The 62,434-nt window shown below is 46.1% G+C and overlaps 1 protein-coding gene across 1 annotated transcript; it reads left to right on the forward strand.

Annotated features, from left to right (window-relative positions):
- The first annotated feature begins 6,737 nt into the window (after nucleotides 1-6,737).
- On the forward strand, nucleotides 6,738-56,974 carry LOC140366259 (histone deacetylase 7-like). The gene is made up of 24 exons (XM_072452926.1): nucleotides 6,738-6,873; nucleotides 7,328-7,394; nucleotides 8,291-8,381; nucleotides 8,526-8,593; nucleotides 9,065-9,181; nucleotides 9,648-9,748; nucleotides 10,425-10,493; nucleotides 13,583-13,718; nucleotides 14,827-15,098; nucleotides 15,336-15,569; nucleotides 16,420-16,564; nucleotides 17,586-17,719; nucleotides 18,161-18,281; nucleotides 18,536-18,585; nucleotides 21,808-21,915; nucleotides 22,522-22,577; nucleotides 25,153-25,240; nucleotides 28,018-28,137; nucleotides 40,889-40,986; nucleotides 51,532-51,650; nucleotides 51,748-51,881; nucleotides 52,978-53,062; nucleotides 54,628-54,775; nucleotides 56,713-56,974. The coding sequence occupies exons 1-24, from the start codon at nucleotides 6,775-6,777 to the stop codon at nucleotides 56,741-56,743; spliced, it is 2,691 nt and encodes an 896-aa protein (XP_072309027.1). The 5' UTR covers nucleotides 6,738-6,774; the 3' UTR covers nucleotides 56,744-56,974.
- Nucleotides 56,975-62,434: the final 5,460 nt, after the last annotated feature.

Consider the following 62,434-nt stretch of genomic DNA (forward strand, 5'->3'; position numbering starts at 1 on the left):
TTTACAACTCTGAACACACTTGTGTATTTAGACACAGAAGTTTATCAAGATGTCACTTCTAAAGCAATTCTAAAGCACTGACTGTCAAATGACCACACCCATGTGCCAAATGACCACACCCATGTGCCAAATGACCACACCCATGTGCCAAATGACCACACCCATGTGCCAAATGACCACACCCATGTGCCAAATGACCACACCCATGTGCCAAATGACCACACCCATGTGCCAAATGACCACACCCATGTGCCAAATGACCACACCCATGTGCCAAATGACCACACCCATGTGCCAGCTCATTGAACCCTGTCATCAGGCGACCAAACACAAGATCGCTTAATTATAGACACACCAAACAGGTTTAAGCACGATAAAAATGCAGCAGGTGAGTTCACCAAACTGAACCAAAATGGAAGGAAGAGGAAGAGTGAGGATGAGAAGGAGGAAGAGGCCGCGCCAGAGGTCGAGGTGGAGGTGGAGGTAGAGGTAGAGGAAGAGGTGGAGGAAGAGGTAGAAGTGGAGGTAGGGGTAGAGGAAGAGGAAGACTTAAAGCAGGAGGAGTTTGGGAGGGTTCTTTTTTGTACTGGATAAAATGTTATGTTCATGAAAACTGGGATTTTTTTATTTTCTTTCACCATGTTGGCTTGAGTGTGTGAAATAAAATAAATGACACTGTCAACAGCATGAGTCTTGTGTCCTGTGTGTGTCTACAGTGATGCACACAATTGTGTGTAGTGTTCACTATGTGTGTTGTTGAGCACAAAGTGTGAGCAGACATTGTGTTTCCAGTTGTGCAAATCCGAGCCATGTTTTGCAAATTCACAGTACTTCGCCCACACGACTCTGTGCAGCAGTGTGTAACTGTGTGTAACTGTGTGTAACTGGTGTGTAACTGTGTGTAACTGGTGTGTAACTGTGTGTAACTGGTGTGTAACTGGTGTGTAACTGGTGTGTAACTGGTGTGTAACTGGTGTGTAACTGTGTGTAACTGGTGTGTAACTGTGTGTAACTGTGTGTAACTGGTGTGTAACTGTGTGTAACTGGTGTGTAACTGTGTGTAACTGGTGTGTAACTGGTGTGTAACTGGTGTGTAACTGTGTGTAACTGTGTGTAACTGTGTGTAACTGGTGTGTATCTGGTGTGTATCTGGTGTGTAACTGTGTGTATCTGTGTGTAACTGGTGTGTAACTGTGTGTAACTGTGTGTAACTGGTGTGTAACTGTGTGTAACTGGTGTGTAACTGTGTGTAACTGGTGTGTAACTGGTGTGTAACTGTGTGTATCTGGTTTGTAACTGTGTGTAACTGTGTGTAACTGTGTGTAACTGGTGTGTAACTGTGTGTAACTGTGTGTAACTGTGTGTAACTGTGTGTAACTGGTGTGTAACTGGTGTGTATCTGGTGTGTAACTGTGTGTATCTGTGTGTAACTGGTGTGTAACTGTGTGTAACTGTGTGTAACTGTGTGTAACTGTGTGTAACTGTGTGTATCTGGTGTGTAACTGTGTGTATCTGTGTGTAACTGGTGTGTAACTGTGTGTAACTGTGTGTATCTGTGTGTATCTGTGTGTAACTGTGTGTATCTGGTGTGTATCTGGTGTGTATCTGGTGTGCAACTGTGTGTAACTGGTGTGTAACTGGTGTGTATCTGGTGTGTAACTGTGTGTATCTGGTGTGTAACTGTGTGTAACTGTGTGTATCTGGTGTGTATCTGGTGTGCAACTGTGTGTAACTGGTGTGTATCTGGTGTGTATCTGGTGTGTAACTGTGTATCTGGTGTGTAACTGTGTGTAACTGTGTGTATCTGGTGTGTAACTGTGTGTATCTGGTGTGTAACTGGTGTGTATCTGGTGTGTATCTGGTGTGTAACTGTGTGTATCTAGTGTGTAACTGTGTGTATCTGGTGTGTAACTGGTGTGTAACTGGTATGTAACTGTGTGTAACTGTGTGTAACTGGTGTGTAACTGTGTGTAACTGGTGTGTAACTGTGTGTAACTGGTGTGTAACTGTGTGTAACTGGTGTGTAACTGGTGTGTAACTGGTGTGTATCTGGTGTGTAACTGGTGTGTAACTGGTGTGTAACTGTGTGTATCTGGTGTGTATCTGGTGTGTAACTGGTGTGTATCTGGTGTGTAACTGGTGTGTATCTGGTGTGTAACTGGTGTGTATCTGGTGTGTAACTGGTGTGTAACTGTGTGTAACTGGTGTGTATCTGGTGTGTATCTGGTGTGCAACTGTGTGTAACTGGTGTGTAACTGGTGTGTAACTGGTGTGTATCTGGTGTGTAACTGTGTGTATCTGGTGTGTAACTGTGTGTAACTGTGTGTATCTGGTGTGTATCTGGTGTGCAACTGTGTGTAACTGGTGTGTATCTGGTGTGTATCTGGTGTGTAACTGTGTGTAACTGTGTGTATCTGGTGTGTAACTGTGTGTATCTGGTGTGTATCTGGTGTGTATCTGGTGTGTAACTGTGTGTAACTGTGTGTAACTGTGTGTAACTGGTGTGTATCTGGTGTGTATCTGGTGTGTAACTGTGTGTATCTAGTGTGTAACTGTGTGTATCTGGTGTGTAACTGGTGTGTATCTGGTGTGTATCTGGTGTGTAACTGTGTGTAACTGGTGTGTATCTGGGTGTAACTGGTGTGTAACTGGTGTGTAACTGGTATGTAACTGTGTGTAACTGGTGTGTAACTGGTGTGTAACTGTGTGTAACTGGTGTGTAACTGGTGTGTATCTGGTGTGTAACTGGTGTGTAACTGGTGTGTAACTGTGTGTAACTGGTGTGTATCTGGTGTGTAACTGGTGTGTATCTGGTGTGTATCTGGTGTGTATCTGGTGTGTAACTGGTGTGTATCTGGTGTGTATCTGGTGTGTATCTGGTGTGTAACTGGTGTGTATCTGGTGTGTAACTGGTGTGTATCTGGTGTGTATCTGGTGTGTATCTGGTGTGTAACTGGTGTGTAACTGGTGTGTATCTGGTGTGTATCTGGTGTGTATCTGGTGTGTAACTGGTGTGTATCTGGTGTGTAACTGGTGTGTATCTGGTGTGTAACTGGTGTGTAACTGGTGTGTATCTGGTGTGTAACTGGTGTGTAACTGGTGTGTAACTGGTGTGTAACTGGTGCAAACATAGTTAAGTCATATGCAACGTGTGTGTTTCATATGGTAAAAAAATATGGTTTGATAAGTTAGTGTAGAGTTTTTACAAGAGTGTTTCATTTTGCAAAGGAGCTAATGTGTTTTGCTAATTAGGTTTGTGGTTGTGCTAATTGTGTGAAGGGTTTTGCTAATTAAAAGACAACAATCAAAATTGTGTTTATTCAATCGTAAAAACAGTAAATAGGGCTGGGCAAGTGTTATTATCGCGTTAACTCATCACTTATTTAACGCGATCAACTATTTTAACGCGCGTTAACGCAGGTCGGATTCTCCTGGTCCGCACCAGTTTTAAAGCCAGTGCATTAGAAAGACAAACGCACCGGACGCACGTTCTCAACGCGCCGGACTCATATCCGTAGAATACACTCAGCAGCAGACGTGCGTCCGAGTCGTCCTGCACATGCGCAGTGGAGTCGTCCTGCACATGCTGAGTGGAGTCGAGTCGTCCTGCACATGCGCAGTGGAGTCGTCCTGCACATGCTGAGTGGAGTCGAGTCGTCCTGCACATGCTCAGTGGAGTCGTCCTGCACATGCTCAGTGGAGTCGTCCTGCACATGCTCAGTGGAGTCGTCCTGCACATGCTCAGTGGAGTCGTCCTGCACATGCTCAGTGGAGTGCTTTTCTCGTGGTGTAAATGGAGTTTAATGTTGGACCATGGCTTCGGTTTATTAACTTTACAAAGTCAGCGGCTATAGGTGCCAGCCGAGGCAACCCGCCGGGGGCCCGCGTGAGCAGGTCCCGACGGGCGCCGTAGCTGGGGAGATCCGCGAGAAGGGCCCGGCGTGCGTCTTTATTCACAGTTTTAGGAATCTACAAAGTTTTCTGGTTCTTTTCTGCCCTGGCAGTGGCAATAAGCTTTAGTTTTGTCTTTGACAACATTGTTTAAGTTAAAATGCACACAATGTATTTATTTGTATTTAACTTGTTAAGTGTTTGTTTGCACAACTAATGTTATGGCGCTTTAGTGTTAAGTTCTAAGAATTTACAAACTGTACTGAAGTGTTTTCTGCTTTAGGGACATTTGGTACTAGACTGGTTAAGCTGCTCCTAAAATGTGTTTGGAGTGTCTAATGTTTCATGAGATTACAATGTTTCTGACGTTACCTCTGAAGTGGCCTGTTCATCTTTAATGATTTTGGCTCAGGATTTTGTGGCAAGTGAATACTTCATATTTTATTTAACTGCTACTGAATAAAAATGCTGATGCACTTTACACTTCTTTTGAATTCATTTTGAATTTTGCACGTAAAACTGCGATTAATCGTGATTAATCAGGGAAATAATGCGATTAGTTGCGATTAAATTTTTTTTATCGTTGCCCAGCTCTAGTAATAAACTTAAATGGGAAAAGGTAATTTTGTTTTGTCGGATGAAGAGTGGGAGTGTCCATCCCAGTGGAGGAGCACAAAGTCACATGATTGAAATGTAGTTGAATGTGACCCGTTTGTCATATACCGTGTCATGGCGCACATTATTCACTGGGAGGGGGAGGGGCAGAATGCTGGAGAAACTGTGGTTGCCGGGAGACAGATCATAACCATGTGTTTTGGGACTGACAGAAATATTGGACACAAATTAACAAAGCAGCTTTTTTTGTCACTTTTCCACTCAAATTTGGAACAAAGTATTTTGACCTCAAAACTCCCGCCGTGGACATAATGTATGGATCATAGATGGAACATACTACTGACGGCTGGAAGAAGGCAATAACAACACACATTATTATTATGATTATGATTATTATTATCGATGTCACCAGCAGGAGGCCGGTCCATGTTTAGTCCTGACTCTGGCACCAGCAGGAGGCCGGTCCATGTTCAGTCCTGACTCTGGCACCAGCAGGAGGCCGGTCCATGTTTAGTCCTGACTCTGGCACCAGCAGGAGGCCGGTCCATGTTCAGTCCTGACTCTGGCACCAGCAGGAGGCCGGTCCATGTTTAGTCCTGACTCTGGCACCAGCAGGAGGCCGGTCCATGTTTAGTCCTGACTCTGGCACCAGCAGGAGGCAGGTCCATGTTTAGTCCTGACTCTGGCACCAGCAGGAGGCCGGTCCATGTTTAGTCCTGACTCTGGCACCAGCAGGAGGCCGGTCCATGTTTAGTCCTGACTCTGGCACCAGCAGGAGGCCGGTCCATGTTTAGTCCTGACTCTGGCACCAGCAGGAGGCCGGTCCATGTTTAGTCCTGACTCTGGCACCAGCAGGAGGCCGGTCCATGTTTAGTCCTGACTCTGGCACCAGCAGGAGGCCGGTCCATGTTTAGTCCTGACTCAGGCACCAGCAGGAGGCACAAACATGTCACAGATTCAGAGTCAGTGTTTTTCCACTGGGCCCCAGAGGCACAAGTGTCTCGTCTTCTCTCTTTTGTGTCTGCGTTGGACGTTCTTCTGACAGAGTTTGTGCGTTTCGAGTTTCTGCGACACATTTGAAAAAACGATCAAGTTCACAAGAGCCGCAACAAACCAGTGGAAAATTTTCACTTTATTCACTCTTCCTTTATGGCCTACTTTTACATGTGGCGTGCATCAAGGCGAGCAGTGATTGGCCAATAAAATCTAAAATCTGTGTCACAGCTATATTTAAATTGTTCTAAAATCATCCAGAATCATCTCGTTCCTCTCTGTGTTCAGTAGAATCATCTCGTGTCTGTGTTCAGTAGAATCATCTCATGTCTGTGTTCAGTAGAATCATCTCGTTCCTCTCTGTGTTCAGTAGAATCATCTCGTTCCTCTCTGTGTTCAGCAGATTCATCTCGTTCCTCTCTGTGTTCAGTAGAATCATCTCGTGTCTGTGTTCAGTAGAATCATCTCGTTCCTCTCTGTGTTCAGTAGAATCATCTAGTTTCTCTCTGTGTTCAGTAGAATCATCTCGTTCCTCTCTGTGTTCAGTAGAATCATCTCGTTCCTCTCTGTGTTCAGCAGATTCATCTCGTTCCTCTCTGTGTTCAGTAGAATCATCTCGTGTCTGTGTTCAGTAGAATCATCTCGTTCCTCTCTGTGTTCAGTAGAATCATCTAGTTTCTCTCTGTGTTCAGTAGAATCATCTCGTTCCTCTCTGTGTTCAGTAGAATCATCTCGTTCCTCTCTGTGTTCAGCAGATTCATCTCGTTCCTCTCTGTGTTCAGTAGAATCATCTCGTGTCTGTGTTCAGTAGAATCATCTCGTTCCTCTCTGTGTTCAGTAGAATCATCTAGTTTCTCTCTGTGTTCAGTAGAATCATCTCGTGTCTGTGTTCAGTAGAATCATCTCGTGGCTGTGTTCAGCAGATTCATCTCGTTCCTCTCTGTGTTCAGTAGAATCATCTCATTCCTCTCTGTGTTCAGTAGAATCATCTCGTGTCTGTGTTCAGTAAAATCATCTCGTGGCTGTGTTCAGTAGAATCATCTCGTTCCTCTCTGTGTTCAGTAGAATCATCTCATTCCTCTCTGTGTTCAGTAGAATCATCTCGTGTCTGTGTTCAGTAGAATCATCTCGTTCCTCTGTGTGTTCAGTAGAATCATCTCATTCCTCTCTGTGTTCAGTAGAATCATCTCGTGTCTGTGTTCAGTAGAATCATCTCGTTCCTCTCTGTGTTCAGCAGATGCAGTCTTGGTGTTGGTGGATGGTTGAGAGTGCCTCATGGACCTGCGAGTGTCCTCCAGATCGGTGCAGTGTGATGGGGGCGTGAACATGTTCTCTGCTCCGCCTCTGCTGCTGCGACACTGCAAACAAACACAGGTAGAACCAGAAACACCAAGGGAAGAACACTCAACGACTCAGCTCTGACTCGCTAAAACTATCATTAAACCAGGTCTGAGGGTGTCTGCTCTGAACCAGGACTGAAGGACTGAAGTATGAAGGAATAAACCAGGAATAAACCTGGTCTAGAACAGGACTAAACCTGGACTAAACCTGGTCGAGATCAGGACAAACCCTGGTCTAGAACAGGACTAAATCTGGTCTAGAATAGGACTAAACCTGGTCTAGAATAGGACTAAACCTGGTCTAGAACAGGACTAAACCTGGTCTAGAACAGGACTAAACCTGATCTAGAACAGGACTAAACCTGGTCTAGAACAGGACTAAACCTGATCTAGAACAGGACTAAATCAGGTCTAGAACAGGACTAAACCTGGTCTAGATCAGGACAAACCTGGTCTAGATCAGGACAAACTGTCTTTCATCATTCCAGTTAAACTCAGAAATGGAGAACAAGTCGAGAGACGAGATTCTCACTCGCAAAACCCGGAGCGATCAGAGTGAGTCCACTTTTATTTCTCTTATTGACTTTTCCAAAAACTCAAATATTCAGAGTTTAAAGGTCCAAATGAGCCTCCATGCGCCCTTTGTGGTGGTCCTCTGCTGGTGGTCCTCTGCAGGTGGTCCTCTGGTGGTGGTCCTCTGCAGGTGGTCCTCTGGTGGTGGTCCTCTGCAGGTGGTCCTCTGCAGGTGGTCCTCTGCAGGTGGTCCTCTGGTGGTGGTCCTCTGCAGGTGGTCCTCTGCTGGTGGTCCTCTGCTGGTGGTCCTCTGCAGGTGGTCCTCTGCAGGTGGTCCTCTGGTGGTGGTCCTCTGCAGGTGGTCCTCTGCAGGTGGTCCTCTGCAGGTGGTCCTCTGGTGGTGGTCCTCTGCAGGTGGTCCTCTGCTGGTGGTCCTCTGCTGGTGGTCCTCTGCAGGTGGTCCTCTGCTGGTGGTCCTCTGCTGGTGGTTCTCTGCAGGTGGTCCTCTGCTGGTGGTTCTCTGCAGGTGGTCCTCTGCTGGTGGTCCTCTGCTGGTGGTCCTCTGCAGGTGGTCCTCTGCAAGTGGTCCTCTGCAGGTGGTCCTCTGCAGGTGGTCCTCTGCAGGTGGTCCTCTGCTGGTGGTTCTCTGCAGGTGGTCCTCTACTGGTGGTCCTCTGCTGGTGGTTCTCTGCAGGTGGTCCTCTGCTGGTGGTCCTCTGCAGGTGGTCCCCTGCAAGTGGTCCTCTGCTGATGGTCCTCTGCAGGTGGTCCTCTGCAGGTGGTCCTCTGCTGGTGGTCCTCTGCAGGTGATCCTCTGCAAGTGGTCCTCTGCAGGTTGTCCTCTGGTGGTGGTCCTCTGGTGGTGGTCCTCTGGTGGTGGTCCTCTGGTGGTGGTCCTCTGGTGGTGGTCTGTTAACGTGGCGTGTGGGTTTGTGCAGGTGCAGAGGTTAAGAAGATCCTGAGGGAGCACATCATGAGCCGACATACCAACCACGAGAGAGCGCCCCCTGTGGCCAAAGCAGGCTTCAGGTGAGGCCTTTAACCAGGAGAATTCAGGTTCTGTGTGAACTTTGCACGTTCCCCAGACTCAGTGGGCAGATGTGCTAAGTTCTGGGGACCCTCCTGCTGTGAGTAGAGCACAGAAACGTGACATTGTTTTGATGTGGTTTGTAGAGTTCCAGTGTCAGAGGTTCTTCCTCCTCAAACGACCTCTGACCCCAGAACGCTGCTGCGCAGAACAGGTGCGTAAACCCCGCCTCCTTCCAAGCGGAGGTGACACGTACGAATGAGCCTTGACTAGAGTTTGTTCTCACAAACTTAAACCTGTTCATCAGACACGCCCTTCTCTGTTTACACATTATTGTCTATTTTTAACACTTTATTATACTTTATGAGTCACTGAAGTTCTGCTCAATAATCCAAGAGTGTTTCCCTCGTAAAAGTCTTTAGATAAAGTTTGACAAAAGTGAATCAAAAGTGTAATTCTTTGTAAATCTTAATGTTTTTTTTTTAATTGGGCTATAATAAGGACATATTTATTTCTCCAGTTAAATGTCACTGAACTTCATTCAAAGTCTGTCTTTGTTCATGAGCCTTATTATTAAAAGTAACATTTTATTATTAAAAGTAATATTTTATTGTTTTTTCAGAATGAATGAATTAATTTAGTTTTTCCGCTGAACAAACGGATGATTTGAGGTGTTTGTGTCCAGTGTCTGAGCCGACTCTGAAGTGGAAGCTGAAGAAGCTGATCGGAGCTCGGCCCAACCCTCTGCAGAGGAAGATCAGTGCGCCTCCTGCTGGCCGACGCAGGAGCGACACAGGCTCAGGTGCAGCACACGCAAGAAAACACGCTTACATGTTTACAAGTTTAACCTCACTTTTACATGTTTACAAGTTTAACCTCACTTTTTCATGTTTACAAGTTTAACCTCACTTTTACAAGTTTACAAGTTTGACCACGAATGTGGATCACCAGAAATACATTTAAAACATTGTAAATTACCTTAAAATGATCAAATAATTAAATATCTGCTTTGCCTGGAATGTGACATAGTATCTCCAGAGAAACAAGCTGTCATGTTACAGGTCAGATCTGTGGAGAGGCGCGCCTGCTTGTAGAACGATTATTTTTTCAGGGGCTTTAATTATATGTTAAATGTATTTGATCAGAATATGGACTCTTTGGGGTTTCGCCTCCTGCACCAACTTGTATCATTTTGTTGTTGTTTACATGCAAAATAAATACACGAAAAATGAATCAAAAGTGACAGTTTGTTGTTGTGTCACGTTCAGGAGCCGAGTGTCCCTGGAGCAGCAGCAGCAGCGCTCCAGGGTCCCAGAGCAGCTCCTGTGACAGCCTCCTGACCGACAGCGCCCTCCCTCTGACACACGAGGTACTGCAGGGTCTTAGAGGCGGGGCTTCTCACGGTGAAGAGGCAGGGCTTCTCACGGTGAAGAGGCGGGGCTTCTCATGGTGAAGAGGCGGGGCTTCTCATGGTGAAGAGGCGGGGCTTCTCACGGTGAAGAGGCGGGGCTTCTCCCTGGACCTGTTTCCATTATAAGCCGTTTCACATCAATATTACAGTTTGAACAAAGTGTAAAATGATGATGTTCAAAACGAAACACCTGAAACCAGAAACCACGCGTCTCCTTTAAGAGTGCGTCCTCCGGGTCAGACACCACGCGTCTCCTTTAAGAGTGCGTCCTCCGGGTTAGACACCACGCGTCTCCTTTAAGAGTGCATCCTCCGGGTTAGACACCACGCGTCTCCTTTAAGAGTGCGTCCTCCGGGTTAGACACCACGCGTCTCCTTTAAGAGTGTGTCCTCCGGGTCAGACACCACGCGTCTCCTTTAAGAGTGTGTCCTCCGGGTTAGACACCACGCGTCTCCTTTAAGAGTGCGTCCTCCAGGTCAGACACCACGCGTCTCCTTTAAGAGTGCGTCCTCCGGGTCAGACACCACGCGTCTCCTTTAAGAGTGCGTCCTCCAGGTCAGACACCACGCGTCTCCTTTAAGAGTGCGTCCTCCAGATCAGAGAATAACAGATGGAAATGTGTTTGTGACCACAGAGTCCGAGGCTTCTGTTGTCTCAGAAACGGGCGTCCAAACCCAACATCACCATGGGACTCCCGGCTCAGGTCAGTGCTCGTGACATCACAGCATCATCTTGTGACATCACCACATTATCTCGTGACAGAGCCCTGCCTTAGTGTGGACCTCACAGTAACCAGAGCCCTGTCTCATGTGTGTGGACCTCACAGTAACCAGAGCCCTGTCTCATGTGTGTGGATCTCACAGTAACCAGAGCTCTGTCTCATGTGTGTGGACCTCACAGTAACCAGAGCTCTGTCTCATGTATGTGGACCTCACAGTAACCAGAGCCCTGTCTCATGTGTGTGGATCTCACAGTAACCAGAGCCCTGTCTCATGTGTGTGGATCTCACAGTAACCAGAGCTCTGTCTCATGTATGTGGACCTCACAGTAACCAGAGCCCTGTCTCATGTGTGTGGATCTCACAGTAACCAGAGCTCTGTCTCATGTGTGTGGACCTCACAGTAACCAGTCTCATACTCCTCATACTCCAGAGCCCTGTCTCATTTGTGTGGACCTCACAGTAACCAGAGCTCTGTCTCATGTATGTGGACCTCACAGTAACCAGAGCCCTGTCTCATGTATGTGGACCTCACAGTATCCAGAGCCCTGTCTCATGTATGTGGATCTCACAGTAACCAGAGCTCTGTCTCATGTATGTGGACCTCACAGTAACCAGAGCCCTGTCTCATGTATGTGGACCTCACAGTAACCAGAGCCCTGTCTCATGTGTGTGGATCTCACAGTAACCAGAGCTCTGTCTCATGTGTGTGGACCTCACAGTAACCAGTCTCATACTCCTCATACTCCAGAGCCCTGTCTCATTTGTGTGGACCTCACAGTAACCAGAGCTCTGTCTCATGTATGTGGACCTCACAGTAACCAGAGCCCTGTCTCATGTATGTGGACCTCACAGTATCCAGAGCCCTGTCTCATGTATGTGGATCTCACAGTAACCAGAGCTCTGTCTCATGTATGTGGACCTCACAGTAACCAGAGCCCTGTCTCATGTATGTGGACCTCACAGTAACCAGAGCCCTGTCTCATGTGTGTGGATCTCACAGTAACCAGAGCTCTGTCTCATGTGTGTGGACCTCACAGTAACCAGTCTCATACTCCTCATACTCCAGAGCCCTGTCTCATTTGTGTGGACCTCACAGTAACCAGAGCTCTGTCTCATGTATGTGGACCTCACAGTAACCAGAGCTCTGTCTCATGTATGTGGACCTCACAGTAACCAGAGCCCTGTCTCATGTGTGTGGACCTCACAGTAACCAGAGCCCTGTCTCATGTATGTGGACCTCACAGTAACCAGAGCCCTGTCTCATTTGTGTGGACCTCACAGTATCCAGAGCTCTGTCTCATGTATGTGGACCTCACAGTAACCAGAGCCCTGTCTCATGTGTGTGGACCTCACAGTAACCAGAGCCCTGTCTCATGTATGTGGACCTCACAGTAACCAGAGCCCTGTCTCATGTATGTGGACCTCACAGTAACCAGAGCCCTGTCTCATGTATGTGGACCTCACAGTAACCAGAGCTCTGTCTCATGTATGTGGACCTCACAGTAACCAGAGCCCTGTCTCATTTGTGTGGACCTCACAGTATCCAGAGCTCTGTCTCATGTATGTGGACCTCACAGTAACCAGAGCTCTGTCTCATGTATGTGGACCTCACAGTAACCAGAGCCCTGTCTCATGTATGTGGATCTCACAGTAACCAGAGCCCTGTCTCATTTGTGTGGACCTCACAGTATCCAGAGCTCTGTCTCATGTATGTGGACCTCACAGTAACCAGAGCCCTGTCTCATGTGTGTGGACCTCACAGTAACCAGAGCCCTGTCTCATGTATGTGGACCTCACAGTAACCAGAGCTCTGTCTCATGTATGTGGACCTCACAGTAACCAGAGCCCTGTCTCATGTATGTGGACCTCACAGTAACCAGAGCCCTGTCTCATGTGTGTGGACCTCACAGTAACCAGAGCTCTGTCTCATGTGTGTGGACCTCACAGTAACCAGAGCCCTGTCTCATGTGTGTGGACCTCACAGTAACCAGAGCCCTGTCTCATGTGTGTGGACCTCACAGTAACCAGGGAACCACTTCCTGCTTCTCAGTTTGGGGACTTTCAGTTCCTCCGTCACTTTTGCATCTTCACGTTTCGTCTGTGGTCGAAACAACACTTTGTATTTATGACACTTCTGCAAAAGCTTTTTTTAGAAATGTTTTTTGTTGAATTATATTTACAATTTCAGACTAGAATAAGATTTAATACTAAATAATGAGTTATTTACAACTGTTTAAACCCGGTCTAAACCCAGGTCTAACCCAGGTCTAACCCAGGTCTAAACCCAGGTCTAACCCAGGTCTAACCCAGGTCTAAACCCGGTCTAAACCCAGGTCTAACCCAGGTCTAAACCCGGTCTAAACCCAGGTCTAACCCAGGTCTAACCCAGGTCTAACCCAGGTCTAACCCAGGTCTAACCCAGGTCTAACCCAGGTCTAAACCCGGTCTAAACCCAGGTCTAACCCAGGTCTAACCCAGGTCTAAACCCAGGTCTAACCCAGGTCTAAACCCAGGTCTAACCCAGGTCTAACCCAGGTCTAAACCCGGTCTAAACCCAGGTCTAACCCAGGTCTAACCCAGGTCTAAACCCGGTCTAAACCCAGGTGTAAACCCAGGTATAAACCCGGTCCAACCCAGATCTAAACCAGGTCTAACCCAGGTCTAAACCCGGTCTAAACCCAGGTGTAAACCCAGGTATAAACCCGGTCCAACCCAGATCTAAACCAGGTCTAAACCCGGTCTAAACCCAGGTGTAAACCCAGGTATAAACCCAGGTGTAAACCCGGTCTAACCCAGATCTAAACCAGGTCTAAACCCGGTCTAACCCAGGTCTAAACCCGGTCTAAACCCAGATCTAAACCCGGTCTAAACCCGGTCTAACCCAGGTCTAAACCCGGTCTAACCCAGGTCTAAACCAGGTCTAAACCCAGGTGTAAACCCAGATATAAACCCAGGTGTAAACCCAGATATAAACCCAGGTGTAAACCCGGTCTAACCCCGATCTAACCCAGGTCTAAACCCGGTCTAAACCCAAATCTAAACCCGGTCTAACCCTGTGGTCTCCCCTCCAGGCCGGACCCCCCTCTCTGTCACACTTCTCCCCGATGTTCATGCCTCTGGACGTGGCCTCAGCTCTGAGCCAGCGGCTGCAGCCGGTCCTGCTCCTGGATCAGAACACGGGACTTCTACATCACCAGTTTGTGGCACGTGAGTCCTGCCAATCACATCAGCAGCTTTTGACTGACTAGAACCAGGAAGTGCCATCCCATTAGTCTGTGCTGGCCTCCTGCTGGTGCTACAGTCAGGACTAAACATGGACCGGCCTCCTGCTGGTGCCTAGGTCAGGACTAAACATAGCCTCCTGCTGGTGCCAGAGTCAGGACTAAACATGGCCTCCTGCTGGTGCTAGAGTCAGGACTAAACATGGCCTCCTGCTGGTGCCTAGGTCAGGACTAAACATGGCCTCCTGCTGGTGCTAGAGTCAGGACTAAACATGGCCTCCTGCTGGTGCTAGAGTCAGGACTAAACATGGCCTCCTGCTGGTGCCAGAGTCAGGACTAAACATGGCCTCCTGCTGGTGCCAGAGTCAGGACTAAACATGGCCTCCTGCTGGTGCCTGAGTCAGGACTAAACATGGCCTCCTGCTGGTGCTAGAGTCAGGACTAAACATGGCCTCCTGCTGGTGCCAGAGTCAGGACTAAACATGGCCTCCTGCTGGTGCTAGAGTCAGGACTAAACATGGCCTCCTGCTGGTGCCAGAGTCAGGACTAAACATGGCCTCCTGCTGGTGCCAGAGTCAGGACTAAACATGGCCTCCTGCTGGTGCTATTGTCAGGACTAAACATGGCCTCCTGCTGGTGCCAGAGTCAGGACTAAACATGGCCTCCTGCTGGTGCCTGAGTCAGGACTAAACATGGCCTCCTGCTGGTGCTAGAGTCAGGACTAAACATGGCCTCCTGCTGGTGCTATTGTCAGGACTAAACATGGCCTCCTGCTGGTGCCAGAGTCAGGACTAAACATGGCCTCCTGCTGGTGCCAGAGTCAGGACTAAACATGGCCTCCTGCTGGTGCTAGAGTCAGGACTAAACATGGCCTCCTGCTGGTGCCTGAGTCAGGACTAAACATGGCCTCCTGCTGGTGCCAGAGTCAGGACTAAACATGGCCTCCTGCTGGTGCCAGAGTCAGGACTAAACATGGCCTCCTGCTGGTGCTAGAGTCAGGACTAAACATGGCCTCCTGCTGGTGCCAGAGTCAGGACTAAACATGGCCTCCTGCTGGTGGACCTCATCCTTGCTGTGTCTTTGTTCCGCTGCAGTGCCAGACTTGGGCTCCGGGCCGGTGCCTCCACAGCGCCCCCTGTCTGCTCTCAGAGGCAGGGATGGCCTCGCCCTCGGCTCCCACAGGACCCTGAAGAGGACCCGGTCCGAGCCCACGCCGTACACGCCGCAGACGCCGTCGCCGCTGCTCCTCCCCCCTGGACCACACCCACACTCCGCCCTCCTCCTCCCCCCTGCCCCCTTCCTCACCCAAAACCTCTCGACCCGCTCTGGACTGGACCGCTTCAAGTCCAACACTCCACTCAGCAAGGCAAGTCCTCCTGGTACTGCACCTGCTATGACTGCAAGCACCACCCTTACATCACCATGACAACTACAAGAACTACTACTACTCCTTTAATATACTACCATAACCATGTTTACGAGCTCATCTTCTCTGAGCCTCACAAAGATCTGGAGCTGCGAGTTCACGTCGTCCTTTATTTCCCCGCGGTAATTCCCTCTGCTGCCAGTAGATGGAGCGCTAACACTTCTCTCTCTCGTGCAGATACTGTCAGAGGATCTGGATTTAGAGGAGACCAGATCCCGGTCCAGATCCCGGTCCAGCTCCCGGTCCAGCTCCTGGTCCAGCTCTGGTCCAGTTTCAGATCCTGGTTCAGATGTGGGCCCGGTCTGTGGGTCGGGTCAGAGCCGTAGACCCAGCGTGGACTCGGTCTATGACTCTGAGTCCAACGCCTCGTCCAGAGAGAGTCTGTCCGAGTCGGCTCACGGCGTCCGCCAGGTTCGTCTTTTCACTGACCAAAACTGTACGAGCAACGGTTTTTTCAAAGTAATATTACTCAAGTAGAAGTACAAAGCAAGACTGAAGTAAGAGTAAAAGAGCACGGGCCGTTTTAATGCAACATTGATCTTGATTTGTGCAGTTTTTACTCATATTTACAGTTAAATTACAATGAAATAAAATATCTGTTATATATTTGATGACATTATAATATATTTGATTACACAGTAATGTCATGGTGGACACACTAGGGGGCAGTGTTGTGCTACTTTTACAATTGGGTTTTCGAGATGTCACAAATATCTCTGTTATATCTCTGAGCTCAGAAATCTGCTGTTTTAAATGTTCCATGTTTCATGTTCCATGTTTCATGTTTCGTGTTCCGTGTTCCGTGTTCCTTGTTTTGTGTTACGTGTTACGTGTTTTGTGTTTTGTGTTTTGTGTCTCGTGTTTCGCGTTCCGTGTTCCGTGTTCCGTGTCTCGTGTTTCGTGTTTCGTGTTCCTTGTTCCTTGTTCCTTGTTCCTTGTTTCGTGTTATGTGTTACGTGTTTTGTGTCACGTGTCACGTGTCACGTGTCCCGTGTCTCGCGTTCCGCGTTTAGCGTTTCGTGTTTCGTGTTACGTGTCTCGTGTTTCGTGTTTCGTGTTTCGTGTTCCGTGTTCCGTGTTCCTTGTTCCTTGTTCCTTGTTTCGTGTTATGTGTTATGTGTTACGTGTTTTGTGTTTTGTGTCTCGTGTCACGTGTCTCGCGTTCCGCGTTTAGCGTTTCGTGTTTCGCGTTTCGTGTTTCTTGTTTCATGTAAATAAATCCTGTTGTTTACAGTTTCACAGTGTCACATGTCACTCTCAGAGAGTCCAAAAGTCCGGCCCCCCTCAGGACTCTGACTCCGCCCAGATTTGGTCTCACCTTCGTCTGAACCGAACCCAGTCGTCTCCAGCCTCAACCGCCGTCTGCCCCGCTCCACAGCCCCCGCGCCCCCTAGCTTTCACTACAGGTACTGCACATACTACTACTACTACTACTACTAATCCTACTACAGGCCCCCTAGCTTTCACTGCAGGTACTACTACTACTACTACTACTACTACTACTACTACTACTACTACTACTACTACTGTACGACTCTCGGTGAGGAGGTTGTGGGTTCGAGTCCCTGAGTGTGTGTGTGTTTGCAGGTCTGGTGTACGACTCTCAGTGAGGAGGTTGTGGGTTCAAGTCCCTGAGTGTGTGTGTGTGTGTGTGTGTGTTTGCAGGTCTGGTGTACGACTCTCAGTGAGGAGGTTGTGGGTTCGAGTCCCTGAGTGTGTGTGTGTGTGTGTGTGTGTTTGCAGGTCTGGTGTACTACTCTCAGTTAGGAGGTTGTGGGTTCGAGTCCCTGAGTGTGTGTGTGTGTGTGTTTGCAGGTCTGGTGTACGACTCTCTGTGAGGAGGTTGTGGGTTCGAGTCCCTGAGTGTGTGTGTTTGCAGGTCTGGTGTACGACTCTCAGTGAGGAGGTTGTGGGTTCAAGTCCCTGAGTGTGTGTGTGTTTGTGTGTGTGTGTTTGCAGGTCTGGTGTACGACTCTCAGTGAGGAGGTTGTGGGTTCGAGTCCCTGAGTGTGTGTGTGTGTTTGCAGGTCTGGTGTACGACTCTCAGTGAGGAAGTTGTGGGTTCGAGTCCCTGAGGGTGTGTGTGTTTAAAGGTCTGGTGTACGACTCTCAGTGAGGAAGTTGTGGGTTCGAGTCCCTGAGGGTGTGTGTGTTTGCAGGTCTGGTGTACGACTCTCAGTGAGGAGGTTGTGGGTTCGAGTCCCTGAGTGTGTGTGTGTTTGCAGATCTGGTGTACGACTCTCAGTGAGGAGGTTGTGGGTTCGAGTCCCTGAGTGTGTGTGTGTTTGCAGATCTGGTGTACGACTCTCAGTGAGGAGGTTGTGGGTTCGAGTCCCTGAGTGTGTGTGTGTTTGCAGATCTGGTGTACGACTCTCAGTGAGGAGGTTGTGGGTTTGAGTCCCTGAGTGTGTGTGTGTGTGTTTGCAGGTCTGGTGTACGACTCTCAGATGCAGAAACACGAGTGCAGATGTGGACACTCCATTCGTCACCCTGAACATCCAGAACGCACCCAGAGCATCTGGACTCGGCTCAACGAGAAGGGCCTCCGCAGGTTCTGTGAGGTAATGCTTGAGACATTATTGCTTTGCCCGCAATGTTCCACAATGTGACATTAAACTTGTATATCGGTATTGTAATAAAGGTGTTTTTTATTGCTCAAAAATATGACATGGTGCCCTTCATTTATCCAGGCCTGTTGTGAGAACATGACGTAACCCTGACTCTTATTAATTGTGGTAAACACGACAACAAAATAACAAAAACCCTCCAGAAAAGTTGCCCACGATGCATTTCGAGACCTCAAATATGATTTCTTCTCTCATTTATTGCATGATAAGTAGATACAGTTTAATCAGAAGTGCAGCGGCTCGTGTGATGGTGATAATAGTGAGGCCACTGACGCAGAACTGCTGCCACACCTTTGTCCGTCTGCCTCAGGGCGGCTTTGTCTCATCATCACCAGACTTTTCACGTAAACAGCTGCATGTTGCTCCTCTCTGCAGCTCCTCCCGAGCAGAAAGGCCTCGCTGAAGGAGCTGCAGTCGGTTCATTCAGAAAACCATGTCCTGATGTTCGGCTGTGACCCTCTGGAACTGGTCAGACTCGACAGCCGCAAACTGACCGGTAAAAACAACAACAACAGAGGAAATATCACATTCCAACAGCCGTAACAGAACGTTTCAATTATTTCTTTAGATTCAAAACATTTGCTTAAAAACGTTTGATACAACACATTAGATTCAATTGTTAAGATGATAAATATTAAAATATATACTTTGGATTAGAACTGTAACATTTCATTAAAAACATTTTATTCAAAACATTCAATTAAAATCAAACAATTAAAAACATATTAAAAGATGTGATTGTCTCTGCAGAGATCCTGTGCAGACGGCTCCTGCTGCTGCTGCCGTGTGGAGGGATCGGGGTGAGTCTCACAAGACGCTGGAGTCCTGGTTTAGTCCTGGTTTAGTCCAGGTTTAGTCCAGGTTTAGTCCTGGTTTAGTCCTGGTTTAGTCCTGGTTTAGTCCTGGTTTAGTCCAGGTTTAGTCCAGGTTTAGTCCTGGTTTAGTCCTGGTTTAGTCCTGGTTTAGTTTAGGTTTGGTCCTGGTTTAGTCTTGGTTTAGTCCTGGTTTAGTCCTGGTTTAGTCCAGGTTTAGTCCTGGTTTAGTCCTGGTTTAGTCTAGGTTTGGTCCTGGTTTAATCCTGGTTTAGTCCTGGTTTAGTCCTGGTTTAGTCCTGGTTTAGTCCAGGTTTAGTCCAGGTTTAGTCCAGGTTTAGTCCTGGTTTAGTCCTGGTTTAGTCCAGGTTTAGTCCAGGTTTTGTCCTGGTTTAGTCCTGGTTTAGTCTAGGTTTGGTCCTGGTTTAGTCTTGGTTTAGTCCTGGTTTAGTCCTGGTTTAGTCCAGGTTTAGTCCAGGTTTAGTCCTGGTTTAGTCCTGGTTTAGTCTAGGTTTGGTCCTGGTTTAGTCCTGGTTTAGTCCTGGTTTAGTCCTGGTTTAGTCCTGGTTTAGTCTAGGTTTGGTCCTGGTTTAGTCCTGGTTTAGTCCTGGTTTAGTCCTGGTTTAGTCCTGGTTTAGTCCTGGTTTAGTCCAGGTTTAGTCCGAATTCAGTCCAGGTTTAGTCCAGATTCAGTCCAGATTCAGTCCAGGTTTAGTCCAGATTCAGTCCAAATTTTGTCCAGGTTTAGTCCAGATTTAGTCCAGGTTTAGTTCAGATTTAGTACAGGTTTAGTCCAGATTTAGTCCAGGTTTAGTCCAGATTCAGTCCAGATTCAGTCCAGGTTTAGTCCAGATTTAGTCCAGGTTTAGTTCAGGTTTAGCCAAGGTTCAGTCCAGGTTTAGTCCAGGTTCAGTCCAGGTTTAGTCCAGGTTTAATACAGGTTTAGTCCAGGTTTAGTCCAGGTTTAAATCTAATGTATAGTGGCACACTTTGATAATGTACACTGTATATAATTATATATTCTCTTTTTATTGTTATTATTATTATTAATATTATTACTACTGTCAGTTACTCTAGGGCTGCACATAATCATTATTTCCAGCTAGAGGGCGCTATTTCTACTAAATCTAAAATATGGTGCCTGAAGGCTTTTAGGAAGACAATATATTTAAACATGAAGTTTATTGTTAAAAATGCCACTGTCTTTGCTATAAAGAGTCTTTTAACCTGTGTTTTAATCTGTATAAATACATAAAGTCCAGATAATATGTAATTCATCAAAATATGATTGTGATTATTTTGATAGTCGATTAGTCATGATTATTCAGATGTTACTAATGCAGCTACTCCAGTTTGTACTTATACCAGTCACAAACGCAGTAAAGCAGGTGATGTCACACGTACTGCCCTCCGCTGACCCGACTCGACCATGAATGAATCATATTCGTCAGTGGTCTGGGATCTTAAAGCGTGAAACTATAGAGATAAATGGAATGAATAAACAACTCCAGATTTGGACGTAAATCTGGTTTGACACCGTGGACAGAGACAAAAGAGTGAAAATGGACAGAAGCGAAGCCAAAAGAACTAAAGATAGAAGGAGACATGTGGCGTTTGACGAGAGAAGAAAGAACGAGACGGATTAAGAGACACAAGAACGACCCAACATGAGTTTAATATTATTTCTCACTCACGTTTTTGGTTGGTCTCTATTTATCGAACTTATTTGATCTATTTATCGCACTGATCTGCACTTATCTGGTCACTTAGCTTGGACAGTGGCTTCTACATTCGCTGGGGAAAGTGTGGTGAAAGTCTGATTGAGGTGAACTCGAGCGCATTTGGACAGAACGATACGGTTTGGACATTCAGCAGTTGGACGTGGCTGTGAGGGAGGAGTGATGGGATGGAACCAGAGGGAGACGAAGAGATGAAGAGGGAGATGAAGAGGGAAATGACTTTGAGCCTGCTTGAGACTGTGATGGAGAAAAAGAGAACGTGCAGACAAGAAGAGTGACAGGAGCAGAGACAGGAGACCCAGAGTGACCCAGGGTGACCCTAAGTGACCCAAAGTGACCCAGAGTGACCCGAAGTAACCCAAAGTGACCCAAAGTGACCCAGAGTGACCCAGAGTGACCCGAAGTAACCCAAAGTGACCCAGAGTGACCCAGAGTGACCCAAAGTGACCCAAAGTGACACAGAGTGACCCAAAGTGACCCAAAGTGACCCAGAATGACCCAGAGTGACCCAAAGTGACCCAAAGTGATCCAGAGTGACCCTAAGTGACCCAAAATGACCCAGAGTGACTCAGAGTGACCTGAAGTGACCCAAAGTGACCCACAGTGACCCAAAGTGACACAGAGTGACCCAAAGTGACCCGAAGTAACCCAAAGTGACCCAGAGTGACCCACAGTGACCCAAAGTGACCCAAAGTGACACAGAGTGACCCAAAGTGACCCGAAGTAACCCAAAGTGACCCAGAGTGACCCACAGTGACCCAAAGTGACCCAAAGTGACACAGAGTGACCCAAAGTGACCCAAAATGACCCAGAGTGACCCAGAGTGACCCGAAGTAACCCAAAGTGACCCATAGTTACCCAGAGTGACCCAAAGTGACCCAAAGTGACACAGAGTGACCCAAAGTGACCCAAAATGACCCAGAGTGACCCAGAGTGACCCGAAGTAACCCAAAGTGACCCATAGTTACCCAGAGTGACCCAAAGTGACCCAAAGTGACACAGAGTGACCCAAAGTGACCCAAAGTGACCCAGAATGACCCAGAGTGACCCAAAGTGACCCAAAGTGATCCAGAGTGACCCTAAGTGACCCAAAGTGACCCAGAGTGACTCAGAGTGACCTGAAGTGACCCAAAGTGACCCACAGTGACCCAAAGTGACACAGAGTGACCCAAAGTGACCCGAAGTAACCCAAAGTGACCCAGAGTGACCCACAGTGACCCAAAGTGACCCAAAGTGACACAGAGTGACCCAAAGTGACCCGAAGTAACCCAAAGTGACCCAGAGTGACCCACAGTGACCCAAAGTGACCCAAAGTGACACAGAGTGACCCAAAGTGACCCGAAGTAACCCAAAGTGACCCAGAGTGACCCACAGTGACCCAAAGTGACCCAAAGTGACACAGAGTGACCCAAAGTGACCCGAAGTAACCCAAAGTGACCCAAAGTGACCCAAAGCCGTGGTCTCGTTTCAGGTGGACATCGACACGATTTGGAACGAGCTGCACACGTCCACAGCCTCTCGAGTCGCGGCCGGCTGCGTTACTGACCTGGCCCTGAAGGTGGCGCAGGGAGAGCTCAAGGTCTGGACACTGTCTCACACACAAATGTCTTTGTCTTTGTCCGGTTTGTGTTCAACCGACTGAAAATGACCATCAACCTTTGGACCGATAATTAAATGATTGTTTCTACTTTCTCTTTTACTGTTAATTACAATAAACTGAACATTCACCATCCACTTCAATGCAAATAGCTCCCTCTAGAGTTCATTACCGTGTCCTGCGGTGCAGACAAATGACCAGCATTTCACACTTTTAAACGTCTTTATCACTTTAACTCTTGCTGTAGACCTCTTTAACCTTTTCAAACGTTTCAAACTTGAACTCTGTGAACTCTGAAGTCTCTGAACCCTGCACTCTCTGAACTCTGAACTCTCTGACCTCTGAACCCTGCACTCTCTGAACTCTGAACTCTCTGACCTCTGAACCCTGCACTCTCTGAACTCTGAACTCTCTGAACCCTACACTCGCTGAACTCGGACCTCTGAACTCTGAACTCTCTGATCTCTCTGATCTCTCTGATCTCTCTGAACCCTGAACACTCTGAATTCTGACCTCTGAACTCTCTGAACCCTGAACTCGTGACCTGTGTCTCGTCGTGACGGTGTCGTTGTGTTTCTCTCGTGGCAGAACGGCTTCGCGGTGGTGCGGCCTCCTGGACACCACGCCACACACTCTTACCCGCTGTGAGTATATTTAAAGGAGGAGATGGAGAGGTTATTAAGGTCACGATTATTACTTTGTATTGACATAACGCTTATTTGTCTTGTGTCCAATTTACAAAAGTTTGGATATTCTAAATTTGGGTTACAAAAAAAGAAGAGAGAGAGATATTTGTGTTTGTTTGCCACATAAATACGATGAGATTTGAGCTTTACGGGTTAATTATTATTATTATGTGTTATTGTCGTTTCATTCTGCTCATCATTTGCAGCTCGTGTCTTTTATCATCTGTTATTGCTCTCTCTGGAATGTTCCGCTGTGCGACTTTAACGTGTCTGCCATACAAAGTCAAAGCCCAGTGCATTTTCACATGATTTGTGTCGTACGTTAGCGACTTTAGCGACAATGCTAGCTCAGCGCTCTGTCCGTGTGATTTATGCGTTTGATTGTAAACTCGTTAAAATGTGTCAAGCTCGTCTCTGCTCCAAGTTAAAACCCGCTGACACACACTTCTGCCGCCGACCGTGTGTGTGTGTGTGTGTCTGTGTGTGTGTGTGTGTCTGTGTGTGTGTATGTGTGTGTGTGTGTGTGTGTGTGTCTGTGTGTGTGTATGTGTGTGTGTGTGTGTGTGTCTGTGTGTGTGTATGTGTGTGTGTGTGTGTGTGTGTCTGTGTGTGTGTGTGTGTGTGTCTGTGTCTGTGTGTGTAAGATAAGATAAGATAATCCTTTATTGTCCCACATGGGGAAATTCCATTGATGCAACGCAGGTAGATGCGTGTGTGTGTGTCTGTGTGTCTGTGTGTGTGTGTGTCTGTGTGTGTGTGTGTGTGTGTGTGTGTGTGTGTCTGTGTGTGTGTGTGTGTGTGTGTGTGTGTGTCTGTGTGTGTGTGTGTCTGTGTGTGTGTGTGTGTCTGTGTGTCTGTGTGTGTGTGTGTGTCTGTGTATTGATTTAGTTTATCACATTTTTGTCCAGACTGTTACTTGAGTAGTAGTTTTCCCAAAGGGTTTTAAAATTTACTTAAATCACTACTTTGTACATAAGAGAGTAGAGAGAGAGTAGTTATTAAGATAAGATATTCCTTTATTGTCCCACATGGGGAAATTTCATTGGTGCAACGCAGGTAGATACAGAAGAACAGAACACTTATAGGAAGTCTGAAAAACACTTTCAGTAGAAGATCTACTATAAATAAATAAAAACTCCCATAGACAAATAAATAAATAAATACATAAATACCATTGCATGTGATCACGACAGTAATTGCACATGAATATGTGTCACGACAGCACATAGATTGCACATGAATTTCACAGTAATTGCACATGAATTGCACATGAATTCCAACACCAATTGCACATATGACAGAATTGCACATCAGTATTAGGTTAGGTCAGTATTGCGAGTGTTCAGTACTAACAGTTTTTGTTATAAAGTCTGACAGCAGCAGGAAGGAAAGACCTGCGAAACCTTTCCTTCACACATCGAGGGTGGATCAGTCTCTCACTGAAGCTGCTCTCCAGAGCGGAGAGAGTGTCCTGCAGGGGGCGACAATCATGGTCCAGCATAGATGTGAATCTAGCCAGGACCCTCCTGTCCCCCACCTCCTGCACCGAGTCCAGAGCACAGCCCAGGACGGAGCTGGACTTCTTGATGACTCTGTCCAGCTTCTTACTCTCCCTCTCTGTGATGCTGCTGCTCCAGCAGGCCACACCATACAGGAGGGCTGATGCCACCACAGAGTCGTAGAAGGGCTTCAGGAGTGGCCCTGTCACTCCAAAAGACCTGAGTCTCCTCAGGAGGTAGAGCCGACTCTGGCTCTTCCTGCACAGTGCGTCTGTGTTATGAGTCCAGTCCAGTTTGTGGTTCAGATGAACACCAGGTACTTGTATGAGTCCACTCTCTCAATGTCCCGTCCCTGGATGTTCACTGGTGAGGGGGCAGTGGGGTGGTGTCTGCGGAAGTCCACCACCATCTCCTTGGTCTTCCCTGCGTTGATGAGGAGGTGGTTCCGCTGACACCAGTCCACAAAGTCCTGCGCCAGTCCTCTGTACTCCGCGTCATCGTCGTCCGTGATGAGTCCGATGATGGCAGAGTCATCAGAGAACTTCTGCAGGACACAGCTGTCCGTGTCATGTCTGAAGTCTGCAGTGTAAAGGGTGAAGAGATATTCAATGAATTGCAATTAATTGATAATAAATAATTGCCATAATTTAGTAATTAAATAATTGTTAACTTGTCTTTACGTACTGTAGGTTTCATGAGCTGAGAAAATAAGCTTTATGACTCAAATTGAGTCATAAAGTACTGTAAATCCATGAAAATTACAGTCTTTAGACCCTAAATGTGCTTCAGCAGCTTCACTTCAGCTTCATCTGCTCAAATGTATGAAACATCTTTTCATCTCGTCACTTTGGCGTTCTAAACAGATCCATGAACTGAAAGAATAATTGCAGGACGAATTGATTAGCAAAACAATCGTTAGTTGCAGTCTTACTTTATTTCTCCTCCATCTCTGTAAAACCTCAGTAAAAAGTCGGGTTTGAACATTTAACCTCATGATTCCATTGTTTGTTTGTTTGTTGTTTTCTGTGTTTCAGAGGCTTTTGTTACTTTAACTCTGTGGCAATCGCCGCCAAACAAGTTCTACAGAGACTCAACCTCAACAAGATACTCATCCTGGACTGGGTAAGATACTACTACTGCTACTGCTACTGCTACTGCTACTGCTACTGCTACTGCTACTGCTACTACTACTACTGCTACTGCTACTGCTACTGCTACTGCTACTACTACTACTACTAATACTACTACTACTACTGCTACTACTACTGCTACTACTACTGCTACTACTACTGCTACTGCTACTGCTACTGCTACTGCTACTGCTACTGCTACTACTACTACTACTAATACTACTACTACTACTGCTACAACTACTGCTACTACTACTGCTACTACTACTACTACTACTACTGCTACTACTACTACTACTACTACTACTACTACTACTACTGCTACTACTACTGCTACTACTACTACTACTACTACTACTACTACTACTACTACTACTCTACTACTCTACTCTCCTGTCCTCCACGTGGTATTAAAGATGTCTGAATATAATTACACAGATGTAGTAACTGCTCTGTCCTCCATCTGGGAGCAGTTTGTCTGATAACACTGTTGTTTACGACTGAACGCTGGGCCCTGAACACATCACGTTCACAAAGAACTCGTCCGTCCACGTGTGCGCAGAACGTTCGCTGTCCACGTGTGCGCAGAACGTTCTCTGTCCACGTGTGCGCAGAAAGTTCTCTGTCCACGTGTGCGCAGAACGTTCTCTGTCCACGTGCGCGCAGAATATTCTCTGTCCACGTGCGCACAGAATGTTCTCTGTCCACGTGCGCGCAGGACGTTCTCTGTCCACGTGCGCGCAGGAAGTTCTCTGTCCACGTGTGCGCACAACGTTCTCTGTCCACGTGTGCGCAGAACGTTCTCTGTCCACGTGCGCGCAGAATGTTCTCTGTCCACGTGCGCGCAGGACGTTCTCTGTCCACGTGCGCGCAGGACGTTCTCTGTCCACGTGCGCGCAGAACGTTCTCTGTCCACGTGCGCGCACAACGTTCTCTGTCCACGTGCGCGCACAACGTTCTCTGTCCACGTGTGCGCACAACGTTCTCTGTCCACGTGTGCGCAGAACGTTCTCTGTCCGCAGAATGTTCTCTGTCCACGTGCGCGCAGAACGCAGAACGTTCTCTGTCCACGTGCACGCAGAACGCAGAACGTTCTCTGTCCACGTGTGCGCAGAACGTTTCTCACTCGACTGCGAACCTCTGAGAGTTCATCGTTCACTCGCTCGTTCGCTGGAGGCCGTGTCCTTGCCTGATTCGGCTCAGATACTTTCGTGCAGGTGCTGAAGTTGTTAATGCCAAACTTGGGACGGGCCTAATTTTTTATAATGCAGTTCTGATGTTTTGTTTTGTTGTTCAGGATTTTTTTTCGCTCTGTCGGCTTTAATAAACAGCACAGCACATTGTGAACTGGGGCTGCAGTGATTATTCTGAATTATAGTGACTAGTCTATTTACTGGGGTGCCACAGGGTTGTGTCCTGGGCCCTCTGCTCTTCCCCTTTTCACACTTGACCGTATTTCCATACACCCCTTGAACACACCGGTGAAACAACAGCAGTGGGACTGGTTAAAAATAACGATCTTACGTGGATGAAAGAGACAGGGCTCGTTGGCTCTACGTCTCCTCTGAAACGATGGCTAAACGCACAAAGAAGACGGGGATTTTTGTAAAATATGGCACACGTTATGGTCCCTTGCTGAGGAAAATGGTCAAAAAAAAGTGATATCTCAATTGTTAAAAATACATTTGCTCTTTAAGTGGAAAGGCCAAGATTAAGAGGAGGGCTTTTTGTATCTGGCACTGTGGGTCCTGCAGGAGGACTATAGCTGGACGAGTCTGGCGTCTGCAATCAGGAGGCTGAAGGAGCTGAAGGAGCTGAAGGAGCTGAAGGAGCTGAAGGAGCTGAAGGACCAGTGACTTTACTGAACTGGACATAGCCTCAACATCCAAAAATAAAAATGTCTGGAGCAGAAAAATAAAAAAAGCTGACAAAGTGGTGCTCAACAAACATCTCATTTTCATAATAAACAAAAGAGTTAATGAATTAGCTTCTGAGACAAGGGGTTACCTGCTCTCCAAGTCCAGAGTGAGGGTTACTTCCTGGGGACTCATATCTCTGAGGACCTCACATGGATCAACTCCACTGCTCATGAGGCCCAACCCTGTCATTTCTTCTCTTTGCTGCCGTCCGGACGTAGTTTTAGGTGCAGTAAAACACCTGTCTAGGTGTCTAGACTGAAGGACATCTTTGTATCTAGAGCCATTCTTGAACTGAACGTGTGTGATGGGATCGTACAGGTGTCTCTTCACCACGGAAGCACGAACGAATGAAGCGGATTTAAATCATTGTAATTTATGATCATTATAATTTTCTGGACTATACAAACTCTAACATATATGCAGAGGGTATTTTATCACAAACACAGTGGCATTATTAAATCAAACTGGTAGAACAGAACAACATTTTCAGTTTTTTATCAATAATACACATTCTCTGCTGGAAGCCTTTAATCGCCGTATGTCAACCTTTGTTAAGTTAAAATATACTTCACAAGTCTTAATGTACAATAGAAATAATTGTTTGACCAGTCAGCCGATTGTTTTTAGCAGCACAAGTGTGAAATGTGGGAGAAGAGCAGGGAGGACATTCAGCAAATTGTCTGCTCTAGAAATGGCTGTCACAGCGCTGAAGCCGAGGCACAGATTCTGACATATGTGCTGTTGATTCAACCCCTAAACCACAGCACTAACGGGTTCTGTCCCTAGTATTTGCTCTTAAAACATAGACCTGTGCTGTTTAAAGTCATGTTTCACTTATGTTGTTGCACAGGACATTCACCATGGCAACGGGACTCAGGACGCTTTCTACAGTGACCCGAGGGTGCTCTACATCTCACTGCACCGATACGACCAGGGCAGGTTCTTCCCCGGCAGCGGACACCCCAATGAGGTAACTACTACTAATATTACTACTGCTGTTACTACTGCTGTTACTACTGCTATTACTGCTACTACTGCTACTGCTATTACTACTGCTGTTACTACTGCTGTTACTACTGCTGTTACTACTGCTGTTACTACTGCTATTACTACTGCTATTACTACTACTGCTGTTACTACTGCTGTTACTACTACTGCTGTTACTACTGCTGTTACTACTGCTGCTATTACTACTGCTGTTACTACTGCTATTACTGCTGTTATTACTGCTGCTATTACTACTGCTATTACTGCTGTTGTTACTGCTGCTATTACTGCTGCTGTTACTACTGCTGTTACTACTGCTATTACTGCTGTTATTACTGCTGCTGTTACTACTACTATTACTACTGCTATTATTACAGTTATTACTACTGCTATTACTACTGCTATTACTGCTGTTGTTACTGCTGCTATTACTGCTGCTGTTACTACTGCTATTACTACTGCTATTACTACTGCTATTACTACTGCTGTTACTACTGCTATTACTACTGTTATAGCAGTAGGAGGGTGGTGCAGATCTTTGGCCTCACTTCCTTCAGTCTGCCCCAGGGCAGCTGAGGCTACAGAAGTAGAGTGAATGAATCATGCCTAACATTGTAAAGTGAAACACAGACGCATTGCTCATAATATCGACCTTGTACGACCTTCACCAAACAGCAGACAGAAGTGTCTCAAGCACACGTCATTCCCTCTGCGTGTTAATAACACTTTTGAAGGACAAAAAAGGCGATGTCTAAACAGAGAAGACATAGTGTCATTTCATACAATGTGAATGGACTTTCCATGAGTGACGTGTTTGTTTCAGCTGCACCAGGCTAAACAAACTTATGTTCATCTAAATGAGGCAGCAAAATAAAACCATGAACTTTTACGTTTGTAGACAGCTATACATATATATTATATTATATATATATATATATATATATATATATATATATATATATATATATATATATATATATATATATATATATATATAACTTGTTTGCCAACGAGTAAAAACAGTCAATATCTAATGTCCAGCTCCACTTTCTAAAGTCTGCTCTAGTTTGCAACTTTTGTGGCTCTTGATAGCTACAATAACAAACATATTGCCAAACTGTTGACCGCTTCATTTTGGTGCTGTATTGTCCAGCACAACATTAGATTTAAGGAATTAGCATTAGCATTAGCATGTATGTACACTTTGGCTTTGGTGCTCTGGTGCTAAGCTAATGTTACTCTGGTTTTACTCTGGTGTTACTCTGGTGCTACGCTAATGTTACTCTGGTGTTACACTGGTGTAACTCTGGTGTTACACTGGTGTAACTCTGGTGTCACGCTGGTGTAACTCTGGTTTAATGCTGGTGTTACACTGGTGTAACTCTGGTTTAATGCTGGTGTTACACTGGTGTCACGCTGGTGTAACTCTGGTGTCACGCTGGTGTAACTCTGGTGTCACGCTGGTGTAACTCTGGTTTAATGCTGGTGTTACACTGGTGTAACTCTGGTGTCACACTGGTGTAACTCTGGTTTAATGCTGGTGTTACACTGGTGTCACGCTGGTTTAATGCTGGTGTTACACTGGTGTCACGCTGGTGTAACTCTGGTTTAATGCTGGTGTTACACTGGTGTCACGCTGGTTTAATGCTGGTGTTACACTAGTGTCACGCTGGTGTAACTCTGGTGTCACGCTGGTGTAACTCTGGTTTAATGCTGGTGTTACACTGGTGTAACTCTGGTGTCACGCTGGTGTAACTCTGGTTTAATGCTGGTGTTACACTGGTGTCACGCTGGTTTAATGCTGGTGTTACACTGGTGTCACGCTGGTGTAACTCTGGTTTAATGCTGGTGTTACACTGGTGTTACACTGGTGTAACTCTGGTTTAATGCTGGTGTTACACTGGTGTCACGCTGGTTTAATGCTGGTGTTACACTGGTGTAACTCTGGTGTCACGCTGGTGTAACTCTGGTTTAATGCTGGTGTTACACTGGTGTCACGCTGGTTTAATGCTGGTGTTACACTGGTGTCACACTGGTGTAACTCTGGTTTAATGCTGGTGTTACACTGGTGTCACGCTGGTGTAACTCTGGTGTCACGCTGGTGTAACTCTGGTGTCACGCTGGTGTAACTCTGGTTTAATGCTGGTGTTACACTGGTGTTACACTGGTGTAACTCTGGTTTAATGCTGGTGTTACACTGGTGTTACACTGGTGTAACTCTGGTTTAATGCTGGTGTTACACTGGTGTTACACTGGTGTAACTCTGGTTTAATGCTGGTGTTACACTGGTGTCACGCTGGTGTAACTCTGGTTTAATGCTGGTGTTACACTGGTGTTACACTGGTGTAACTCTGGTTTAATGCTGGTGTTACACTGGTGTCACGCTGGTTTAATGCTGGTGTTACACTGGTGTCACGCTGGTGTAACTCTGGTGTCACGCTGGTGTAACTCTGGTTTAATGCTGGTGTCACGCTGGTGTAACTCTGGTTTAATGCTTGTGTTACACTGGTGTCACGCTGGTTTAATGCTGGTGTTACACTAGTGTCACGCTGGTGTAACTCTGGTGTCACGCTGGTGTAACTCTGGTTTAATGCTGGTGTTACACTGGTGTAACTCTGGTGTCACGCTGGTGTAACTCTGGTTTAATGCTGGTGTTACACTGGTGTCACGCTGGTTTAATGCTGGTGTTACACTGGTGTCACGCTGGTGTAACTCTGGTTTAATGCTGGTGTTACACTGGTGTTACACTGGTGTAACTCTGGTTTAATGCTGGTGTTACACTGGTGTCACGCTGGTTTAATGCTGGTGTTACACTGGTGTAACTCTGGTGTCACGCTGGTGTAACTCTGGTTTAATGCTGGTGTTACACTGGTGTCACGCTGGTTTAATGCTGGTGTTACACTGGTGTCACACTGGTGTAACTCTGGTTTAATGCTGGTGTTACACTGGTGTCACGCTGGTGTAACTCTGGTGTCACGCTGGTGTAACTCTGGTGTCACGCTGGTGTAACTCTGGTTTAATGCTGGTGTTACACTGGTGTCACGCTGGTTTAATGCTGGTGTTACACTGGTGTCACGCTGGTTTAATGCTGGTGTTACACTGGTGTCACGCTGGTGTAACTCTGGTTTAATGCTTGTGTTACACTGGTGTCACGCTGGTTTAATGCTGGTGTTACACTGGTGTCACGCTGGTGTAACTCTGGTGTCACGCTGGTGTAACTCTGGTTTAATGCTGGTGTTACACTGGTGTAACTCTGGTGTCACGCTGGTGTAACTCTGGTTTAATGCTGGTGTTACACTGGTGTCACGCTGGTTTAATGCTGGTGTTACACTGGTGTCACGCTGGTGTAACTCTGGTTTAATGCTGGTGTTACACTGGTGTAACTCTGGTGTCACGCTGGTGTAACTCTGGTTTAATGCTGGTGTTACACTGGTGTCACGCTGGTTTAATGCTGGTGTTACACTGGTGTCACACTGGTGTAACTCTGGTTTAATGCTGGTGTTACACTGGTGTAACTCTGGTGTCACGCTGGTGTAACTCTGGTTTAATGCTGGTGTTACACTGGTGTAACTCTGGTGTCACGCTGGTGTAACTCTGGTTTAATGCTGGTGTTACACTGGTGTCACGCTGGTTTAATGCTGGTGTTACACTGGTGTCACGCTGGTTTAATGCTGGTGTTACACTGGTGTAACTCTGGTGTCACGCTGGTGTAACTCTGGTTTAATGCTGGTGTTACACTGGTGTCACGCTGGTTTAATGCTGGTGTTACACTGGTGTCACACTGGTGTAACTCTGGTTTAATGCTGGTGTTACACTGGTGTCACGCTGGTGTAACTCTGGTGTCACGCTGGTGTAACTCTGGTGTCACGCTGGTGTAACTCTGGTTTAATGCTGGTGTTACACTGGTGTAACTCTGGTGTCACGCTGGTGTAACTCTGGTTTAATGCTGGTGTTACACTGGTGTCACGCTGGTTTAATGCTGGTGTTACACTGGTGTCACACTGGTGTAACTCTGGTTTAATGCTGGTGTTACACTGGTGTAACTCTGGTGTCACGCTGGTGTAACTCTGGTTTAATGCTGGTGTTACACTGGTGTAACTCTGGTGTCACGCTGGTGTAACTCTGGTTTAATGCTGGTGTTACACTGGTGTCACGCTGGTTTAATGCTGGTGTTACACTGGTGTCACGCTGGTGTAACTCTGGTTTAATGCTGGTGTTACACTGGTGTAACTCTGGTGTCACGCTGGTGTAACTCTGGTTTAATGCTGGTGTTACACTGGTGTAACTCTGGTTTAATGCTGGTGTTACACTGGTGTCACGCTGGTGTAACTCTGGTTTAATGCTGGTGTTACACTGGTGTAACTCTGGTGTCACGCTGGTGTAACTCTGGTTTAATGCTGGTGTTACACTGGTGTAACTCTGGTGTCACGCTGGTGTAACTCTGGTGTCACGCTGGTGTAACTCTGGTTTAATGCTGGTGTTACACTGGTGTAACTCTGGTGTCACGCTGGTGTAACTCTGGTGTCACGCTGGTGTAACTCTGGTTTAATGCTGGTGTTACACTGGTGTAACTCTGGTGTCACGCTGGTGTAACTCTGGTTTAATGCTGGTGTTACACTGGTGTAACTCTGGTGTCACGCTGGTGTAACTCTGGTGTCACGCTGGTGTAACTCTGGTTTAATGCTGGTGTTACACTGGTGTAACTCTGGTGTCACGCTGGTGTAACTCTGGTGTCACGCTGGTGTAACTCTGGTTTAATGCTGGTGTTACACTGGTGTAACTCTGGTGTCACGCTGGTGTAACTCTGGTTTAATGCTGGTGTTACACTGGTGTAACTCTGGTGTCACGCTGGTGTAACTCTGGTTTAATGCTGGTGTTACACTGGTGTCACGCTGGTTTAATGCTGGTGTTACACTGGTGTCACGCTGGTGTAACTCTGGTTTAATGCTGGTGTTACACTGGTGTAACTCTGGTGTCACGCTGGTGTAACTCTGGTTTAATGCTGGTGTTACACTGGTGTAACTCTGGTTTAATGCTGGTGTTACACTGGTGTCACGCTGGTGTAACTCTGGTTTAATGCTGGTGTTACACTGGTGTAACTCTGGTGTCACGCTGGTGTAACTCTGGTTTAATGCTGGTGTTACACTGGTGTAACTCTGGTGTCACGCTGGTGTAACTCTGGTGTCACGCTGGTGTAACTCTGGTTTAATGCTGGTGTTACACTGGTGTAACTCTGGTGTCACGCTGGTGTAACTCTGGTTTAATGCTGGTGTTACACTGGTGTAACTCTGGTGTCACGCTGGTGTAACTCTGGTTTAATGCTGGTGTTACACTGGTGTAACTCTGGTGTCACGCTGGTGTAACTCTGGTGTCACGCTGGTGTAACTCTGGTTTAATGCTGGTGTTACACTGGTGTAACTCTGGTGTCACGCTGGTGTAACTCTGGTGTCACGCTGGTGTAACTCTGGTTTAATGCTGGTGTTACACTGGTGTAACTCTGGTGTCACGCTGGTGTAACTCTGGTTTAATGCTGGTGTTACACTGGTGTAACTCTGGTTTTACATGATTTGAGTCAGAATTTCTCAGAATGGGTTTGTGGGACCTCAGCACAGGGGACCTCCAGATCTTTGACAAAGTCACTAAAGTAAGGAATTGTAAATCAAGTGTTTTTTTGAGGCTCAGAGAAGGAGAAAACGAGCTTGTAAGAAAAACTCAAGACATGTTTTTTGATGAGGAACAAAGTTAGAATAAGATTAAAGCTTGAAAAAGTCAATTTAGCATCAAATGTATTCTATAATAGTTGATTTCTACTGTTGCACTGTGTTCACTACTGCCCCCAGTGGTCAGCACGAGTACAGTCCCGTCTCTACAAAAGCTCACACAGGACGGGCAGAAGCCTCCATTTTTGTGGAGCATAAATGACATAAATGAGCTTTAACAATTAGAGCTTTTCTAGGTGTTTTGTGCAGCATTGATACTTTAATGTTGTTTTGTGGAACAACCATTGCAATTTGTTCTTATTTATTGACCATAATAACATCTCCTGGAGAGAAGTTACGTAGTGCACCTTTGTATGACATACACAATTACTACAAATAAACACTTTTGACATCTCTTCCGCACATTTATATGTATTCATCTCACTCCTCACAATGTCTTTCTGTTCTTTTGTTTTTCCGTTCTGAGTTTATCCCTAAATGCCGACATGTGTTCAAAGTTAGATTTTCACAACAGGATGTGAATTGCCTATTTGTTTATTGAAATATACAGGAAATGACTATGGTCTCACCATAATGCCCTTATTCCTCCTCCTCCTCCTCCTCCTCCTCCTCCTCCTCCTCCTCCTCCTCCTCCTCCTCCTCCTCCTCCTCCCTCTCCTCCTCCTCCTCCCTCTCCTCCTCCCCTTCCCCCTCCTCCCCCTCCCTCCGCCCCCCTCCCCCTTAAATGGCAGGACCCCATCTGCCCCTGCAGTAATGATGCTGGGATAGTGAGTGTTTTCCCGTTAAAAAGCAGCGCTCTTGGATGTGGCGAGGCCCAGTCTGGTGCGGTAAGCCTCCAGTAAAACCAGCAGGGGGCAGCGGTGACGTCACAAGGCCAATAAACGACTCCGAGGTGGCACTCGCCGTCACAATCGGGGTCTGCGCCGCCCGCTTGTGTTTACATCCACACAGTCTCGTTTCCATCACACATTTCGAAGTGCGATAAATCTGCAACTGAAAATATCAAGAGAAATAATAATATTTGATGTATTTCATGACACAATAACCATAAAGCTAAGTAAAGATAACTCCAGTAAAGAATTTACAGAATCATTAAATGACACGAGCCGTGACACATAAAAGCAGAATGAAACTATAATCATCATGTTTTTAATAATCTGCCACTGCTGCAAAGGAAATGTCCGTTTGAACGATGTAATGATCATGTTTAGTCAGTCGGACACATACGAAGACAAGATACAGAGAAACATGAGGTCAGAGAAACATCAGGTCAGACAAACATGAGGTCAGAGAAACATGAGGTCAGAGAATCATAAGGTCAGAGAAACATAAGGTCAGAGAAACACGAGGTCAGAGAAACACGAGGTCAGAGAAACACGAGGTCAGAGAAACATGAGCTCAGTGAAACACGGACCAGAAAAACACGAGGTCAGAGAAACATCAGGTCAGAGAAACATCAGGTCAGAGAAACATGAGGTCAGAGAAACATGACGTCAGAGAAACATGACGTCAGAGAAACATGAGGTCAGAGAAACATGAGGTCAGAGAAACATGAGCTCAGTGAAACACGAGGTCAGAGAAACACGAGGTCAGAGAAACATGAGCTCAGTGAAACACGAGGTCAGAGAAACACGAGGTCAGAGAAACATCAGGTCAGAGAAACATCAGGTCAGAGAAACACGAGGTCAGAGAAACACGAGGTCAGAGAAACACGAGGTCAGAGAAACACGAGGTCAGAGAAACATTAGGTCAGAGAAACATCAGGTCAGAGAAACATGAGGTCAGAGAAACATGAGGTCAGAGAAACACGAGGTCAGAGAAACACGAGGTCAGAGAAACACGAGGTCAGAGAAACATCAGGTCAGAAAAACATCAGGTCAGAGAAACATTAGGTCAGAGAAACATCAGGTTAGAGAAACATGAGGTCAGAGAAACATCAGGTCAGAGAAACATGAGGTCAGAGAAACATCAGGTTAGAGAAACATGAGGTCAGAGAAACATCAGGTCAGAGAAACATCAGGTCAGAGAAACATGAGGTCAGAGAAACACGAGGTCAGAGAAACATTAGGGCAGAGAAACATCAGGTCAGAGAAACATGAGGTCAGAGAAACACGAGGTCAGAGAAACACGAGGTCAGAGAAACATCAGGTCAGAAAAACATCAGGTCAGAGAAACATTAGGTCAGAGAAACATCAGGTTAGAGAAACATGAGGTCAGAGAAACATCAGGTCAGAGAAACATTAGGTCAGAGAAACATCAGGTCAGAGAAACATCAGGTCAGAGAAACATCAGGTCAGAGAAACATGAGTTCAGAGAAACATCAGGTCAGAGAAACATCAGGTCAGAGAAACATCAGGTCAGCTGACGTTATGTGTCTCTAAAACTGAACGTTATGAAACTTTAACTGAAATAAATTATTAATTATTATTAATTAATAGTAAGTCTATAAATCAGGACAGTTCTGCCTCACAAACTTTACACAGTTTTTGCTGCTAAAGGTTTATTTTGGACGATCAGGCACGTTTGGTTTAAGTTAAGGCCTCCACAGAACGGTTCTGGTCCGGATGGACTGTAGCCTCCTGCCTGAGGGGAGTGGCCTCCTGCCTGAGGGGAGTGGCCTCCTGCCTGAGGGGAGTGGCCTCCTGCCTGAGGGGAGTGGGCTCCTGCCTGAGGGGAGTGGGCTCCTGCCTGAGGGGAGTGGCCTCCTGCCTGAGGGGAGTGGCTCAAATAGTCCATGTCCAGGGTGAGAAAGGTCGGCTGTGATCCGACCTGCTCGTCCCAGAGCCCTGGAGACGTACAGGTCCTGCAGAGATGGAAGTCTGCAGCCGGTCACCTTCTCAGCAGAGGGCGCTGTAGTCTCTGTTTCTCCCTGGTTGTGACTCCAGCGTACCATATGGTGATGGAGGTGATGGAGGAGGTGAGGATGGACTCAATGATGGCCGTGTAGAACTGCACCATCATCTGCATTGGAAGCTTTGCTTTCCTCAGCTGCTGCAGGAAGTACATCCTCTGCTGGGCCTTCTTGATGAGGGAGCTGATGGTGGCTCCCACTTGAGGTCCTGGTGATGGTGGTGCCGAGAAAGCGAAGGAATTCCACGGTGGTGATGGGGGGCTGTGACTTTCGTTGCGTTGAACTCCAGGTTGTTACCGCCGCACCAGGACACCAGCCGCTCCACCTCCCACCTGTAGAGACTCATCCCCGTCCCAGATGAGCCTGATGAGGGTGGTGTCATGGCAATGAGGGTGGTGTCGTCCGCAAACTTAATTCGTTTTACAGAGTCGTGGCTGGAGGTGCAGCAGTTTGTTTCCAGGGAGAGGAGCAGGGGAGAAAGTACACAGCCCTGTGGAGCACCTGTGCTGATAGTCCCAGTGTCTGAGACATTCTTCACCAGCCGCACGCACTGCCTCCGATCCATCAGGAAGTCGGCGCCAGAGTCGACGCTCCTCCTGCAGGTGGAGTCGGCGCTCCCCCTGCAGGTGGAGTCGGCGCTCCCCCTGCAGGTGGAGTCCTGCAGGTGGAGCAGAGCAGGGAGGATGGTGTTGAATGCAGAGCTGAAGTTCACAAACAGGATCCTGGCGTAGGTTCCCGGGAGTCCAGATGCTGAAGAAGAAGTGGAGTGCCAGGTTGATGGTGTCGTCCACAGACCTGTTGGCTCTGTAGGAGAACTGCAGGGAAAGTGCAGATTTCTGAACATGTGCAGTAGAGGATTCTCCCCCCCCCCCCTCTCTCTCCCCTCTCTCCCCCCTCTCTCCCCCTCTCGTCCCCCGGTTCGTCCTGGTGCCAGACCCTGTCAGTCAAACCCAGTGTGAACCCTGCTCTCGACAGCCTGAGTGATGGAAGGGGCGGGGCCGGCGTGAACTACAAAGAGACAGGCCGAGGTCCAGGCCCCGGGTCGGTCCAAGCTCCCGACACGCTCGGGGAGGGGCAGGGCCAAACGCTCGGGGAGGCGCAGGGGCCAAAAGCAGAGGCTCCGAGCTCTCAGCGCCTCCGTCCTCTGATCTGAGGCCATCGCACCTTCTTTAAAACGCCCTGATTTGAGTTTACTTTACTTTAGTTTAGTTTATTTTACTTTCTTTACTTTGTTCTTCCAGCTCTGACCTGGAACGTGCTGCAAACATCAAATGAACATTGGGATTTTAGAGTTTCTAACACACAAAGTGGCGTGTCGGCACTAAATGTGAAACACACGGGGAGAACAACACGATGAACAGATCGAGCAGATATTTGAATGGCCTTTTTTGTTTGCTCTCTTTTCATGGTGTTGAAATATTGAGTTAAAGTGGTCGTCCACCTTTTATGTTTTGCCGTTTTGCTTTATGACAATGACGTATCAGGAACGTCAGGAAAATGCATGAAAATGAGACACAGATTGTGAATTAAATCAGAATTAGGGATAAAAACATTGATTTTTTTTGTACTTTTTGATGGTTTTATTCACTTTTATTACAGCTTGAGCAATATTTGGCCCTGCTCATCCCTGAGACCCCGATAAACACATGCAAAATGGGTGTTTTTCCCACTTTTTGTTGTTACTTTTATATTATTATGGTCTTATTATCTTATTACACGGTTTAAGCACAAAAACAGAATCAGCCGTTGAATTGAACTCAAGAAATTCCTGAGTTTTTTTTTGGGAATATTTCCGTGTTCAACTGGTCCGAACACAAACCTCTGACCTCTGACCTCACGCCGAGCTCGACCTTCACCGTCTCGAACCGTCGAACTCTCGGTGACGTGTTTGTGTCGCGCCGTGATTTACTGCGAAATCTGTGACAAATGAGTTCAGCCTCGGAATCCTGCGCCGAGTGTGGCTTTTTTAATGTCATCTTTACTTCATTAACGTCATAAACAGTTCCACGTGCGGTGTCTGGGCCGGGGGCGGGGCCAGGGCCAGGGGGCGGGGCCGGGGGCGGGGCTCTGACTCTGCTGTGGTGTAAGAATGAGAAACGAGGGCTTTATAACTCACTGGATTCACTGTTTTGGAAAGAAACATTTACACATTTATGATCCACAGTTAATCTCACAGTTTAGGCATTTTTAACTCATCTTTGGAGTTGAATAAATGTCACCACGAGACTAATATCATAACCGACAAATGCATTATGGAAAAAATTACCTCAGGACTCAACTTGAAAATAGACAAATTTGAAAAAAAAAGAAAAAGAAAGGACAAAATTGGACAATTATTCTGAACTTAATCCTCTAATTCTTCTTCTTTTTTTTTGTTTGTTGATGCCACGCCCTTATTTTCTACTTTTATTCCTTTACTCTACTTATGTTTTTCTGGTCCAGCTCATGTTTTTTTGTGTGTTTTCATTTTTCTGTTGTTGTGTTGTATTTTTTCTTAAATGTTCTAATAAAATAGATGAAATAGCAAAAAAAATAATACAAATGGCACTACTTTCTGAAGATAATGTGAAAAAACAACATTACCGTATTTTCCGGAGCATAAGTCGCACCAGCCAAAAAATGCATAATAGAGAAGAAAAAAACACATGTAAATATAGAGGGAGGGATTACACCGACACATGTAAATATAAGTATATAAGTATAAATATAAGTATAAGTCGCACTCCGGCCAAAACTATGAAAAAAGGTGCGACTTATAGTTCGGAAAATACGGTATATTTTAATATTTTGGATTATGACAAAAAGAAAAGTATAATTTCTACACTTAAACCACATTTTAACCTGGACTAAATCAGATCTAAACCAGGACTAAACAGGGACTGAAACGAGGTTTAAAGTACTTGGGTTGGTCCTGATCTAGTCCTAGTTTCAGTGTGAACGCACCCTTAAACTAGACTAAACCAGTAATGCTCATTTTACTGGTTTAGTCCTGGTTTAGAGCTGGTTTAGTCCTGGTTTAGAGCTGGTTTAGTCCTGGTTTAGAGCTGGTTTAGTCCTGGTTTAGTCCAGGTTTAGTCCTGGTTTAGACCTGGTTTAGTCCTGGTTTAGACCTGGTTTAGTCCTGATTTAGAGCTGGTTTAGAGCTGGTTTAGTCCTGGTTTAGACCTGGTTTAGACCTTAAACTAGACTAAACCAGGCTTAGATCAGGCCTGAACAAAACCAGTAAAAATGCTCTTGTTAAACTGAGTGTTGTTGTGTTGAAGGTGTGTTGTTGTGTTGAAGGTGTGTTGTTGTGTTGAAGGTGTGTTGTTGTGTTGAAGGTGTGTTGTTGTGTTGAAGGTGTGTTGTTGTGTTGAAGGCGTGTTGTTGTGTTGAAGGTGTGTTGTTGTGTTAGAGGTGTGTTGTTGTGTTGAAGGTGTGTTGTTGTGTTGTTGTGTTGAAAGTGTGTTGTTGTGTTGTTGTGTTGAAGGCGTGTTGTTGTGTTGAAGGTGTGTTGTTGTGTTGAAGGTGTGTTGTTGTGTTGAAGGCGTGTTGTTGTGTTAGAGGTGTGTTGTTGTGTTATAGGTGTGTTGTTGTGTTGAAGGTGTGTTGTTGTGTTGCTGTGTTGAAGGTGTGTTGTTGTGTTATAGGTGTGTTGTTTTGTTGATGTTGTGTTGTTGTGTTGAAGGTGTGTTGTTGTGTTGTTGTGTTGAAGGTGTGTTGTTGTGTTATAGGTGTGTTGTTGTGTTGAAGGTGTGTTGTTGTGTTGTTGTGTTGAAAGTGTGTTGTTGTGTTGAAGGTGTGTTGTTGTGTTGAAGGTGTGTTGTTGTGTTGAAGGCGTGTTGTTGTGTTAGAGGTGTGTTGTTGTGTTATAGGTGTGTTGTTGTGTTGAAGGCGTGTTGTTGTGTTAGAGGTGTGTTGTTGTGTTATAGGTGTGTTGTTGTGTTGAAGGTGTGTTGTTGTGTTGCTGTGTTGAAGGTGTGTTGTTGTGTTATAGGTGTGTTGTTTTGTTGATGTTGTGTTGTTGTGTTGAAGGTGTGTTGTTGTGTTGAAGGTGTGTTGTTGTGTTGTTGTGTTGAAGGTGTGTTGTTGTGTTATAGGTGTGTTGTTGTGTTGAAGGTGTGTTGTTGTGTTGTTGTGTTGAAAGTGTGTTGTTGTGTTGAAAGTGTGTTGTTGTGTTGAAGGTCGGGGCAGGAGCCGGAGAAGGTTTCAACGTGAACGTGGCCTGGACCGGAGGACTGGACGCCCCGATGGGAGACGTAGAGTACCTCGCCGCTTTCAGGTAAAAACATGAAACCAAAAACACTAAAGGGACTGGACCCACGACCCACCGAGAGCTGTGTCCCTCTGTGATGTCATCAGTGTGCGACACAGAGACAATTTAAACCATGGTTGGACTAAATAAAGGTGTTTTATGGTATTATTGTGTGTCAGATCAGAACTGTTGTGTCATTTAGGTGGCGTTTGGCTCTTGTTTACAGTCTGGTTGCTAGGTAACAGCTGTGGAATGACCTCTACCTATGTCATATTTGTGCTTTTGTCCAACCAGGAAGTACAATTATAAACTTCAAACATAAGAAAAACAGATAAGTAAGGTCTCACTTTTATCTAACTTTTATCTCACTTTTATCTCACTTTTATTTCACGTTTGTCTAACTTTTGTCTCACTTTTATCTCAAAGGTTTAAAGGCCAATGACAATAGAAATAATGCATCATATTTGTCCTTTAAAAATCATGCTTCGACTAGAGAAGTATTACATTAAAACATTCTGAACGTTTCCAACTGAGATGTTTTCACTTCCATCCGGAAATCATTTTCAATCTAAAGGCACTGATACTCTGCACCACTGACTTTTGCCTCTTTCTTTTCGGTACTCTTTTCTTTCTCTTTCTTTTCTGTACTTTCGTTCTTTCAAGTGGACAAAAGTCTTGAAGTCAAAGTCAAAAGCCCCGTTTCTCCGGCTTTTATTTGTGTTGAACTCATTTGCTGGTGAGATTGGCAGCTCTGACTCAATAAATATAGAAACTTCTGGAACAAGGTGCTCTGAGGTAGAGGGGCGTCGCCCTAAGGGAGGAGTTACAGCCCTGAAGGTGGACGACTGATTGTGAACCAGAGCTTGAGTGACGTCTGAGTGGATTCTTTAGTTTCACGACTACGATACCGTGTAAAGACGAGTTATTTGTGCGTTGGACCTCATTGTCTGACGTCAGCAGGATTCATAACTCCAGATACATTTGTGAGGGAACGTTATTCTTAACAAGCCGTTAAAGGTGTTAAAGGTGTTAAAGGTGTTAAAGGTGCACTATGTAACTGCACTTGTCTCATAGAGATGTTAGTGCGATCCACCCTCTATGTGTGAAGGAGACGTTTCACACGTCTTTCATTCTGCTGCTGTCAGACTCTACAACAAACACTGAGCCCTGAACATGTGCAATACTGACTTAACCATGTGCAATACTGACTTAACCATGTGCAATACTGACTTAACCATGTGCAATACTGACTTAACCATGTGTAATACTGACTTAACCATGTGCAATACTGGCTTAACCATGTGCAATACAGACTTAACCATGTGCAATTACTGTCGTACTCACATGCAATAATGTCACATTCATGTGCATATAACTGATGTAAAGAGTGTTTATTTTACCATTATTATTAGTATGATTTTGTCTTACGTTAGCTGTTTTTATTTTATTTTATCTTTATTTTTCCCCTCCATTCCTTATTAGAAAATGAGAGGTTTTGTCTATAGGGGTTTTTGTTTATAAGAGTTTTGTTTATAAGAGTTCTTCTATTAAGAGTGTTTTTAAACTTCCTATAAGTTATCTGTCCTTTTCCTCTGTATCTACTGCGTTGTAACAATGAAATTTCCCCATGTGTGGACAATAAAGTAATATCTTATCTTATCTTTAAAGTGCATAGTGCCCCTTTAAAGTGCATAGTGCCCCTTTAAAGTGCATAGTGCCCCTTTAAAGTGACATAGTCCCCCTTTAAAGTGCATAGTGCCCCTTTAAAGTGACATAGTGCCCCTTTAAAGTGCATAGTGCCTCTTTAAAGTGAGATAGTGCCCCTTTAAAGTGAGATAGTGCCCCTTTAAAGTGAGATAGTGCCCCTTTAAAGTAACATAGTCCCCCTTTAAAGTGCATAGTTGTTGTTGTTGTTGTTGTTGTTTTATGGCGGTTGGCATCCAATTGTTGCATTACCGCCAGACTTTATTCCTCAGACTTTGTCGTAGTCCTCAGACTGTCGTAGTCCGTAAAAGTACACCTTCCATTGCTTTGGTGTTACAAAGCCCATGAGGTCATGATATGTCTTTGTGACTAGAATAGTTGTTGTTGTTTCAGAGACCAACCAGTCTGGCGGTAATGCAACACTCGGATGCCAACCGCCATAAAACAACAACAACAACAACAACAACAACCGGCTTTATTCCAGGGAGACTCTTCTTCATCTTCCCCTCCTTCTTTGACGTTCGGTGCTTCCACCGTACAGCTTTATTCTTTAGGCTTCATTCTATAGGCTTTAATATTTCCACTGATGTCGCTGCTTGGTAGCCGTGCGTCTACGAGACTGGACGAGGACAGGAGACCACCCCCACCCCCACCTCGCCACTCCGATCACCCCGACTCCCCAAAAGCAGACCCCCATCACTCCGACCCCCTACATAGTGCCTCTTTAAAGTGAGATAGTGCCCCTTTAAAATGACATAGTGCCCCTTTAAAGTGACACAGTTCCCCTTTGAAGTGCATAGTGCCCCTTTAAAGTGACACAGTGCCCCTTTAAAGTGCATAGTGCCCCTTTAAAGTGACACAGTGCCCCTTTGAAGTGCATAGTGCCCCTTTAAAGTGACACAGTGCCCCTTTAAAGTGCATAGTGCCCCTTTAAAGTGACACAGTGCCCCTTTAAAGTGCATAGTGCCCCTTTAAAGTGACATAGTTATAGTGCCCCTTTAAAGTGACATAGTGCCCCTTTAAAGTGACAGTGCCCATTTAAAGTGACACAGTGCCCCTTCAAAGTGACATAGTGCCCCTTTAAAGTGACACAGTGCCCCTTCAAAGTGACATAGTGCCCCTTTAAAGTGACATAGTGCCCCTTTAAAGTGCATAGTGTCCCTTTAAAGTGACATAGTGTCCCTTTAAAGTGACATAGTGCCCCTTTAAAGTGACATAGTGTCCCTTTAAAGTGACATAGTGCCCCTTTAAAGTGGGATATGGGCCTGTGAGTCATGGCTCCAGAGACAAGAGTGTAAGTATGTCTGTTTTATAAAATGTGCTGATGAAATGATGAGTGGATGTTTTGTAATCGAGTTTGACGTGATTTACTCTCCAGCGTCTGCGTGTTTGGAGGCGGAGCCAAAGTGTGGTTTTACTTTTGTGACACTTTTACTTCAGTTTATAAGAGTAAAAACATTCACTCATTCTTCAGCTTTTTGAACAGTTTTGACGTTTCTTATTTCAACATTTAAATTATTTTGTTTTTATGGAAAAACAACTTAAACCAGAATTAAGTCACATTTTCAGCGTATAAACGTCTTTGTAAGTCCCTGTGATGGTGAATATGTACTTCCTGGTTGTTTGTGTCTGTCGTCGCCCCCTGGTGTCCCGAGGTGGAAAACCTAAAGACACTTCTCCTAAGAAACCCTGGCTCTTTTTGATATTTGGCAACGTTAAATATTTTATGCGATTCTACCGTCTTATTATGATAACGAAAGAATGAAAAGTTAGAAAAAAGTTTTTGCATCTATTTTCTGACAATGTATGTCACAAAGGAGCTGCAGGGGGCGCTCTATCGCGCTGACCCTGTGCTATTGCACTGAGGAGTGAAGCAGGTCAAACGAGCCTAACGAGGCAGTCATGTCGGTCAGGTGTCGGTCAGGTGTCGGTCAGGTATCGGTCAGGTGTCGGTCAGGTGTTGGTCAGGTGTCGGGCAGGTGTCGGTCAGGTGTCGGGCAGGTATCGGTCAGGTGTCGGTCAGATGTTGGTCAGGTGTCGGTCAGGTGTCGGTCAGGTATCGGTCAGGTGTCGGGCAGGTGTCGGTCAGGTGTCGGGCAGGTGTCGGTCAGGTGTCGGGCAGGTGTCGGTCAGGTATCGGTCAGGTATCGGTCAGGTGTCGGTCAGGTGTCGGGCAGGTGTCGGTCAGGTGTCGGTCAGGTGTCGGTCAGGTGTCGGGCAGGTGTTGGTCAGGTGTCGGGCAGGTGTCGGTCAGGTGTCGGGCAGGTGTCGGTCAGGTATCGGTCAGGTATCGGTCAGGTGTCGGTCAGGTGTCGGGCAGGTGTAGGTCAGGTGTCGGTCAGGTGTCGGGCAGGTGTCGGTCAGGTGTCGGTCAGATATCGGTTGCAGTAGATTTTAAAATGATGATATCGATATCAGTGAATATCGGTTGTTGGCTGTAAATATCTATTTCGGACCAAAAGTCCAGAGATTAAATTGTGAAATCCCTGTGAATATGAATTATTAACTACATTTTATTAAAAAAAATGATAAACAAGAGGACATGTGTGTCCTCTTGTTTGTTTGTTGTATGTTGTGTGTCTTGTTGCATTTTGTATGTTGTGTGTCCTGTTGTGTGTTGTGTGTCCTGCTGCGTGTCCTGTTGTCCTGCTGCGTGTCCTGTTGTGTGTTGTGTGTCCTGTTGTGTGTCCTGTTGCATGTCCTGCTGCGTGTTGCGCTTATTGTTGTGTCTTGTGTGTCCTGTTGTGTGTCCTGTTGCGTATTATGTGTCCTGCTTCTTGTTGTATGTTGTATGTTGTGTGTTGTGTGTGCTGTTGTGTGTCCTGTTGCGTATTACGTGTCCTGCTTCTTGTTGTATGTTGTATGTTGTGTGTTGTGTGTGCTGTTGCGTGTTCTGTTGCGTGTCCTGCTGCATTTCCTGTTGTGTGTTCTGTGTCCTGTTGCATGTCCTGCTCCATGTCCTGTTGCGTGTTCTGTTGCGTGTCCTGTTGTGTGTTGCGTGTCCTGTTGCGTGTTGTGTGTCCTGTTGCGTGTTCTGTTGTGTGTTGTGTGTCCTGTTGCGTGTCCAGTTGTGTGTTACATAACATGTTGCGTGTTATGTGTCCTGTTGTGTGTTGTGTGTCCTGTTTTGTCTCCTGTTGTGTGTTGCGTGTCCTGTTGTGTGTTGCGTGTCCTGTTGCATGTTGTGTGTTCTGTTGTGTGTTGTGTGTCCTGTTGCGTGGCCTGTTGCGTGTTGCATGTCCTGTTGTGTGTTGCGTGTCCTGTTGTGTGTTGCGTGTCCTGTTGCGTGTTGTGTGTCCTGTTGCGTGTCCTGTTGTGTGTAGTGTGTCCTCTTGCGTGTTGTGTGTCCTGTTGTGTGTTGTGTGTCCTGTTGGGTGTCCTGTTGCATGTTGCGTGTCCTGTTGTGTGTTGTGTGTCCTGTTGCGTGTTGCATGTCCTGTTGTGTGTTGTGTGTCCTGTTGCGTGTCCTGTTGCATGCTGTGTGTCCTGTTGCATGGCCTGTTGCGTGTTGTGTGTCCTGTTGCGTGTCCTGTTGCATGTCCTGTTGTGTGTTGTGTGTCCTGTTGCGTGTCCTGTTGCATGGCCTCTTGCGTGTTGCATGTCCTGTTGTGTGTTGTGTGTCCTGTTGCATGTCCTGTTGTGTGTTGTGTGTCCTGTTGCGTGTCCTGTTGCATGTTGTGTGTCCTGTTGCATGGCCTGTTGCGTGTTGCATGGCCTGTTGTGTGTTGCGTGTCCTGTTGTGTGTTGCGTGTCCCGTTGTGTGTTGCATGTCCTGTAGTGTGTTGTGTGTCCTGTTGCGTGTCCTGTTGCATGTCTGTTCGGACCAAAAGTCCAGAGATTAAATTGTGAAATCCCTGTGAATATGAATTATTAACTACATTTTATTAAAAAAAATGATAAACAAGAGGACATGTGTGTCCTCTTGTTTGTTTGTTGTATGTTGTGTGTCTTGTTGCATTTTGTATGTTGTGTGTCCTGTTGTGTGTTGTGTGTCCTGCTGCGTGTCCTGTTGTCCTGCTGCGTGTCCTGTTGTGTGTTGTGTGTCCTGTTGTGTGTCCTGTTGCATGTCCTGCTGCGTGTTGCGCTTATTGTTGTGTCTTGTGTGTCCTGTTGTGTGTCCTGTTGCGTATTATGTGTCCTGCTTCTTGTTGTATGTTGTATGTTGTGTGTTGTGTGTGCTGTTGTGTGTCCTGTTGCGTATTACGTGTCCTGCTTCTTGTTGTATGTTGTATGTTGTGTGTTGTGTGTGCTGTTGCGTGTTCTGTTGCGTGTCCTGCTGCATTTCCTGTTGTGTGTTCTGTGTCCTGTTGCATGTCCTGCTCCATGTCCTGTTGCGTGTTCTGTTGCGTGTCCTGTTGTGTGTTGCGTGTCCTGTTGCGTGTTGTGTGTCCTGTTGCGTGTTCTGTTGTGTGTTGTGTGTCCTGTTGCGTGTCCAGTTGTGTGTTACATAACATGTTGCGTGTTATGTGTCCTGTTGTGTGTTGTGTGTCCTGTTTTGTCTCCTGTTGTGTGTTGCGTGTCCTGTTGTGTGTTGCGTGTCCTGTTGCATGTTGTGTGTTCTGTTGTGTGTTGTGTGTCCTGTTGCGTGGCCTGTTGCGTGTTGCATGTCCTGTTGTGTGTTGCGTGTCCTGTTGTGTGTTGCGTGTCCTGTTGCGTGTTGTGTGTCCTGTTGCGTGTCCTGTTGTGTGTAGTGTGTCCTCTTGCGTGTTGTGTGTCCTGTTGTGTGTTGTGTGTCCTGTTGGGTGTCCTGTTGCATGTTGCGTGTCCTGTTGTGTGTTGTGTGTCCTGTTGCGTGTTGCATGTCCTGTTGTGTGTTGTGTGTCCTGTTGCGTGTCCTGTTGCATGCTGTGTGTCCTGTTGCATGGCCTGTTGCGTGTTGTGTGTCCTGTTGCGTGTCCTGTTGCATGTCCTGTTGTGTGTTGTGTGTCCTGTTGCGTGTCCTGTTGCATGGCCTCTTGCGTGTTGCATGTCCTGTTGTGTGTTGTGTGTCCTGTTGCATGTCCTGTTGTGTGTTGTGTGTCCTGTTGCGTGTCCTGTTGCATGTTGTGTGTCCTGTTGCATGGCCTGTTGCGTGTTGCATGGCCTGTTGTGTGTTGCGTGTCCTGTTGTGTGTTGCGTGTCCCGTTGTGTGTTGCATGTCCTGTAGTGTGTTGTGTGTCCTGTTGCGTGTCCTGTTGCATGTCTGTTGTGTGTTGTGTGTCCTGTTGCGTGTCCTGTTGCATGGCCTCTTGCGTGTTGCATGTCCTGTTGTGTGTTGTGTGTCCTGTTACGTGTCCTGTTGCATGTTGTGTGTCCTGTTGCGTGTCCTGTTGCATGTTGTGTGTCCTGTTGCATGGCCTGTTGCGTGTTGCATAGCCTGTTGTGTGTTGCGTGTCCTGTTGTGTGTTGCGTGTCCTGTTGTGTGTTGCATGTCCTGTTGTGTGTTGTGTGTCCTGTTGTGTACTCGCTCCTCTCGTTGCGTGTTTTCGGCTCAGTTCAAAGCGTCGGTGGCGTCTGGTTCTTGTTACGCACTCGTCGTTCTTCTCACGTCACTGACACAACCATCTGGGACCCATTCTGTCTAATTACCCAGCAGCCTTAGAGGCCCCCCCTCTCTCTCCTCTTTCTTCCCTCTCTCACCCCTCTCTCCCCCTCTCTCTCCCCCTTCTTTCTCTCTCTCCCCTCATACTCCTCTCTATCTCTTTCTCTCTCTCTGCTCTCGGTCCCCTCTTTCTCTCCTCTTTCTTCCACCTCTCTCCCCTCCCTCTCTCCGGTGAGATTCCTCTCTTTTTCTCTCCCCCTCTCTCCTCCTCTCTCCCCCTCTCTCTCCCCCTCTCCCCCCTCTCCCTCTCTCTCCGGTCATATTCCTCTCTCCTCTTTCTCTCCTCTCTCCCCCCTCTCTCTCCCCCCTCTCTCTCTCTCTCTTTACCCGGGGCCACGTGGCTGTGAGTCTGGACACATGAAGAGAAAGTGATGTTAGTCAAATGTGTTTTCATCGGCACAAACGCTGTATAAAGTCGATTCGTGTTGTTTTTGTGTCTTTGAGCGCGACACTTTGGGCTCTGTGAAAGTGTCGGGAGTCGACTAAACGAGGACGTGACGCAGACAAAATCTCGTCAGAATGTCCAAAATTACAGAACGGAGACAATAAATCAAACACTTTCAATGATTGACCAGCATCAGGTCTGAAAAGTCATGATTTTTTGATAAATAAATAAATAAAAATAAACAAAAGCAGTAAAACTCAGTGTTATTGTGTTTGAAGCAGCTCTGACGTCACTCACATGTTTCTGAGGCTAAACCACCTGATGGTTCATGTTTTGTGATATTCTGAGCTTAATCCCAGTTTCTCCAGTGAAATCACATCATGTTCCACTTTAGTGTCTGTTCAAAGTGCTCGACAGAACCAAAGTGCTCGACAGAACCAAAGTGCTCGACAGAACCAAAGTGCTCGACAGAACCAAAGTGCAAGACACAACCAAAGTGCAAGACACAACCAAAGTGCTCGACAGAACCAAAGTGCTCGACAGAACCAAAGTGCACGACAGAACCAAAGTGCTCGACACGACAGAACCAAAGTGCACGACAGAACCAAAGTGCTCGACAGAACCAAAGTGCACGACAGAACCAAAGTGCTCGACAGAACCAAAGTGCACGACAGAACCAAAGTGCTCGACAGAACCAAAGTGCTCGACAGAACCAAAGTGCATGACAGAACCAAAGTGCACGACAGAACCAAAGTGCTCGACAGAACCAAAGTGCATGACAGAACCAAAGTGCTCGACATAACCAAAGTGCACGACACGACAGAACCAAAGTGCTCGACAGAACCAAAGTGCATGACAGAACCAAAGTGCTCGACAGAACCAAAGTGCACGACGACAGAACCAAACTGCAAACCCGTCTGGACCGGGTCTGGACCGGGTCTGAATCGGGTCTGGACCGGGTCTGGACCGGGTCTGAATCGGGTCTGGACCGGGTCTGGACCGTCTGGACCGGATCTGGACCAGGTTTAGCTGTTCAGGGCCGTGTTTCCAGGGAACACTTGCGCCTTAAGGGAAAACCAGGCCGGCCTTGAAAATGTCCAATTTGAGATATAATATTTCATCAAACAGAAAAACATACATAGAACCAGATACAGTGACATGACTTTTAGTATTAGCTGCAGTTTTCGAGAGACTGATTTAAATCAGCTTTTTCCCAATACCCCGGGTATATACTGTATGTACCCCGGGTATATACTGTATGTACCCGAACATGCACAGGGCATGTTTTTAGTGCAACCTTTCTGGTGGATGGACCGCCACCCGAAGATTACTTTCCCTAGAATGTTCCACAGTTTGAATCTGAAGCAGGAGAAAACAAAAAGGGGGCGGAGTCTGTGTGATCTTTAGAGATTAAATAATTACCCGCAGGTTGTCTTTTGGGGTGTTTTCATCCTTTAAAATGGAGCTAAAACAGTCTCCATTCATTCTCTTCATTGTTTTATACAAGCCTCTCCAGCATTGCCAACGTTTTATTGATGATTTTACGGAGATGTTTCAGTCGTATGCACAGACAGGTTTGGTCATTACAGGTGATTTCAATGTGCATGTGGATAATTTTTGTGACAGAAACGCCAAAGGTGCTGTCCTTTAAACTTTCAGTCTTACTCAGCATGTGAGTGGCCCCACCCACAGCAGAGAGGCCACACCCACAGCAGAGTGGCCCCACCCACAGCAGAGGGCACACTCTAGTTTTGTTGAACTCTGTTACATGTAGTGTTTTGAATGTTCTGAACCCCATTGACCCTATGAATAATAATAATAATAATAATAATAATAACTTTTATTTATATAGCGCTTTTCAGTGACCCAAAGACGCTGAACATAATAAAAAAGGGGGGGGGTATTTACAGACAGGGGGGGACAGCACGTACAGAACACATTAATATACAGATAAAATGAACAAGACAGAAGAAGTAGAGAGAAAAAGATGGGGATGTAACAGGGGGTAGAAGTGTAGGCAATGGGGTAGAGGAGGCTAGGGGTAGGGGAGGTCATAGGCTTGGGTGAAGAGGTATGTTTTTAGGCGGGATTTGAATGTTGTGAGTGAGGGAGAGTGGCGGACAGGTTGGGGGAGGGAGTTCCAGAGTCGGGGTGCTGTTCGGGAGAATGCTCAGGGACGGGCCTCCTGCTGGTGCCAGAGTCAGGACTGAACATGGACCGGCCTCCTGCTGGTGCCAGAGTCAGGACTAAACATGGACCGGCCTCCTGCTGGTGCCAGAGTCAAGACTAAACATGGACCGGCCTCCTGCTGGTGCCAGAGTCAGGACTTGTGTCTGAAAGGATTTGCACTCTTTACCTTTATATCTTTATCTGTTTTGAAATTTGAATGCATGTTTTGCTGATGTGTGAGGCACTTGGTGTACGAATTGTGCTCTTCAAATAAACCTGCCTTTTCACATTTTCATCTGGACCAGGATCAAAACGTTTAATCGTTCAGTTTTGTAGATTATTTCCTTATTTCTTAACTCATACTGGGCCAGATCGGACCTGCAACAATCATAAACAATCATAAATGTGTGACTTGTGGAGCATAAATCTTCAGGCACATGTTACACGGTTGTTGATGTTATAATAAATTACAGGCCTCAGTTCGGCTCCAATCACTTCAAATGTGGACGTTTGCCGACTTATTTTCAGGAAAATGGGATATATTTAGCTGTCCATGAACCGAGTCCAAACACTTCCACTTTCTGTCAGAAGAGCTCAGATTATAAACACCTGTTCAATCACGTTTCTTCACTTTGACTTCCCCATCTGAGACCACATCCGAAGTCTAAACCCCACAACCTTCTCACTGCGGGGAGAACAGGCTAACCACTCTGCCGCGTCTGTGTCTGGACAGGGCTGTGGTCATGCCCATCGCTCACGAGTTCGGTCCAGAGCTGGTCCTGGTCTCGGCCGGGTTCGACGCCGTGGAGGGGAATCCGGACGAGCTCGGGGGATATAAAGTCACGGCCAAATGTGAGTCTGGAAAGTGTGTGACGTGTGTGCACTTTAAAAACGCAGAGGAGCCGGATGTGAAGAACTTTAGACCGTTGTAATGCGTCGTGTCCTTCAGGTTTTGGCTTCCTGACGCGTCAGCTCATGTCTCTGGCGGGAGGCAGAGTGGTCCTGGCTCTGGAGGGAGGACACCAGCTCCAGGCCCTGTGTGACTCTGCAGAGGCCTGTGTCAGCGCCCTGCTCAGGATGGAGGTGAGGCAGGGCTGAAGCGGGACTGAAACAGGGCTGAAGCCAGACTGTAACGGGACTGAAACAGGGCTGAAGCCAGACTGTAACGGGACTGAATCAGGGCTGAAGAGGGGCTGAAGCGGGACTGAAACAGGGCTGAAACAGGGCTGAAGCGGGGCTGAAATGGGACTGAAACAGGGCTGAAGCGGGACTGAAGCGGGACTGAATCAGGACTGAAACGGGACTGAAACAGGGCTGAAGCGGGACTGAAACAGGGCTGAAGCGGGACTGAAGCGGGACTGAATCAGGACTGAAACGGGATTGAATCAGGGCTGAAGCGGGACTGAAACAGGGCTGAAGCAGGACTGAAGCGGGACTGAATCAGGACTGAAACGGGACTGAAACAGGGCTGAAGTGGGACTGAAGCGGGACTGAATCAGGGCTGAAGCGGGACTGAAACAGGGCTGAAGCAGGACTGAAGCGGGACTGAAACAGGGCTGAAGCGGGACTGAAACAGGGCTGAAGCAGGACTGAAGCGGGACTGAATCAGGACTGAAACAGGGCTGAAGCGGGACTGAAACAGGGCTGAAGCGGGACTGAAACAGGGCTGAAGCGGGACTGAAGCGGGACTGAATCAGGACTGAAACGTGATTGAATCAGGGCTGAAGCGGGACTGAAACAGGGCTGAAGCAGGACAGAAGCGGGACTGAATCAGGACTGAAACGTGATTGAATCAGGGCTGAAGCGGGACTGAAACAGGGCTGAAGCAGGACTGAAGCGGGACTGAATCAGGACTGAAACGTGATTGAATCAGGGCTGAAGCGGGACTGAAACAGGGCTGAAGCAGGACTGAAGCGGGACTGAATCAGGACTGAAACGGGACTGAAACAGGGCTGAAGCGGGACTGAAGCGGGACTGAATCAGGACTGAAACGGGACTGAAACAGGGCAGCAACAATGTTAAAGCAGAAAAGATTTGTGAAATAAGTTATTTAATTTTCTTTAACAATGTGTTAAAAATTGTTTAAATTTGATGAATTGTGATTAATCAGATTGATTTTTTTGATTGACAGTTGTTGAGTCACATGATCCGAGCTGCAATTGCTCTGTGTGTCCTGCAGGTGGAGTCCATGTCTCTCGCTGTTCTGGAGCAGAAGCCGTGTGCAAACGCCGTCCAATCACTGCAGACGGTCGTCCACGTGCAAGGTGAGGGTCAGGGTCCAATCAAAGGGACAGTGGAGGGTCAGAAACCTCCTGTCTCTGCTCCTCTGACCGGTTTCCAAGCTCTGGACCCGACCCTGGGGGCGTGGCCTGCTACACGAGCACCTGACATGATTCAAAGCGAGTGCCGTGCGGCCATAAACAGGAAACGGCTGTTGCTAACGTGCTACGCTAGCTTTGTGTTGCTAACGTGCTTTGCTAGCTTTGTGTTGCTAACGTGCTACACTTGCTTTGTGTTGCTAACGTGCTTTGCTAGCTTTGTGTTGCTAACGTGCTTTGTTAGCTTTGTGATGCTAACGTGCTTTGCTAGCTTTGTGTTGCTGAGGCTCGACATATAAGTTAGCATCAGTGGAAATATGGGCCTGAGTCTGCGTTTTCTCTGGTCCAATCATCTGGCTGTGCTGTGGAGCTCCTCCCCCTGAGCTAAAGTCCACCTGGAGCCCAAGAGCCAGACGCTTTGGGAGCCAGAACCTCTCAGGGGCCACTTTGGATCTAAGACACGGACCAGAGACTTCAGACTCAGAGACTTTGGAACGGCACAGATCTGCTCCACGACCGATGGAAACGGGACGAATCAGTGAAGGCTCACGAGACCTCAATGGAGGTCCAGGATCTGGTTCTGGTTCAGTTGAACTTTAAAAACTTTTATACCAGGTTTTTCTCTGTTGGAGGATCAGGACTGAACCTCAAGCACCTCCTCTCCCTTTCTCTCTCTCCTCACCCCTCTCTCTTCCTCCCTCTCCTCTCCTCACCCTTCTCTCCTCACCACTCTCTCTTTCAGGTGAATACTGGCAGAGTCTCCTGGACACGCCTCCCTCTCTCCCCCTCTCTCTTCACCCCTCTCTCCCTCTTTTCACCGCTCTCTCCCTCTCCTCACCCCTCTCTCTTCACCCCTCTCTCTTCACCCCTCTCTCTTCACCCCTCTCCTCACCCCCTCTCTTCACCCCTCTCTCTTCACCCCTCTCCTCACCCCCTCTCTTCACCCCTCTCTCTTCACCCCTCTCTCTTCACCCCGCTCTCTTCACCCCTCTCTCTTCACCCCTCTCTCTTCACCCCTCTCTCTTCACCCCTCTCTTCACCCCTCTCTTCACCCCTCTCTCCTCACCCCTCTCTTCACCCCTCTCTCTTCACCCCTCTCTCTTCACCCCGCTCTCTTCACCCCTCTCTCTTCACCCCTCTCTCTTCACCCCTCTCTCTTCACCCCTCTCTTCACCCCTCTCTTCACCCCTCTCTCCTCACCCCTCTCTCTTCACCCCTCTCTCCCACCCCTCACCCCTCTCTCTTCACCCCTCTCTCCCACTCCTCACCCCTCTCTCTTCACCCCTCTCTCCCTCTCCTCACCCCTCTCTCTTCACGCCTCTCTCTTCACCCCTCTCTTCACCCCTCTCTCTTCACCCCTCTCTTCACCCCTCTCTCTTCACCCCTCTCTCTTCACCCCTCTCCTCACCCCTCTCTCTTCACCCCTCTCTCCCACTCCTCACCCCTCTCTCTTCACCCCTCTCTCCCTCTCCTCACCCCTCTCTCCTCACCCCTCTCTCTCTCTCTTTCAGGTGAATACTGGCGCAGTCTCCAGGACACCTCCCCCTCTCTCCCCCTCTCGTACTCTGTGGCTCAGAGGTCCAGACTTCGCAGGGATTTGGACTCTGAGGCTGTGAGGGCCCTCGAGGCTCTGTCTGTGGGATCGATTCACTCCGACAGGTACAAACTCATGAACACTGTTTATACTAACTCATGAACACTGTTTATACTAACTCATGAACACTGTTTATACTAACTCATGAACACTGTTTATACTAACTCATGAACACTGTTTACACTAACTCATGAACACTGTTTATACTAACTCATGAACACTGTTTATACTAACTCATGAACACTGTTTATACTAACTCATGAACACTGTTTATACTAACTCATGAACACTGTTTATACTAACTCATGAACACTGTTTATACTAACTCATGAACACTGTTTATACTAACTCATGAACACTGTTTATACTAACTCATGAAGACTGTTTATACTAACTCATGAAGACTGTTTATACTAACTCATGAAAACTGTTTATACTAACTCATGAACACTGTTTATACTAACTCACGAACACTGTTTATACTAACTCATGAACACTGTTCATACTAACTCATGAACACTGTTTATACTAACTCATGAACACTGTTTACACTAACTCATGAACACTGTTTATACTAACTCATGAACACTGTTTATACTAACTCATGAACACTGTTTATACTAACTCATGAACACTGTTCAACACTAACTCATGAACACTGTTTATACTAACTCATGAACACTGTTTATACTAACTCATGAACACTGTTTATACTAACTCATGAACACTGTTCAACACTAACTCATGAACACTGTTTATACTAACTCATGAACACTGTTCAACACTAACTCATGAACACTGTTTATACTAACTCATGAACACTGTTTATACTAACTCATGAACACTTAGAAACTCATGAACATTTGTCCAGGAGTGTTCCATTGTAGAAAAAGATTCAGTTGTATCATCTGGACTCTAACTCTAAACGTTTCGACTCATCAAAGAGTGATTCTCAATCTGTGAATCCAGACCGGGAACTCAGATATTTGTCCTACTCTGATTAGGCCCCGCCCACCAGAAACTAAACCTCTTCAATCCCTCTTTCAATCAAACTAGCCTCTTGTTTCCTCTCAGTCCTTTAATGGGTTATCAGCCTCCTATTGTCCCTGCCTCACTCTCTCTCCTCCCTGTGTAACTGATTAGCATCAGAATGCTCTGGGCGTCGCCCTCTCCAGAGATTCAAAATTCCATCATAAACGACCTGAAGGCTGAATCTTAAACCACAGTTTCTATTTAATGAAACTGTGTTTCTTTTTGAACAAATATTGCCTCTTTAAGACTTTAAACAATCTTTAAACACGTCTGTGATGGAACACACGGCTGTATTTGCGCTGATACTTCATGGAAACGGTTTGTATTTGAAATCATACATAATATTTAAAGAGCCCGACCAATGTGGAACTTTGGGGCAGATGCCAAAACATTTTTAAAGTTTAATTCATGTTTCATATCAAGGCTTAGTAGACGAGTCAGTGATGATTTTCTTTGTTTTGAGTAAAATCTTTCTAGTGTGCGGATAACAATGAATGAATTAGCGTTAATTCTGATAAACCACTGCAACTATTTACGTCTCGAAACCACAGTCCCACTCTCAGAGAATGTAATTTGTATTTATATTTGTTTTTTTTTATATTTATAAGATAAGATAAGATATTCCTTTATTGTCCACACATGGGGAAATTTCATTGTTGCAACGCAGGTAGATACAGAGGAAAAGGACAGATAACTTATAGAAGAACTCTTATAAACAAAAACTCCTATAGACAAAACCTCCCATTACCCAACAAGGGATGGAGGGGGGGAAAAATAAAGATAAAAAATAAATTAATAATAATAATAAAATTATATAAAAAATATAATGTATAAAAAAAATTAAAACAAATATTTGTGTTTTTATATTTGTGTTTTTATATTTGTGTTTTTATATTTGTGTTTGTATATTTGTGTATTTATATTTGTGTTTGTATATTTGTGTATTTATATTTGTGTTTGTTTGTTCCAGGAGACGAGACTCGGGAGAAGAATTGATGTGACGTTTTCTCGCTGTGAAAAAAACACTTTCTTTGGTCAAACTCTGAAGGACGTTTATCGCGTCAGGACGAAAAGCACGTTTTTGACGAAGCACAGACAATCGTCCCTCGACCAATCAGACGCCAGCAACCTTGAAGAGGTCAAAGTTCACCTCCGCAGAGCAACAGGCGCATCCGGCGTCCAACGGTGATGATGTCTTCTCTGTGCACCTGAGCGAGATCAAGAGAAGGACATGAACCATAAACCAGGTCTAAACCAGGTCTAAACCAGGACTAAACCAGGACTAAACCAGGTCTAAACCAGGTCTAAACCAGGTCTAAACCAGGACTAAACCAGGACTAAACCAGGTCTAAACCAGGTCTAAACCAGGTCTAAACCAAGTCTAAAGCAGGTCTAAACCAGGTCTAAACCAGGACTAAACCAAGTCTAAACCAGGTCTAAACCAGGTCTAAACCAGGACTAAACCAGGTCTAAACCAGGACTAAACCAGGACTAAACCAGGTCTAAACCAGGTCTAAACCAGGTCTAAACCAGGTCTAAACCAGGACTAAACCAGGACTAAACCAGGTCTAAACCAGGTCTAAACCAGGTCTAAACCAGGTCTAAACCAGGTCTAAACCAAGTCTAAAGCAGGTCTAAACCAGGTCTAAACCAGGACTAAACCAAGTCTAAACCAGGTCTAAACCAGGTCTAAACCAGGACTAAACCAGGTCTAAACCAGGTCTAAACCAGGTCTAAACCAGGACTAAACCAGGACTAAACCAAGTCTAAAGCAGGTCTAAACCAGGACTAAACCAGGTCTAAACCAGGTCTAAACCAGGACTAAACCAGGTCTAAACCAGGTCTAAACCAGGACTAAACCAGGACTAAACTAGGTCTAAACCAGGACTAAACCAGGTCTAAACCAGGTCTAAACCAGGACTAAACCAGGACTAAACTAGGTCTAAACCAGGACTGAACCAGGACTGAACCAGGTCTAAACCAGGTCTAAACCAGGACTAAACCAGGACTAAACCAGGTCTAAAGCAGGACTAAACCAGGTCTAAACCAGGTCTAAACCAGGTCTAAACCAGGACTAAACCAGGACTAAACCAGGTCTAAACCAGGACTAAACCAAGTCTTAACCAGGACTAAACCAGGTCTAAACCAGGTCTAAACCAGGTCTAAACCAGGTCTAAACCAGGTCTAAACCAGGACTAAACCAGGACTAAACTAGGTCTAAACCAGGTCTAAACCAGATCTAAACCAGATCTAAACCAGGACTAAACCAGGTCTAAACTAGGACTGAACCAGGACTGAACCAGGTCTAAACCAGGTCTAAACCAGGTCTAAACCAGGTCTAAACCAGGTCTAAACCAGGTCTAAACCAGGACTAAACCAGGACTAAACTAGGTCTAAACCAGGTCTAAACCAGATCTAAACCAGATCTAAACCAGGACTAAACCAGGTCTAAACTAGGACTGAACCAGGACTGAACCAGGTCTAAACCAGGTCTAAACCAGGTCTAAACCAGGTCTAAACCAGGTCTAAACCAGGACTGAACCTATCATCAGAAGCAGATAAATGTAACTAGTGTTGAATCCAGAGTTCAGAAAAGTCTCTTTCTCCTCCACAAATGCACAAAGTGTCTTTTGTGCACGTTTGTGAAAAACAAAATAGTGTTTATTTACGGCCGTCGGCGCCGCCATGTTTGTTTTGTTGTGGATGATTTAACTTCCGCCCAAAACACAATGCTGCTCTGTGATTGGTTCCAGTCCCGCCTGTGGGCTCTAAATGCCATGTGATTGGCCCTTTAATCCACTGAAGCCGACTGTTAACGAATCAGAGGGAGTCTAACGAGATGGATTCTCTGGCAAGGTTAGACTAAACCAGGACTAAACCAGGACTAAACCAAGACTAAACCCAGGACTAAACCAAGACTAAACCAAGACTAAACCAGGACTAAACCAATACTAAACCAAGACTAAACCAGGACTAAACCAGGACTAAACCAGGACTAAACCAAGACTAAACCCAGGACTAAACCAAGACTAAACCAAGACTAAACCAGGACTAAACCAAGACTAAACCAAGACTAAACCAGGACTAAACCAATACTAAACCAAGACTAAACCAGGACTAAACCAGGACTAAACCAGGACTAAACCAAGGCTAAACCAGGACTAAACCAGGACTAAACCAGGACTAAACCAAGACTAAACCAGGACTAAACCAAGACTAAACCAGGACTAAACCAGGACTAAACCAATACTAAACCAAGACTAAACCAAGACTAAACCAGGACTAAACCAGGACTAAACCAGGACTAAACCAGGACTAAACCAGGACTAAACTCAGGCTAAACCAGGACTAAACCAGGACTAAACCAGGACTAAACCAGGACTAAACCAGGTCTAAACCAGGTCTAAACCCGGACTGGGTGCACTGGATAATCTTGTGTTTTTGTCCTGGTTTAAAATGTCCTCATTTAGTTCCCATCAAACTGAATCCAAAGGTTATGGCGTGTTAATATCAAACTCTTTATTCTGCTTCATGACTTCAGCGCAGAGAATAAAAACATCTTAAAAGACTTCAGGAAATATGTCGACATTTAAAAAATATACAAAACACATGTAACTTCAGCCGCTTCAAACCACGTCCTGCGTTTGGAACGATGGAACAAAGAGGGCTGCGGTGGCAGAGTGGTTAGTGTTCTCCTGCAGTTTGCATGTTCTCCCTGTGTCTGGATTAAACTAAAACATGCACAAGAGGTCAATCCTCCAGCTAGTGCTGACCGAAAACCTGTCCTGGTTTAGACCTGGTTGAGACCTGGTTAAGACCCCGTTCAGACCAGTTTGGGTCTTGGTTCAGAGCCCGTTCAGACCAGTTTAGGTCCTAGTTTAGACCCCGTGTAGACCAGTTTGGGTCCTGGTTTAGACCTTGTTTAGACCAGTTTGGGTCCTGGTTTAGACCTTGTTCAGACCAGTTTGGGTCCTGGTTTAGACCTCGTTTAGACCAGTTTGGGTCCTGGTTTAGACCTCGTTTAGACCAGTTTGGGTCCTGGTTTAGACCCCGTTTAGACCAGTTTGGGTCGTGGTTCAGACCCCGTTCAGACAAGTTTGGGTCCTGGTTTAGACCTTGTTCAGACCAGTTTGGGTCCTGGTTTAGACCCCGTTTAGACCAGTTTGGGTCGTGGTTCAGACCCCGTTCAGACAAGTTTGGGTCCTGGTTTAGACCTTGTTCAGACCAGTTTGGGTCCTGGTTTTGACCTCGTTCAGACCAGTTCGGATCCTGGTTTAGACCCCGTTTAGACCAGTTTGGGTCCTGGTTCAGACCTCGTTCAGACCAGTTTGGGTCCTGGTTTTGACCTTGTTCAGATCAGTTCGGGTCCTGGTTTAGACCCCGTTTAGACCAGTTTGGGTCGTGGTTCAGACCCCGTTCAGACAAGTTTGGGTCTTGGTTCAGACCCCGTTTAGACCAGTTTGGGTCCTGGTTCAGACCTCGTTCAGACCAGTTTGGGTCTTGGTTCAGACCTCGTTCAGATCAGTTTGGGTCTTGGTTCAGACCCCGTTTAGACCAGTTTGGGTCCTGGTTCAGACCTCGTTCAGACCAGTTTGGGTCTTGGTTCAGACCTCGTTCAGATCAGTTTGGGTCTTGGTTCAGACCCCGTTCAGACCAGTTTAGGTCCTGGTTTAGGACTCTGTGGATAGAACAATAGTCTCTCATTGATGGCGCACATATGGGCCTAGCTTTGGACCTGATCAGAACCACGTGGGACTCCCGGACTGGCACGGACCTGGACTCGGACTTCAAAGACCCTGAAAAAGTCTGGATCTTTTCCCGGCGTTTGGACCGAGGGCGGCAGAAGACGGTTCCTTAAACAGTCGAGAGAAAAGCAGGTTTTATTTATCCGCGCCGACTTTGAACTTCCCTCTCATGTTGGCGCCCGTCGTCACGCTGCGAGAGATGATTCTTATAATTCGATTTGTTTTATTTCTTTCTTGTGTTGCGTCGATGCCGCGGCGGAACCCGCGATCCTGCGATGGAAATGTGAAAGCAGATGTGCCACCCGCAATCCGCCATCGGAGATATTTACCGTTTTATTTGTTTTACTTTGAAAGAAAAGTGAATGTACAGAAAGCGAATGATGAGCCGCGAGTCTTAAAATGCACAAAACGACTCAAAGACAAATGCGTTAAACGTCGTCCGTTATAAAAGTCGCTGAATGTACAATTTACACTGGAAATACTGCGATTGCGTACTGTAAACGTTGTACTAGAGTAAGAATAAGAAGTACTCAATTTAGTGACGTAAAAGTACAGATACAGGAACATAGATGACTCAATATAAGTAAAAGTGTCTTATTGAAAATCTACTTTAGCAAACGTTTAGAAGAACCTGCTTAAAAACTGTACTTTAAGAGTAGAAAGTAAAAGTATTTCACACAGAATGTACTCTTGGTGAAGAATTTCGCAAATATTTGGACGGCAAATTTCAGTTCGAATCAGTTTTTTACTTTTTCTAGAGGATTTTATGTCTATTTTCATTGTTTGTCAGCTGTAAAAATGACCTAAAAGTAAAGTACAAAGTAGTTCTCAGAGAAATGAGTAAAAAGTATTTGGGGAAACTAGAGTAATTTTGTCATTTTTTTACATAAATTGAAGGACAAAACTTTAAACACAAAACGACACGAAGCTTTTGTGTCGCTTTACTCACAGAGAAGAGCAAGTACACAAGTAAAAGTTACTGTTACTGTACGATATGTTACACGTTAGCGAGAGGAAAGGCGTATAAGCTGCTAGAAAAGTACTCGCAAAAGTGAAAGTACTACCCACCTCGTCGATGAAACCAAAAAAAGTGAGCAGTTCTTGAATGTAAAGCGTGTGTTTGGTAAATATTAGCTGTCGTCGTCAGAAAATGTCAAATACAGAATGTTTTTTTTTCCGGTTGTGAAGAGAAAAACATTGACGTTCATGATTTTGCCCCGCAGAACGCATTTGGCACTTACCGTATTCAACCCCGTCAATCAAACACATGGACGATTTCTTCCGGCGTCGTTCTTTTCTGTAATAAATGGAAATGTATGTTTGTTGAAATGTTGCTTGTTTTGTGAAGCTGGAGCCCGACGACGCTCAGTAAACGTGCACTTAAACGCAAACTGGATTTTGATTTGAATTTTTGTCTTATTTTGTAGAACTGTTTTTGTGTAACGATGTTTTTACGTCTTTCTTTACCATGTTTTAATAAAGAACTGTATTTTCTAATTTAAATGTGGATTATTCATTTTCTTTTCTGACTATTCTAACAATTACTGCGTGACTATTACAACTTCAACCGTAAAGTGCGTTTTTATGATTGACAGGAGTTTATGATTCTCTCATTTTGTCTTTTTTTATATATAAAACTTGTTGTAAATATAAATCACAGTTTCACAACATTTAAGCTGTTTGGGATGAAAAGTTGAAAAATTGACAGGCTCTTTTCACAATAGGCTAGTTCGCTCGTGAAAAGGGCGGGAAAATCAAAAATCAAAATGACAGGAAGTAGATGTCGGTGAAATCACTCGTTTCAGACGTTTGGCATTATTTCACTTAAGAAACACTTTTATTTTGACCCTTTAAACATCAATTCAACAAAATTAATGAGTTTTGACATTTTATTTCATTCTTGATAAACGATTTGTTCATTCTGCTGCGACGAATCAGAAAAACAAA

The sequence above is a fragment of the Eucyclogobius newberryi genome, unplaced genomic scaffold (genome assembly GCF_026437365.1).
Source record: "Eucyclogobius newberryi isolate DKJ021-1_F unplaced genomic scaffold, fEucNew1.0.hap1 SCAF_19, whole genome shotgun sequence".
NCBI classification, from domain to species: Eukaryota; Metazoa; Chordata; class Actinopteri; order Gobiiformes; family Gobiidae; genus Eucyclogobius; species Eucyclogobius newberryi.

Bases quoted from the DNA above. Each gene is read 5' to 3' on its own strand.
- LOC140366259 (XM_072452926.1), top strand. From the start codon at position 6,775: ATGGACCTGCGAGTGTCCTCCAGATCGGTGCAGTGTGATGGGGGCGTG. The intron at 15,099-15,335 runs GCAAGTCCTCCT...TCTCTCGTGCAG, and splicing joins CCAACACTCCACTCAGCAAG to ATACTGTCAGAGGATCTGGA. The intron at 18,282-18,535 runs GTAAAAACAACA...TTGTCTCTGCAG, and splicing joins CGACAGCCGCAAACTGACCG to AGATCCTGTGCAGACGGCTC.